General features: G+C 43.1%; 4 protein-coding genes across 4 annotated transcripts in view; 1 reads left to right on the top strand and 3 right to left on the bottom strand.

The window, feature by feature from the left end:
- Nucleotides 1–2,647: 2,647 nt before the first annotated feature.
- Nucleotides 2,648–16,637, bottom strand: eif4eb (eukaryotic translation initiation factor 4eb). Its single transcript, XM_036516773.1, has 7 exons — nt 16,561–16,637; nt 10,593–10,696; nt 7,938–8,033; nt 6,475–6,538; nt 4,979–5,092; nt 4,637–4,776; nt 2,648–3,312 (listed from the first exon to the last, which is right to left on the bottom strand). The coding sequence occupies exons 1-7, from the start codon at nt 16,576–16,578 to the stop codon at nt 3,198–3,200; spliced, it is 651 nt and encodes a 216-aa protein (XP_036372666.1). The 5' UTR covers nt 16,579–16,637; the 3' UTR covers nt 2,648–3,197.
- Nucleotides 16,638–17,894: 1,257 nt separating this feature from the next.
- metap1 (methionyl aminopeptidase 1) lies at nt 17,895–36,648 on the top strand. Its single transcript, XM_036516557.1, has 11 exons — nt 17,895–18,035; nt 25,969–26,020; nt 26,541–26,650; nt 27,707–27,767; nt 31,633–31,724; nt 33,000–33,083; nt 33,201–33,339; nt 33,752–33,883; nt 34,480–34,623; nt 34,950–35,015; nt 35,617–36,648. The coding sequence occupies exons 1-11, from the start codon at nt 17,922–17,924 to the stop codon at nt 35,781–35,783; spliced, it is 1,161 nt and encodes a 386-aa protein (XP_036372450.1). The 5' UTR covers nt 17,895–17,921; the 3' UTR covers nt 35,784–36,648.
- Nucleotides 36,649–36,740: 92 nt separating this feature from the next.
- On the bottom strand, nt 36,741–43,803 carry LOC118769454 (alcohol dehydrogenase class-3). The gene is made up of 9 exons (XM_036516556.1): nt 43,736–43,803; nt 41,494–41,595; nt 41,088–41,229; nt 40,835–40,922; nt 40,525–40,744; nt 39,684–39,944; nt 38,747–38,882; nt 38,315–38,453; nt 36,741–37,749 (listed from the first exon to the last, which is right to left on the bottom strand). Exons 1-9 carry the CDS (start codon nt 43,751–43,753, stop codon nt 37,725–37,727), a joined length of 1,131 nt encoding a protein of 376 aa, XP_036372449.1. The 5' UTR covers nt 43,754–43,803; the 3' UTR covers nt 36,741–37,724.
- Nucleotides 43,804–54,606: 10,803 nt separating this feature from the next.
- LOC118769358 (alcohol dehydrogenase class-3-like) overlaps nt 54,607–60,948 on the bottom strand; it is a 7,877-nt gene continuing 1,535 nt past the window's right edge. The window contains exons 2-9 of the mRNA XM_036516390.1: nt 58,701–58,818; nt 58,347–58,488; nt 58,064–58,151; nt 57,619–57,838; nt 56,787–57,047; nt 55,852–55,987; nt 55,328–55,497; nt 54,607–54,675 (exon numbers count right to left, since the gene is read on the bottom strand). Coding sequence (XP_036372283.1) covers nt 54,607–54,675; nt 55,328–55,497; nt 55,852–55,987; nt 56,787–57,047; nt 57,619–57,838; nt 58,064–58,151; nt 58,347–58,488; nt 58,701–58,818 — 1,204 coding nt within the window. The remainder of the gene's footprint in view (nt 54,676–55,327; nt 55,498–55,851; nt 55,988–56,786; nt 57,048–57,618; nt 57,839–58,063; nt 58,152–58,346; nt 58,489–58,700; nt 58,819–60,948) is intronic.

Here is a 60,948-nt window from a genome sequence, read left to right as displayed (position 1 = left end):
CAGTCAAGTCTTAAAGCATAAAGGACAGTACAGCTGAATGGACTGATGTTTCTTAAATATGGGTTGAAACTGTGGAAACCGTGCTTATGTGATGTTTCGGCCCATAGTCTTCTTTTCCATTCGCCTCAGAGAATGTACCTTTCTATAATGGCTAACTTTTTTCTTAAATATGACTGTACAGGTGCATATAGGACACCAAGCTCAGGTTGTGCCCTATAACCCAGGTTTGAATCTGACTGTGTCATCCACCGACAATGGATAGGTACCGTGCAATTCTTTTGGTTGCCTAATGAGTTACTCAGCAGGGGAAGGATGGTCAGTGGCCTCCTGGTGCACTGTGGGACTTGTGTGGAAAATCATGGTAGCCCCCTGTGCAGGTTGGGTGAAAATGGTGACAAATACAAGAAAAAAATTGAACCCGCACCCTAATCTCAGATGCAGCAATTCACACCGTGGATTTAAACATCACAACCAGCTTGTGAAGGTTCCCGTTCCCTACCCATAATGCCCCTCTGCGGTCCCTCCACTAATGGCACCGCATAAAAGAGACCTGGGGTGTCCTTGTAACTCCATGAAGGGGGAATAATTTGTCACTCCATTCCTTTTCCAAAAAAATATATTCCCCCAGGACTACGGAGATTCAGATGTCACAGACCCAACAGTACTCCTCTGACAGCCGCAAACCACCCGTTAACCGTTAAGCAGGGTGCGCCACCTCCTCGCAGTCTCCGTTTTAAAGCAGGAAGCTGATAATTGCCCGGGGCGTCCGGAAACATTTAAACACTTCCAAACCAGCTGCTTCATACAGACAGCTCTGCTCTGTCGAGGACATTTGTCACCGGTGACATTTCTAATTGGGGCTCTGCACATCTCAATTTGCTTTATAGATTAAATGAATTCCTCTCTGTGAAAGTATGCGATGGAGGCTGCGCGCTGCTGCAGGTGGAACTCGCGTCTAGCCCCGCGTTTAATAAACATCCCCAACGCCATTCCGAGCGCGCTGTTAATATCCGCTTCATCAGGACACGGATTCCGCCTCTAATGATATTTCCATTGCTGATTACCAGCAACGCCTAATGCACTTTGCTCCCACTTATTACTTGCAAAGTAATTACATGCATACAAGTTGCTTTTTAATCAGGTGGGGGCCGATGAACGGCTGACGAATGCCGCCGCCGTCGCCCCTCGGAGCACCATTAGCGGCCGCTTCCACGTGATTCGCTGTCGCTGTCTGTCTCACCCACACAAGGAGCGTTTTTTTACTCCTGAAAAACGGCACTGCCATATCCGTACTTAAGTTTCAATAAACAACAAACACTGCAATGGAGAATGAAAATTTCAGTCATTTCCATTCCCAAAAAACAGTGATGGTCTTAAAAAACCACTCAATAGTGCACACCTCTGACTCGAAGCTCTATGTGTAAATGATATTAATGTAATTTGTTCTGCTACCGCCTCTATTATTTCAGTTCCCTTGCTGGAAATGGTCTTGTTCATAAGTTACAGCTGTCTGTTTATCTACCTACCAAAAAGACAACGAGAGAGAGAAAAATGGCCGACACAGGAAATGGAGTTGGTTTGTTCTCCAAACAGGGAAAACAAATCTTGGCTTCCCGAATTGCAAACTGCCACAGTAACGAGCTGACAGAGCAGAACTGCAGTTCCCCAGGCAGTATTTCTCCATTAATCATGATTTAACAAACCAGAGCTATTAATTAGACAAGGAACAGAGGATACGAACCAGAGTGGCAGAGACTGAAATGCAGGAGAGTTCAGTAACTCTTCATCGTGCCAAGGTGTAGTTCAGTACCTCTCCACAGCACTACAACGCGGTTCAGAAGTTCTCCGCTGTGTTACCATGCACTCACTAATTTGCATCTTCTCTCAAAGTACTTAAATTACAATGCAATTTTAATCAAGTCCTCTGTTCAATCAAGCTCCAATGCACCTTGGCCTTAACTTTGAACATTTTTTTATAACAAGCTGAACATGACTTTGGATGTCACTGTTAATAGTGTCAATTTTGGGAACCAAGAAGATTAAAAAAAAAAAATGTAATGTTCATTTAAAACATTTTTTTATTCAAAGTTAAGGACAAAGGGTACAGTTGCTGTACTGCAAAGAGGCCCAAAGCAGTTTTTCTTTTGATTTTAGTGAAATAAGTTTGGCTCCTTCAGTAAAGACAATTCACTGTACACATTTATTTACAGATGTTTTTTTCTTTTTGTCTTTTATACAAGGGGGGGGGCTTCCAATTGAGGCATTCAATTAAAGCAAATTATATTCAAATGAATACATGTCTGAAAATACAGCCAAACATAAGACAAAGGCTTTTTTCCATATCTTACCATTAATAGCAAGGAATGTAAAAATTACAAGTTACATAAAAATCCACAATATCATTAAGAAAAAAAACACTATATTGAATTGCAAAACCAATTTTAATTATGTTAATACTCAAGGAAAAATAAAGCTACAGCAAATAATGACATTAGCTTGATTACACTCACTGTAAAGTCCAAACCCCTCTAAAACAAAACTAAAAAAAAAAAAAAAAAAAACAAAGCTTTGAAAACTACCAAAATGATGGAGGCTATAACTCTTCTGGCGAATTAATATAAAATAAATTAAAATGCTTAATATTATGAAGGATTACAGCAAAAGCACCGCTGTACAGAGAAAAAACAAAACAGAAAGCAATTGGAAAAGCGTCAAAAAATTAATTTCCTGTCATCCGCCATTTAATTTACCGACGGACATTTTTAAAAGACAAACATGGTTCTCGTATTCAACATATTGTTAGAGCAACAATTTTTTTTTTTTTTTCATTTTCCCTCCCCGTTTGCGGTTAATGCACAAGTTTCCTGGTGCAGGCATGAAATTCAAGTTCTTAAATCTTTTGAGAAGTTTCGTTTGTTTTGTCTGTATGTAATGCAGTGGTGAAAGGATGAGCGCCTGCCAATGGAAGGACCCGGCAAGCGGCCACGCCGGCCCCCGATTTTTCTGATGATTTGATCGAATGCAGTCCACTCTGCTTTGACGGAGCTTTGGTTTAGCCTGGGTGCGGATTGCTGGACGCAGTCTTCTCTCAGGAAAGGACTAAAAATAAAAAAAAAACAAACCAAAAAAAAGAACCAAAACGAACTGAAGCTGAACGAAACCGGAAAAGGACACGGCGCTTCCCCCTGAGGGGCTTCTCAAACGACAAACTTGTTCTTGGTGGTGGACCCGCTCTTGGTGGCGGTGTCTGCGTGGGACTGGTACCCGATGGGCACCTTCGGTGGCACTCCTAACCGCTCCTTGTACACCCTCCTGTGGTGAAGAGGGGGGGGAAAAAAAAGTGGATTTAATGACACAGCACCAAACTGGCAGGCTTAATTCATCAGTGCTGCACATCCTGCTCAAACCAAACATAAAATTTTCATGGGTTTTCAACGACGAGAATCATTTTTAATGCTGCAGTAATCAAACTGCCATGAAACTCGAACACAGGCACATTACTTAAAATTACTTTAAAGATGTTGTGGGGCGTGCGCTTTAGTTCCAGCTGCATCCCCAAGTGTGTGTCCTAGCGGTGGGCAACACTCGTTAGTAGAGGGCTTCACCACTTTTGTTACTAATACAACTACGCTAACGCTGCTAGCCTTTACAGTGAGTTACATGAAGAGTGTTAAGAAGGATGGCCACAATTCAAACACTGGTAAGGTGGGGGGGGGGGGGGGGGGGGGGTTGGTTTTAGATTTGGTCAATTTCAATTTTTCAAGGCTGGTGGGACCGATGTTTCCACCAGGGTATTTTCAAGGATTTTCAATGGCTGTGGGAACCCTAATTACATCCTGTCCTGGAATGCAGTTTCTGCTCTGCCAGACCCTGCCGGGAGAAAACTGGACAGAGAAGAGGACGAGAGCACTGGCAGTAACTGCCTGCTCATGCTATTGAAGAGAAACTGGGCTGAGAGACCCTGAAATACTGCCTGGAGTCGGAGCCAGCTTCAGCTGTGTGCTAACTCACTCAATAGCTGTTCCTTCACTCAATTACCTTATTCTAACTGTCAATAAATACAATTGCCTTGAGGGCGAATTAAATTTCCTGTTTCTCACTGCAAGTGAGTCTATAGGACCGTGCCATTTCCGACGAGCGGACGCCCCTGATAACGGGTTCATGGCAGGTTTATTGAAAGCGTCGGGACGGATGTCGTTTCCGCCCTGCCACTTCACCGAGAGGGCGGCGAAAGGAATCAGCCGCGGGATCGAGCTGACACAAAGACGATAGGGGATTCCTGAGGCTGTCGGACTCCCTGAAGAGAGGAGACAGCCCACAGAGACTTCTAACCCGTTTTGAAGCTTGTGAGGCAGCGACCAGCTGAAGTACATGCCACCACACCTTTCACCTTAACAGCTCTGTACTTTTCCCACACAAGTCCATTGTTTATTTTTATAGACCTCCGAGTATTTCTCTTTTGCAGTGTGTGGACAGTGTCGCGTCTTCTACTTGTGTTATTAACTGGCCCGACACTCCTGCAGAAGGCTCATTTGTTTTTCCTTGACAACAACTTTTTGAATTCTGACAGACATGGAGTGGGGAAACAGATCCCGCCCTTTAGTGATGATAAATGAAAAGACTGAAGGCAACTCACCCTATATGCGTTACGGCTTCCTTGTTTTCATAGTCGGTCGTCCACACTGCTATTTTGTCTCCTTTTGTTCGGATGTTGACAACTGCACCGCACACCTCGTCACTGTAGTCGTCGAAGGCCTCGCCGATCAGGCACAGCAGCTGAAACAACACAAAAATCCTGTGAACGGCCACATACATTTTCCACAGCGTACGGGGTATGCTCTACCCTACATAGAGGGGCTGTTGTTTTTTCTTTTGGAGACGGAGGGTGGAGCTGAGATGGCTGGGGTGGAGCTGAGATGAGTGGGGGGCGGGGCGAGGTGGGTGAGCTCTGGAGCTAAGAGGGGTTGGTGGCACTCACGGTCTCCAGCCAGAAGCGGTCCAGGTCGGCCCGGCGCTGCTGCTTGTTCAGAGTGATCAGCCATCGCCCTCCTCGTTTGTTCCTCTCGTCCTCCCACATGGGTTCAATACCGTCCTGCCACACAACAGGAAGTTAGAGGGGTTCCGCTACCTGCAGGGCCACATGATGACCTGGTGTCCCTTTCAACTACATCAGTCCAAATTCTGACTCCATATCATTCCCACTCACAGGTCAACAGGTTCTTTAAAATATCTTAAGATGAATGTGCTCTCTAATCTTGTTTTAAACTAAGACGGTACTGTGACATGTGGAAAAATTACGCCAGAAACAAATATACACTGCAGTTAGGCGTGTAAAGATACAATCAGCTCACAGTTCACAATCCATTTTTCAGCTCCGTGACACATATCTTCACGTATTTGGATTGCGATATATCATTTATATATTTCGTTACACCCCTAACTGCAGTCCTGCCAAAAAGATGAATTCAAACAGGCCTTAGACTGGAGCACACAATTAAACTGAAGAGAGGGATTACATTCTACAGCACTTCACATTTCACCAACACAGCACTAGGACAGCACCTGATGCAGGATACGGTTAACAGGGGAATCTTTACTCAATGGACTCAACTAATTAAGAGGCTGTTGTAGCCCTTTCAGCAAAATAGCTAATATTATCCTGAGATCATTTCTTTTGCTTAACTGTATTTTTGGTTTCCATTTCTTCCTAAATGTATGCATTATAACATCATGTGTACATATTAGAAAACTGCAAAGGGACTTTGGCAATATCTGCTCTACTTTCTGTCCAGCAGTCCAATCCAAATATAAATGATAGTTGAACATGTCATGCAGGAAGTAGGCATCCTTCAATTTCAGTCCTGGGCAATTTCCCCACTAACTGCAAGAAGCTAGCGTCACTGGCCACCCAGCAGGTGGCAGCACTGAGAAGACAACGCCAATTCTTTCTTCAGTCCCTATTTTAAATTGTCATCTAGGAGAGACATGGTGGAATTACCTCCAACCTCAGTAAATTAAGTTTGAAAATTTGCTCCATCTTCTGTCCAGCAGAAATATTTTATGGTTCCTAAAAGAAGTGGCTCCTATATTTTGGAGCAGTCTGACCTCTTCAGAGGTCACAGCAATGCTCTGAAAGGTGACCCGCAGGGAAGTGACCTCAGAGCCGGGCTGCATGTTCTGCTCCCGTCAGTTCAGTTCTAAACAAGTCTGAGATGCAAATGACCATCTGCAAAGCAGACTGGATCCTCCAGAGACATGCGATGTCTTTGAGGATTACAGCCGGTTACCCTCAGTAATACAAGGATAAGGTGGTGAACTTGGCGAACTAAATATGCCTCTAACTTCTGAATGTATGGGAATGTATGAGGACATTGTGAGTCAGACTGCAACTTTTAATGTAGTTGAGCATTGCTAAAAATCACCTCTTGCACAAGGCCATCTACATTTAGAGATACTTAAGAAAAATGTTCCTACCTTGAAAAGTGAGTAGTCACAACCTGACATTAAGTTGCTGGACAGCTGAATGTGATTGTAAAGACTAGAAAGAGAAAAATGCATTAATATTACAGGACACTGTAAAGTCACATTTCAAACAGTTTAGCATTAATGTACAGTAACTGATGTAGTATGCTGAAAATATCACAAATGATCAGTACACTTCGTAAGACAAGGTTAACATACATACATACATACACAATGTGACCTGATATGCTCCTACCCATCACCCAGCTTAAACTGTTTCAAGTGCAATCGGATTTCAAATTTAGCTTCATCATTCCTGTACTAAAATAGCATGAGTCTAAGGAACAAGCCTACTATCAAAATAATGACTGTATGCTGCTTATCTCCCCTTCCTACAGCAAACAGCAGCTTCTTCCACAGACATTCAGTTTAGGTAACACTGCAACCCAAACGTATGGAAGGCATGTGCAATACTGTTAGATCACTGCTATTTCAGTCATAAAAATCCCACAATGCATTGCTTTCTAAGAGTAAATGGATTCAGTCTTCACAGGTCCACAAATGTCCAATGACTGCTGCTTTGCCTTTCTTGCCGATTGGGCTGTTGTCTGTATTGTGCACAATTTGTAACAAATACTGAATAAATATTTAAATATTTTACAGATACAGATGAGTTTGGTGTGTAAAACTTATCAAAACTGATCAAAACAGTTGATTAATTTTTGTATTTATTCCTGATTATGCCCATCTACTATTCAGAAATTGTCCTGATTAAACAACATTCCTAATGTTTCATATCAGCACTTTTTTTTCCAAAAAAAAAAAAAAAAAACACTGAGCATACTGGCTATCCTATCAGTTGACTGGGTCTTAACATTATTAGGCCCAAAAATACATCTGTCAGGCTGTAGAAATTTGTGAATTTCCCTCCATGTGATCACAGATCTGAAGTAATGCATAGGTGACCATTTCATCTTCATTTTATGCACTGAAAAAGTAGGTCAAAATGATCTCTCTTAGACCCTGTCCTCTGTTGTGACTGACCTGAACAACAGGGAAAACTGAAACACAGAATCCTTCCAAAAAACATAACATCATTACATCTTATTCAGTGCTGATAGCTCAGAGCAGCCTGATTTCAGGACTGGAGTCAGGGTGGTGGCATAGCTACACATAAATGAAAACCTGTGAAGGTCGCAGTTTCTAACACCAGGTCTGAATTACTGCTGATGTACCCTTGAGCAAGGGCTCCCAGCCTGCCTTGCTTCACTAAATATCTACCTGTATAAAAGCTGATTATTCATGAGATGTGAGCTATGCACGTCACACTGGATGAGAGACTAATAAATAAAATGCTAGAGTGTATTAATCATCGCCCTTCTTTTTAAATTTCATTTTTCCATTCCAACAAAGGAAACAACTTGCATTTAATCACACTCTGCCTTCACACTCTACCAGTCCAATGCGGTACTTACGCCCAGAAATCTTCCACTGTGTCAAATTTGGAGATGAGACGCAGGTTTGCTTGCCAAGTTTTGCTTTTGTCATTTTTAAAGAACCAAAGCGACCATCTGTGGGGAGACAAAACGCACATTACACTGTAAGGCTTGTCTATTTATATGTTAATCACGGTAAACAGTGCCCGAGAAGCAAACTCTGCGGCCCATTCTGAATTTATGCTATAAGGAATCTGCCAGCACATCCCTGGGCCTTTCCAGCACAGCTGATCGCTAGCTGATCTTCAACACACATTTGCGCATTTCCATGCATATTAGAAGGATCACAAGAGCTTTAATGGAGATCAGAAACACGATTCCAGATATAACAGAAGAGTCATTTCGCACTAGAAGACACTAGACACAGCTCTGTAATGCTACATCATTACGGTAGTAAGAGCTCTGTTATGATGGTATGGTGCGGTGATGAAAGGGTTTCGCTATGCTAAGTTTGGACACCGGGTCATCAACAATATCCAAAAAGAATTCACTAACGACTAACCCTAGGAAGAGACAGAACAGCGCAACGACAAATCACATATATGTGGGCTAAACAGCACAATCGCACAAGAGACTTGGAAGAAGTAGGGATGTGATAATGGATGAGTCCGAGTATTCAGGACATTGAAAGTGTTGTTCTTTGGAACTGAACCATATCAAAATCATCGATACTAGTTATCAGTTCCGAAAAGAGATCTCTTCAACATGAAACATGTTTAATAGCCCTGCATGCCTATTTTGCTAACAAAAAAAGCACTTCAAAGAGTCTGTGTCGTGATGATCTCTTACAAGTCAGTTATTCAAAGTGAATTCAACTTGTGTGATTTCTTTGTTCCTGTTTGTAGGATTGTTGCAGCCCAACTGCCAGATGGCATCATGACAAACACAGTGAGGCAAAAGCAGTCCAGTGTGGCTAGGCTAAATAATGAAAATGCTAATGAGCGCAAAGCACGATAGCAGGCCAAAACATGTAATGCGACAAAGTATCTGACTGGTCAGTCAAACTGGATCAGTGCCCGGTTTTTAGCAAACAGGAGGAAATGCCACAGAAAACAGAAACTACTGCTTCTGCCTCTTTCTAGTTTCACTTCCCTCAGCACATCGGTCAGCCCTAACTGGAGAGGGTCATTCAGGTGCCAGCACAGGTTATTAGTTTTAAAATATATATAGTTTTAAAATGTCATCCATGTTGTACAAACATCACTGCAAGGGTAATGTAAATGCTTGGAGGCCTACAAACTGCTGCCTACCTGTCTGATGGATGTGTGGCGAGGAAAGGAGTCACAAGCGCCACCAGGGGGGCTGTTAAGGAACTACACCTGACAGTCCTAATACAGCCTATACCAGCGTTTACCAAACCTCTCCTGGAGGACCCCTTGTCCTGCATGTTTTAGACCTCTCCCTGCTCCAACGCAGCTGATTTAAATGATCAGTTTGTTATTAAGCAGCTTCAGGAGTTCATAACAAGTTGATCATTTGAATCATCTGTGTTGGAGCAGGGAGAGATCTAAAACATGCAGGACAAGGGGTCCTCCAGGAGAGGTTTGGGAAACAATGGCCTATACTATTGTGGGTATTCCATTGGGGAGAATGACAAATACATGAACTGAATTGGTTATTTCTTGCCAAATTCTAACATGTACAGGGCCATCAATTCAGTATGATGTACATGCTTTCTGGTAATTAAATGTTACAGAACTATATGGAAAGCATTTGTGTTTTGATTCATGCTTAGAGTACACTGATATGATACCCTACATGTACAATGCTTGAGCCAGGAGGAGGGGCTGCAGCTATTTAATAGGCTGAGTAGACTTGCTCAGAAAGCCTGACCAAGTAGGTGGGTAGTCAGACCGAGTATAAGTAGGGCCAGTAGGGGCATAGCCTGGGAAAATACTTTGTTGTTCTGTTTTGTCATACAGTGTTGGTATCTTGTCATCAATCGTAAAACTTTTTTTTACCCTCATTTACATCTCCACTGCTCCCACAAAGCGGACATGACGATGAACCCATTTAAGAGATCACCTTACACAGAAGATGTAGCCTTGACAACAGGTGCTGACGGAGTAAAAGGTACAGAGCGCTGATGATGCATTCTGCCCAGAGCAGCTCATCACAAGGTCAGCTAAAACATTCCTTTTTTTCCCAGGAAAGTTCTCATTACTTTTACAGGGATCATTAAACTCACAGATTTAACCAGGGGCTGAAATTGAGTTTTAAGCTCTGTGTGGAAAGTTAAATACATGTTTAAAGATTTAATCCTAGGGAAATCAGCATTGCTCCCTCATTTTCCATTTTCATTTACAACATTTTCCCTCATTGTAACTCTCATGTATTTCAGTACATCTTATTTGACTGCAGTGTGTGTGAGCAAAAAAAAAACAGAAATGAGGTTGTTGGACACAGCACACAAGAACCAGAGAGTCCTTACAAGTGTACTATACACGACGTACATCCAGTCCAGGTCCAACCAGTTAAACACTGAACTAGGTTTATATTTATCAAAGTACAACTCCTTTTTTCACAGGTAGGTTTCTCCTTTACTGTATAACACCAGTGGTAAAACCCATCAAGGTGAAAAACATCACTGCCAGGACCTCATTTCTCTCCCCTAAAAAGAGCTGCAGGCCTCACCTGTTCTGTAGTGGATGTTTAATGTAGCTCTCAGGACTGACAATCTCTTGACTGGTTTCTTCAGTTTTCTCTTCTTCTGGTTTTTGAGGATTTGAAGTGGTTTCCTGGAGTGACAGGAAGTAAACAAAAATGTCACCTCAATCACATTTTCTAGTTGAATATTCCTTAGCAGCAGGAGCCTTTGGGGTTAATGGGAATTCAATATGTTGTCTATATCAATACATGGGCTATATGACAATGGGGAGAGACACTGATCCTTGTTAGAAGTTTTCACTATGACACAGTTCAACCTAATGATTTCATACAATAATATAAAATGATACCTTCTACAGCTAACAGACATTCACTCACCATCTGCCTCTCTACCCGCACTGACTTAGGGTAATTATTCCCATCTTCCACAACTGTGTATTTAAGACAGTGATGATTTAAATAATGTAGTCCGACCACTAGCGGTCACTGCTGTCGCGTGTTAATTTAGTGGTGATACAGTGCAATGTTCACATTATATTAGGGGTGCAACGAATAATTGACGTCTTCAACTAAAATCGATGACCAAATTAGTTGCCAACGAATTTAATTGTCGATTAGTTGGTGATGTCATCGCGTGTTTTTTGTGCTGACTCGGAATGCTCAGACATGTAGCCTAAGCTGCGCTGCTTTACTAGAGTGAACAATACAGATGGCAACACCTTCGTGACCAAAGATCTCAAAAGTGTGGCAGCATTTCACTCTTAACCCTTTCACATGTAACTTTTTCATGCTTTGTAGCGTGCGTGTTGTGTTACATAGTACGTTATGTTTTCATTAGCGTTATTAAGCTTCTCATAGTTTTCAGTTAGCATTTGCTATATTTGTAAATGTTAAATCGCTGTTTCCTCAAAGCTAAAATTAGCTAGAATTTTTCCAATCTAGTTTTCTAATCGCACCGGTTTTAGCATACGCGCTAAAAGGCTAATCACACCGGTGTGACCGTACGCGTGAAAGGGTTAACTCTGCCAAGAAGGTTGTGAACGGCAACATTTGCAAACCTGACCTTGCCTGGCATGGGAGCACATCAGTTATGGTCGAGCACGTTGGCTCTCTGGATGATGAAGACTCGTCTCGTTAAGTTAATTAGCTAGCTAGCATAGCCAATGTTAATGTTAAAAGCCATGTTACTTCACGTTATGAGCTGTAACGTTTTCTATTTTGAAATACATTTTCTCCTGAAGAATAAATTATTAACAATGTTGAACAAACAGTGTAGCAAATAATAACCTCTTATTCACAACTATCCTGTTCAAATTCCAAATGTGCCTTAACTTTACAATGTTAAACCAGAGCCCGTCTCTGCTTAAATGTTGCATTGTTGTCATGGCAACATTTATGGCTGGAGATGGTGTTGCTGCCGAGTGTACAAGTTTAGAGATCACCGGAGAATTTGATACTTTCTAAATCGCGAAAGATTTCTACAACTCGAGTCTATGCATGCGTGCCCAATGCGGGTTGCATTCAAATTAGTGATGTTATGTTCACAACCCATCCGAGCCTTTTGAACGGCTCTTTGGTATGAAGGGATCAGAGTCGTACTTGAGAGCCGTTCTTTTTATCGTTGTGCCCAAATTTCACAGCCTGCCCCAAATTCATTCAGTGTAGCATAGTGGTTAAGGAGCAGGAGTTGCCCCGATTGTTTTGTGGCAGTTATGTTGTAAAGCACAAATACACAATGACATCAGGTCTTAATTCGAATGAGTTATGGGTTGGTTGGATCTCTATGGATGGCTTTCTTCAAAGGAAGCAGACTTATACTCCCCAGCAAGCAAGTGCCCTCACTGAATTAGTCCAACCTCAAGCTAAATTTAGGCAATAGATAAATAAGAGCCATTTTATAAACCGAATAGTCGATTATTCATTTCAATATTCAATACATTATTCAACTATCAAAATAGTTGTTAGTTACAGCCCTATATTATATAAACTGGAGCTTTGTTTCAATATTAGCATTTGTATATGGCTTGAGGCATATTATAAGAATCCAATGTATCCATACATGTATCTATAATGTCCTGGCAAAATCCTCAACCTGGCTTTTTCGATCTACCCATCTAATCACCGACTGGCCGCCAACTAAAAATAAATCTTGTCCTCTTCACCTCAGCTCACGTGAGAGAGTTCTGGTGCAAAATAGGTGCTGCTCATCACCCAGGTAAAGGCTAAATACCCCACCCCAGACCAGCCCAGCCAATTATCAAGTAACAGAAGATCCTTGAAAGCTATAAATAAATTACATATCATTACTGGCATTTAGCAGACACTCTTATCCAGAGTGATTTACATCAATTACAGGATTTTACAATGTTATTCATTTATACAGCTGGATGTTTACTGAGGCAACTGTGGGATAAATACCTTGCCCAAGGGTACAGCAAGAGTACCCCCAAGGGGAATAAAACCCGCAACCTTTCAGTTACAAGTCCTGCTCCTTAACCACTATACTACACTGCCAGCCCATAAATGAATTCCATTGTCATCATCATCCTCACCTATGCTTGCACTCCTAATATTTTTCAGCATTAGAAGTCCCTGTGGCACTTGGGAAAACTGTAATGTTCACTCATATGAGGGACCTGTTGCTTTCTGTCTGACAAGTCTGATATTGAGCAGCTGGCATCACTGGTTGACAAACACCTGTCACTATGGCAACAGTTCCCAGACCCACCATGTGGATGTGCAGGGGAGGAGGTGAGCTCATCACAAGCTGGCAGCCTCTCAAGCTGATCACCTGAAAACCTGAGCCAAGCCACACAGACCAGATTCTGTACTGTGCATGATAATGGTCATTTTCAAAGCAAACAAAAAACATGGCTTGAGGCTTTGGTCATTTTTACATCAGGATTAACTAAGGCAGGGTTCGTTACAGCGAAATCAAGGTCAAAATGAGAATTAAATCTTCAATATCAATTCTGTCAATTGCCAGCATTTCTAGTCTGTCCTGGTGTGTGAATTTTGAGATTTTTTTCCTTCTCTCCTTTACTGTTTGGACCATGGGCTTTCCACACTGTAAAGGCAGGGTAAAAAACCTATACTTCATACACAGTGGTCACTGTAACATGCCACCATTTACACTCGTAATTTTTCCCTAACCCCAATAGAAAAGGAAAAGAAAATTCCAGTAGGTTGCTTTCACAAGCACAGAAACCCAGACACTACTGAAAACTCTATATATAATCTATAAGATCTATAAGGTGATAATGTGTAAGTGTGCATAAATGGAGCTGTATAATCTTACTTTTGCCCAGGACAGTTATGAAACAGTTAATAATGTTAAAAATTAACAATCAGATTATAAAAACCAATCAGCATTCTTTCTGGTATGGCAAAAGACAGGTACCATTGACTGTGCAATGTGTCAGGTCATCTTGACAGTGACAGCAACTCAACAGATACCATTCACTGGGTCAGGTGAGTGACTGCATGATGACTTCTCAGATTCAAAACCTTCTTAAAACCTGCATTATCACACAATGTATTTTCAATGACAAAGCTGATCACAACCTAAATTTGCACATGCCACTAAAGTTCCAGCCCAGACTGTGAGGCAAAATTAGCCTCTGCCTTTTTCTCTATGCAGGTGGTTACCTTCACTCAAAAATGTATCAGCTTCTGCATCTATTTGAAACATGAAGTGTTAAAGGTTCACAAGACTGCAGACAGTATTTTGCACATTCTGCATTGCCTCCAATGATGCTGAGAACCTGATTCCAGTAGTCCTGAGGCTCAGGAACTTCTCAGGATGGATCTTTTAGACCTCTCCTCTGGGCAAAATTTCTCAAGCTCCTTCAGATTTCTTAGGATTGCTACATGTGCGCACCTTTCTTGACTCTGAATCACAAATGTTGAATTTAGACCTTCATTTCAACTTTGCAAGTCCATAGCACTGGTTTTGGTCACTAAACCCATCTTCATAATGGCTGTGAATCATTAACATACTGGCCCACTTGCTAGCCAGTCTCTTTGCAAAAGTGAGTCATGTTTCAGGACAAAATGACTGGATCCATAATTGTGTGTCTGAACAATTCTGAAGCCATCTTTCACTGTAAAAAGCACCAAATCATGGTCTTTCACAATGGCAGATGTTCTTGAATGAAAGTGTGTCCAGCTGTGAGCCTCACTGGTTCTATACCACGTGTCCCATAGTATGCTCCTTCCAGGAACACATTTTCCAGTAGCCTTGAACATGGATGCAGCAGTAGAAACCAGCAAGCTCATCTTCATGTTAATATTACTACAGTCATCTCCCGAATCATGTAGGTCAATGACCCAGAAACTAGAGGACAGTTCTCTGACTTGAAATGAAATTCTGCTCATTGATTGTACCCATGCCTTTTATACCCAGCGCTAAAACAGATGCTAGAAGCTTATATGGAATTCCAGCATCTTCAGTTAACATTCAGACAATGAAAACTTGTTGCTGGATTACATTTAAGGGACTTATTTTCAGATACTTCTTCGCAAGTGTCTGAAAGTAGTTTAACATGCAATGCACTTTTATTGTGTAATGCATTCTATGCATGCAAACACGTGCAATTATAAGTAAAATGTATGTAGTTTCTCACTGATAGTTATAAAACTAGTTATTTCCCATTGTTTGTTCATTAAAGGCCTTTCACATGCTTGCATTTTTTCCTGTTAATCATATTTTGTTCGTATAAAGTACATTTTACTGTAATTATTAGGGTATTGTTGTTGTATATACAACCCCACATAGCATTTGCATTTAAACTAAAATAGTTCAAGACTTCTTCGATTACTGCTCAGTCTTTAACTGTAACTTTCGAAATGACTAAGCTGACCCAACACTGCTTTGTAATACGTACACATCCCGCAACAATACAGTAACGTTATTTTCACTCTTTTCTTAATTTCATTATTAACATTTTACGAAGGGCATTCCTTAACCAAGGCGAATATCATCATTCAGGCACGTTGGCACAGCGCGATGTGCCTTCGTTGCTTAAACTAGCTATCGCCAAACAATAGCTGACCGATTACTCACGATAAGAAAGAAAACTCGCAGAAGTCCGCACTTTTATCACGCAATTCAGTCAATAAGTTGGCTAACTCGCAAACGTTTACGTGAAACCACGACAATTCAACAAGTTCTAATTTTGCGAAGACGCTGAATAAATCTCTCAATGACGACCCCCCTTCCTCACACCCACCAAGAAAACAGGGTCGTTAGATGGTCAGCTGTTATTAGCCAACTTGCTAACTGTTGTAAGCGAAATAAATACGTTGGTTCTAGCTACCCAACTTCGCTGAATAGCTGGCAAATACTACGGCCAACGGCAACGCAGAGATAGCGTCATTATTTTTCCACAGGAAGACCAGCTAAAAATCGTCGAAAGTGGGGCAAATGTCTGTTCACCAAATAACAACAGAGCTTGGGCTGTTATTAAAAAAGCAAAAGACCCACGGCAACCGTAACAGAAGTTAGCTAACAAGCTATTAAATGAAGTAGTGGTCTATCATGTCGGACGGCATATCGCTGTCCGCTGTTAATAAACGGACATGTACGATGGCATTCACTTTAGTGACAGCGCAGCGCGTCGGACGCTCTGGCATGGGCATGGTGGGTGTGGAGGCCCCGATGCCTGCAGTATTTCCAGCTATTTGCTGAGCGTAACTACTCATAGGGAGTAATGCCTGCTACACCGTGATCCCAATTTATGAGTCACCAAATCTCATGTTGCTGCTGTCTCCTCCTACAACCGCCCAGCACTGGAGCCGTGGCTGAGAGGAGCACACACCGTTCAACACAGCATTCCTAAAAGCAGCTGGGCTACGATCTTCCCAAAAGGACGGGCAGAACTCACTTTTCTGCTCCATGCACGCGTCTAACAAAGCATCTGTAGTGAAAGTTAATTTCATGACGGCGTTATGTGGTCTGATCTACCATATGTCTCGGAAGAATAGATTGACTCACCGGTTCCGCGGTCGCCATCTTATATCAATCTGATTCGGAGGCCTCTGTCGGGAGCATAAAATCCGATTGGATTGAGCCTTTCCAACGTCACACGGCCAAGCGTGGAACTGCATATGCGCATGTGCAGAGTGAGCCTCCCAAAGGGAAACGGTCAAGCGTGAAACCACATATGCGCATGTGCAAAATAAATATCAATGGGGTTGACGGGTTATGTAGTGCAGAAAAAGTCATCGCGCGCACAGCGACGCTCATTCACCATTGTCATAAATGATGTAATAAATAACTTATTTTGAGCGGAAAATAAAATACTTTAAACCACAATTTAGCGTGGTTAAAATGTATTAAGATTATTTTGTATAGCATTTCTAGAGACCATTTAAAACCACACAAAATAAAATGCAATATGTATCTGGACTTTTCACTTATCATAAGCCTATTTTTGTAATAGTTTAGTGAGTGGAGTTCCTACATGCATGGCACGGACGTACGTATTTTACTGTGGACACTTAAGTAGCTAACCTCAGAATTTGTTTCCAATGGACAGAAAAAGAAATTACTTAATAATAAAGACTCCTGACAACAAGCACTCTGTCAGGTTGTGAATTAACAAATAGCAAGGCGATTTCTAATAAACTCACACTGCTTTCTTGGAAAGATATTTGTAACATGTTGTCGTGACAATATTTTGTTGACTTAGTTTTGTTGACTTAGTTTTTTTTTTTTCTTTTAATACGTTCCCACCTTTAACATCGGATGCGCGCTATTAACTGGATGTTGACTGCAGTGTTTAGTAACAAAAATGCGTTTAACTTGGCTTTCATAACGACAGTAGCCCATAGCTACCGTGACAGATGAAAGCCATCTTTTTCTTTTCTTTCCTTTTTTTAAAGTATGTCGCACATAAATTATACAACATTCCGTGACGTACATCGACAGAAGACATTCTAGGTGTCAGATCAATATTTCACCGTGCTTGTCTGGAACGCACTATGTTTAAAATAATGTTTTCTGTTCATCCATTTATATGTCCCATCAACGAATCGTAATTATGGGATCTGGAATAGTTTAGTTTGCTTGCTGACCAGCAACAGTCTCGAAGTCAGTAAAATTCATATAAATTTTTAAAACCGACACACTTAAGATAATCGCCGGCTGTATTAGGATTCGGTGTGCCATCTAGGAGTCGGCCGTAGTTACACTATTTGCAGGCGATTTCTCCCGTGGTATTACAGGTACGCTAATAACAGAGACAGGCAGTGCGGTAGGTGTCCGCACGGCTGTTCCTCCCCGCTCGGGGTCCTGAGCACTTTGCGGGCCCTCCCCTCTCCTCTCTCTCTCTCTCTCCGTGTCCGAGTGTCAGCATGGCGGCCGTGGAGATCAGGGAGTGTGAAACAGACGGCTGCAGTAGCGAGGCCAAACTGCAGTGTCCGACCTGCATCAAGCTAGGAATCCAGGGGTCATACTTCTGCTCCCAGGTAAACGGCAAAGCGATAAATTGTGATCAGCCAGGCTGTCGCTTCTTAAAAAACAACAGCGCTTCTAAGATAGTCAATAATACGTTAGCTAGCTAGCTGTCATGTGGTGCTAACCAGCTAGCGCGTTCGTGTGCGCTCCCACTTTTCCGCTTTTGCCTACCCCGTTTCTCCGTGAAGTCATATTTAAAAAAATATAATCTTGATAACTGCATTGCTTACTAGCGACCGAACTCGCTACGACACAAAAGCTACCCAGTTAACTGATCAGCAAGCTATTGCTACAATTTTAAATAATTTTGCCAGCTTGCTAACTAAGTAGTACGATTCAATGTGAAATCAGTGTTCCATTTTTCGAAAGATGTAGTCTACAAGCTCCGCATTTTTTGTAATTTGCTTGATGTGCAGTTATTTTCCTCGCCCTTTGTGAGGCTAAGCTAGCGAGGGCCTGTAGAGGAAATTATGTATTTGTTTTGCTTTAACTTAGTTTTTAAATGAATGAAGTTAGCGAACTACTTTGCTAGTTCGCCAAACTTGTGTATTTACTCTATATGGCTCATGTTAACTCAGTAGCCAGCAACGGTTTTAGTTTTCGAGTCATTGACTGCAGCGCTATAAGCACTACGAGCGTCTGGTGCCAGATCTGCATGCCTGTCAGCGTTAGACTGGATGAAAGTGTAAGGCCGGTCTGTCCATTTAGGCGTGTGTTGGACGCCATGCAGTCTTCATTCACCCGAAACAGCTAATTTCGATCCAGCTTGCTAGGTAGCTGTGTGGCTAACGTGCCCCCTGCTAGCCACAGTACGCGTGATTCACCCTAGCAGCGCAGATGTGCGTTCCCAGCAATATTTGTCCGCGATGTTTTTTGGGGGAAAGCTGAATCCCCAACATAAAGGTGGTGCGGAAGTCTCTGTAGTATAATCTGAAGAAATATCATAGCTAAGGAAGAATGACTCGTGGGAAGATGTCTAGATCTTACTGGACCCTTGAGCAGGCCGCGTTGAACAGATATTCAGAGCGAGTTCCGATAACATTCGGGTATTGATCGTTAACAGTATGAGATTACGTTTCTTGGAATGCAGTTGGAATGCAATTTCAAGTGAAACGACCGGGCAGTGTATTTCCGTTTTTACGACTCAGGATATGCATATGAACAGGAGTTTTCCCACTAAAACATATAATGCAGTGTTCAATATAATATAATTTTGTAGGTTTATCGGCCATTGGGGATATCCTTTGCCTTTTCTAAATGGTGCACTTACTAGCTTATAGAAGATATTTTGGGCATGATTTAGTAGACACTCTGGCGCTCGGGACCGCATGAATGTATGGCTTTAGGGGCTGATTTCCCATGAATTTAAATGTTGGCACACTTTGGTATAGTTGGCTGCTTTGGCTGATGCTCCGAGTGGATACTACTGACAATGAAGGGATTGACCAGCGCTTTTCTGACCGGCGCGCTGTGACCATGCCATTGATTTTTATGAAAACAATTTAGCATTTCAGTGTGAACTCTGTCGAGCAGTAGTCTGGTTCTGTATGAGCCGTCAACAGTTCTTACGTCTGTTCCGGGTGAAGACTGAGCTATGCCGAAAACAATAAGCAGTACTGACATGGGTAGCAATACATGGAGAAGACTGGACACATATAAGCGATTGAAGTAAAGCACAGAAGAAAGCTGTGCGGAAGAGTACACTTGGAAAACCATTTCCATTTAGGATTTCCTTTGAAGGTTTTCATTTTTTTCTTCTTGTTTTTATATTAACTCAAATTTTGACAAATCAGCAACATTGTAAAGACATTCAAAATGAGCGCGTCAGATTGGATTGCCTGTTGCAACTTCTCAATCACTTTTTCCCCTTTTTGGCACATATTAGCCTCCATAGTTCTAAAGCATTGTGTTTCTATATCTTGGTATACTGTCACAGGACATGAATCATTGTATGAAGCTGATAGAAATGGTACCAAATAAGAGTCCATCTATCCTTCATGGGAGTTGACTGCAGCTATTCAGTGTTTGCCATTAAATCTGTTTGTCAGTATTCTTTTTATGGCATAATGGTTAGACTGGAGTATTTGCTTGTCTGCTTATCAGATGCCTGCTGTCTTGCTGGACTTGCTAGACATATTTAGTAATGCTCAGCTTGACTGGGTCGTGGAATTGTTGTGTTACATTAATGAGCATAAACCATTGTCCAAAGTTGGCTAATTTTCTGGAAGTATTACAGAACCTGTACCACCATGTCTTTTCTGGCATCAGTGGTTCAGTATATAGATCTGGACGTGGCAGGTAATTCAGTCTAAAATGCAGGGTTGCATCCTACCGTCAGCACTGAGCACTGCCTTGCCAGACATAAGTTGGGTTCCTCCTGCAGTGATGGTTCTTCACTCTGACCTCCAGTCCCCCAAGGGGAGCTCTTCTGTCTTTTCTAGATGCACGGCCAGGATAACTCTCTTCTGACCTTAAATTTCCCTTTAAAAACTCTATTGTATGCTGTTTCTTGTGTTACACTATTTTTCTTCTTGAAAAAGAGAAGTAAATTGTCTTAGTGCAGAGATCTTTAATATTAGCTCTGAAGGCATGTGCCAACAGCTGCCTTGGACCAGTTGATCCATTTGTGTTTTTATGGGGATGTTATTTGGCAATATTTCAGCTGACATGGACAGTTATCCCCTTAACATTGTTGCTCAGTACCTCCAGTCTTCAGCAGGTATAGCACAGTAGTGTGTGCCTCTTCTGTATTCAAATGCAAAATGCATTGTGGGGTTTGCGTGAAGGAGACTTCAACTACTGCAGTGTCGATCATGAAACCATGAAAGAAATTTGAATGAGCTTTCTTTATTGGTTGAAATATAAAGTGTGGATTCTTTTACTGTTGTAATGATGGCAGTAAAACACCACATACTTTTAAAATTTATTTGAATCACACTTTGTTGTTCAGGGGTGCAGTCCTGATGAGTCAGGCGAACAGTGAACTTCTGGAGGACCCAGGGGGTTGAATGGCTAGTACCTCCATGGGGAAGTGCACCCATAGTTTTAGATTGATAGAATGATACTTTTTAACAGTAGAGGGGATGGTATAGCTTCTGGCAATAAGTCCCCAACTGTCCTTTGACATTTAGAGGGATGTATGGCTTTAATAAAGGAGCTTAAAGAAAACAGTGAAGTTGTGCTGGTGGATGTGTGTGTTTCCCACAGATCTCCACAGTAACCTCACTTTGCTACCTGTGGGTTTGAGCCCACATTTAAAGTTCAGAGAGTTATTTGCCAAAAAACTATAGTCAAATATATGTAATTTAACTATTTTGATTGATTTGGATAGTATGTGGTTCACCCATCATACACTTCAGTACATCAGAAACATATTATGCATGTCAGAACAGAAATACAAGTTAAAAGGAAAGAATTCTGCCCACACTATCATTCTTCACATTGCTCATGATGAAACCTAATTATTTTCTGAAGGCAGAAGGAACAGTACCTGTCACCTTCATGGAAGACTCTTTTCTCCTAAACCCTGTCTACTAATGTTGACACTGCTACCTAAAGTATGTCTTAGAGGCATCTTAGAGACTGCTGAACCAGATGGAGGAATCTCCTTATTGTGACTGTGAACAGACATGGTGATCCTGAAGCCACAGTGACTGCATACCCTGAGGACAGGGGCCTTTGTGCCAGGGCATTGTGGGAGTCTCACCCGTGCCTTCAACTTCATGCAGCATCCCCACACATGCATGCATGCACACGCTTCGCTGGCCAGCCGCGAGCAGTCGCCCATTTGAGCACAATGTCTGTGAGCGGAACTCAAAAACAAAACCTCACCCCCCACCCCCTGCCTCAGCAGCCTGTCCTTGTTCTCAAGCACAGTGCTGGCACGTCTTTTTTGTAATATGGGAGTAGGAGTGTGAGGGGGGTTGTTTGGGCACTGCCATGATAAATAGGTTGTAATCTTGGTACTATTTGAAATGGGTAGTCTCAGAAAAGTCAAATGGGTTGTCATCTTGATGTCATTTGAAGTAGGCACACTTTGGTTCCTACTTAGGGACAAGATGTTTGCTAACTGGAAGTCCCTTCTCAGCGCTGGCCCTGTAGGCCTCCCTTGTTTTTAGATTGGTGAGTGAAATAACAAGTCATTTTCACGCAAGTCATTTCCCACTTTGGGCCATGCTAGCACCATTAGCTGTTAGTACAAGAGTTGATCTAAGGCTCATTCAGCCTGCAAGGATCCTGCCAACTGGCTTCCAACTTGAGCAGAGAGGACCACAGTCACCAGGGATATTTTACCCCACCCTGCCAGCCCTGTTTGACAGCAGTATATCACACTGTCAGAGTTGGTTGCACTGCTTAACTGCAGTATGTCACTGATTGGCCGGCACTGTTGCCCTGTGGCAGAGATGTATTACTGCCTGGTAGAGTTGGCCGCCCTCTCGGACAGCAGAAAAATCACTGACATTCAGCGACTGACCCCCTGTGTGAAAGCAGGAAATCATTAACTTAAAGCAACTGACCTCCAGTTTGAAAGCAGGAAATCATTAACTTAGCGCTTTTACTGTCTTAATCACTCAGGAGCCCACCGATGCTCGGTTTGAAGGTAGAAAAATCACTGACTTGCAGTGACTGAAGCCCAATAGAGTACCAAGGTGGGTACGTCATCACTGGTTCTTCGCTGGTGTCCGAAGTAAATTCCCTATGGAAAATTACAATGGGCTTCGCACACTATCCATCTTTACTCGAGTTCGGATTCATTTCAGGAGCTGGGAATTTCCTAAATTAACCTGTTCGGTGTGAGCATATATTTGGACTCATCAAGTGTTTCGATATTTTCAGAAAATGTTAAGATTTAAGATTTGTAGTTCGTTTTGTAGTCCACTTTTCAAACTACATTATCCAGTAGAGCAATGCGGGGCGAACGTCCTGACAAATCAGATACCATCATCTCATCTGGGCATTCTTGGATCTTCGGTATAGAAAACCATTGGCTCTGAGAAAACCCAGCTAGGTTTGCTAGGTTTTTTTACAGCTTCCAAAAAATTACTTTAAATCTTTAGGAGTTGCATCATTTTATATCCACATGCATCTACAACAAAATTTGTATGTATAATATAAACAAAACTAGTTTTACATTATGGAAACTGTGAAGGTTATTTCTGTAAGCACACCATCAGAGAGACGTCTGTCAAATGTAGCTAACTGAATGTGCATTTTCACTCAAGTTGAGTGCCCAAATCTACATGTGTAATCAGAATTATCTTTTTGCTTAAACATCAAGGTGTTTCTGACTCTGTAGATATGTCTCAAAGGCTTCGGGCATTTTTCATCATTCAAAATCGTGGGCTAATCAGTCCACTTGGCAAGCTCGATGGGTGATGAAGTGGTAAATTGACATTGCTTGCTAGCTAGCTAGCTGATTAGCTATGTTACCTAATGTTACACTGGCCTACACTCACCGACACCCTGTTGGTCTTATCCCTCATGCTCGCCCTGACCAAACTGGTGATATGGCCCTCAGAACAACTAAATTCAAGCACATGCCCTGATTTTTAATGGTTTGTGCCCCGCTGAAAACATCAGGTCTCCTTTAAGCAGAAGAGGAGAATATGGCTAAGTGGCACCATTGCTGCTAACGATGAGCTTGCTATTGCTGATAGCGATGACTGCTAAAGACGAGCTGCTATGGTGATAGCTGATAGCGATTACCCACACTCTAGCTAACAAGGCTGGAGAGCGGGAATGAAAAAGCTTTGTGGTTTCATGGGACGTGTAGTTTTTAGCCCGCGGTTGCACTAGCATGTAAGCTAAAAAAAATAAATTACGTAAAATTTAGCTTGAAATAATTAAAATAAACAATATAAGTCGCAAGTTGGGATCACAGTATATAATCTGATAAATCGATGGTAAGCCATAAATCACAAGTAGTACTTTAAAAGTGCATTTTAACAAATGTCTATGACCAAAATGAATGGGGAATTTCACTGCTGACACCAGTGTGATGTAGCCACCTTGGTGCTCTATTTGAAAGCAGGAAATTACTGGCTAACAGTGCTCAGTGCTCAGCTGATGCTGTTTGAAAGTGGAAGATTACTGACTGGCCAAAATGGTTGCCGTGTTTGACAGTAATATGTCACTTACTGACAGACTGATACACCATTTAGCTGTAGTACGTTCGCGTTTCTTTTACTGGGGCTAGATCAGCCTGATTGAAGGCTGCATCTGTGTAGCTTCAGCTGTGTAGACTTTAGAAAAATTCTGTCATCTTGCTCTATTCAGACCACTCAGATGCCTTTCCTCGTGTCCTTGAGGAGTTAAATGCATTCCACATATTTTCTGTGGGTAAAGTTGAGTGAGTGGGTGTGGCTTTGCTCCACTGGCCATTGATTATCACGCAGAAACACCCGTGTCCATCTGGCAGCCCACACACAGGGCTCTGGCATGACTTTGCATGGCAGTTTGGGGAGGAGGGGGGAGGGGAGTCGGGGTGTGGCTGTTTGACATTCTCTCTGCAATACTGTGAGGGAGCTGAAATATAAGCGCAAACCCCCCCCCCCCCCCCCCCCCCCACTGCGGTGAATGGCAATTCTGTAGGTTAGGTCTCCACAGTTCTTTCCAAATCATACATTTTCAGTTAAAGCTTATTTGTTATAATGCATTTTTACAATTAAGATTGTAATAAAGCTCTTTACAAATGACACAGTGGATTTTCCAGTGGGAATCAAAACACCTGAATTAAAACCCAGGCCAATTGAGAAAGGAGTAGAAAATTATTCCCTGACCCCAGGAGACGGCGGTCAAAAGACTCCTGGGAAATAGTGGAAATGCTAATATAGGGATACACAAAAAAGGCATCAGTCTATCAGTACATTACCATTGAACAATTTCTATCAGCAGACACTCTTGTCCCAAAAGTCATGTGTGACTTACATGTCATCCATTTGTGCTGGATAATTAAAGAAGCAATTCGGGTCAACTGCACCCCACTGGGAACAGAACCAGCAGCCTTCAGGTTACAAGACCTGATCCTTATCACCCGGACACACTGCTGCGGCGCTTTAGATTTTGTAGAAGCTTTGCAGCAGTGTTGGGACTAATGAAGGACACTGCAACATTCATGAGGAAACTGCAGTATCTGAGAGCGTTAAGGCTTTTCTGTAGATTATGAATGTGTTTCCTATCAGTTTACGGGGTCTCAGTCTCCCTTCTGACACCCAGTCCGTAGAACCAAATTACCCAGAGGCCCCAGGCGGTAAGATGAGAGTGCCATTTCAAATTAGTGTGTGCTAAATACCACAACTCTGCTCCTGCCCAAGAGATTAGTCTGAGCCTCTAAATCCAACCGCTTCTGAACGCCACGGTAATTAGAAGGGTACCAACTCTTTACCTTTTTTCTTGTGAGAGTTTGTTTAATCCCCTTAATGATTTGGTGATTGAATGTATTAGCCTTGCAGTAAAAGGAGAATTTATCTGCTAATATTGTTTGCATTGCCAATATTGTACAGCAGTCGATTTCATAATAATTTGTAGTCACACGTTTTATCTTAGTATGGATATCTCTGTCACCTTTTTGTTGTGGAAGAGAACGTGGTCACAGCTTCAAAATACATGGCCAAATCCATTTTTATGTATAGTACAAGTAAATATAGACTTAATATTGGTGGTAGCATCTGAAGCATCAGCCATTGAATGGTGTGGTCACTTGTAGCATTATTTTGCTTTGCCTAGCTGTTGACTTGCAGTCATAACATTGCATTGCTTAGGGGTGCATCAGCAGTGCCTCACTAACCATTCAAACCTGCTACCATCTGGATATGAGTCCCAGTCCCTTATCTGTTGCACCCACATCGCCACATTGTCCCAGAACTGTAATCGCTGTCACCCGTAATCTCATGATCTTTACTCCCCACACCCTTACCTCATCTCTTTTTTTTTCCCCCCTCCTAGGAGTGTTTCAAAGGGAGCTGGGCCACCCACAAGCTGCTACACAAGAAAGCAAGTATGTCTCCTTTAAGTCCTTTTTTTTAAAAAACACTTGCTAATCTGTTTGAGTCAGTGTAAAATTAAGTTACGCTTGTTGCTAATATTAAGATGTGCTGAAACCAAACATTGTCACACGAGTGCAGTTTTGCTTTTAGAAAAGTGCTGGAACAGGGGGACAAGAGCAGTGACTGGCATGAGCTTGCATTTCGGGAAAACCTGAGTCATTTCAGGATGTACAAAGCCCTGCTTGTTTTCCTAGAAGTGCTGTTAAACTGTAAGCAGGGCTGACACATAATTGATGAACAGATGTTGTTATCCTGGGTAAATATTTCTTACATACATATTCCACTCATTAGGCCAGCAATTTAGAAGAGTCCAGCTTATTTATTATTATTTTTTTTTAATGTATTTTATCATATTAATTTTTGCACTCAGTTTTGTTAAGTGCTGTAGTTGATGTCAGTGTAATGAGGAAAGTTTCACATAGCTGTGTTTGTGACCTGGGATCTATTCATTGTCATTCATTTCTGTGACAGAGGAAGACAAAAACAAGGATGAGACAAAGAACTGTGTTGAGAATGACACCAACACAGACCCATGGCCTGGCTATCGATACACAGGAAAGTTGCGACCACACTACCCTCTGGTAGGTTCCCAGGGCTGTCAATCACCTGCACCCGCCCCCCCTTGCTCCCTTTTCATCTTCCATCTGTGACAAACTTATACTGTCGAGCTTCTCACATTACCACACGCATTGTACCCACTATTCTCAGTTGCCAAGTTTTAAAATATAATCATTCCCTAGAGGAATAACAAAAAAGTGTTCAATAACATAGAAGGAGATGCTGTAATAGTCTTTACCATCATCTTGCAATTGCTTATCAAGTTTGTTCACTTCATATTGTGCTTAAATGCAGCCAGTTTTTAAACATAAAATACAACTTTTCAGCCTGATTGTGGAATTATGTCGCTTTAATTGCAAATCTTTAACTCTGGTATCCCTTTTTGACCTTTGCTCCTTCAGGTTTATTATCTGGGATTATTTACCTTAATTCTAAGTACCCCCTTCAGTCCTTTGAAGTACTCCTTGCATGTAGTTCGCAGATCGCTGTATGTCAAGTACCTGTTTTGGTCACTACCAGTTTGGCATAAGTTGTAACTACGTGTCTGCTGTAAGCATTTCACTGGTTCAAATAATTATTCATTCCAGACAGCAGACAGATTACGAAACTTTCTGCGTGAGAAAAATGAAATCCTGGCACAGCCTCTGTGCCTGCTTACTGCATAACGCTTCCAGGCCTTTGCTGGTTCAGATCCAGTGCCTCTTTGTGTATTTCTGTCAAGGGTCAGTTTGTGTTGTGCTTAGCATCTCCACGCTAAAATAACACAGGCGACAGATGGGTGCATGTATCACGCAGAATGCACTGCAAAGCTGCTCTGGAAAAGCTAACATAATGTGTCTTTATTTATCTTTGACTGTTTCAGTGAGAGAAGATCAAAAGTAGTGTTTTTCTTGAGAATGAACAGGATTTGCACAGATGTAGCCCTCCCCCAAGCCCTCTGTACTCCTTTGTAAGGGTTTCTGTTTCTCCGGTCTTTAGCGCACGCAGATATCACCTCCATCTGTTCCAGCCTTCCTCCTGGCCCGCCTTGTGCATTTTAGAATCAGCAGTCTCTAACTTTTCCCCTCTCTCCTCTGTAGACCCCCATGCGGCCCGTTCCCGAAAACATCCAGAGACCGGACTATGCGGAACACCCGCTAGGTAATCAGCCGAGACCTTTCTCGCCGTAGATATATGGAATGAGTATGCTCAGTGTGTGTGATGAGCACCTTTTGATTTAGTCATCAGTTTTTGTAACTGTCTCTGCTTGTCCAGGTCTCAGTAGCCTCACACACTGAATCCAATGTGTTTTCATCCGTCTCACAAATAATGAATTGGGTGAGATGAAAACAAAATCTTAGTATGTTTAGTTGGTATGATTACAGCCAATTTTAATTATGCATGCGGGAGCTTTTTTTTTATGATCAAACGGTTAAGGCATTAAAGTCATTACACATTGGATGCAGTGTGGGAAGCCGGTTAAAGCTCCTTTCATACTCCACCGTTTGACTGTCACTCGACAGAGATCACAAAAAAAGACATTTGCCTGTTTCCCAATTTAGAAAGAAGTTGTAGTCCTTTGCAGATGTCCTGAATACACAGTGACAATACTAAAGCAGCAGATGCATCAGCGCTGAAGAAGCTGCATTAGTTCTCCTTTTTAATGTATCTTTTATTACCTCTTGAAAGGAGAAAGCACAGGCACAGCCAAAATTTCACAAAGAAGCAACTTGCTATTTTCGGAAGCTGTCTTCCTCGCTCAGAACTGCTGTAACATATGATCCTGGCTTCTGAACAGTAATTTCAGTAACGTGGTCAGCAACCAGGTCCAAGTGCTACATAATGAAACATATTGAAAATGGGATGCAATTAGATGTGTAAACCCTTTATACTGAAGTGACCACTGCATATAGTCAGTCACTGTGGTCAGACGATGGAGTATAAAAACTATGCTTGCGTCTCCCTGTTATTTCAGCAGTTAATTTCTGCTTTGGTTTGGGGACGGAAATGTTGCCTCTTTTCTATTGTGGCCCCCAGGGAATGTCATTTTAATGAAAGGCCGACTGCATTAGTAAGCCTTTCTGGCTCAACCTGCCACAAGCAGTCCTCCAGTATACAGTACTTGTGTGATCCTGGTATGCGTCATTTAGGGGAAATCCAGCCCTCTGCTTCTGGCTGGAGTGTTAGTGGCCTCCTTTGTACTTGGTGCCAGTGGGGTGAATACGAACAGGAGAAAAATCTAAACCTATGGGCCAGTATGTGTCCACCTGAGGTGTGAGAATCGGCCCTTTGGGCCATTGCTCTGTTGTAAGTCAGGGAGCAACCAGCAAGGGACCATGACTCAGTTGGCAGGGCTTTGCAGAGTGTAATTTTTGTGTGTTTCTCCCCCACAGCTGCAGAGTTAGTTCGTAAGTATGTAAGCCCGCCCTCGCCTTGTAGCGCAGCAGAGAGGCAGAGTCGGCCGAGCTCTAGGCCTGTGCTTGCCCTTCCGTGGAGCCAAACGTCGGCTTAGCCACACGGCCGCACAGCTGTGGCCACCGCGCTGGCGTCGGCGCCACGCGAACCTCACCTGACGCCGCAGGGCGTGTCAGCCGGGGCAGAGAAATGAGAGAGAGGTCAAAGGTCTCCTCCGGTGTCAGCCACAAGGCCTGCACCGCGACTGAGTGGAGACTCAGCAGCAGCCACAGCATTGTAGCCCCCAGGGCCAGGCAGCCCTGAAATATTTCCACAAGCCCCTGTAGTTTGCTTTGGTACATCACATAGGGGGACTCTTTATTTCATTTGCTTCATACTGAGGTAGAGGAGCCTTTTACAGGGCACGCAGCAGTAGTTCTGAGAAAGTAACAAAATCTCCAAAACTTTATCTTAAAATCTTTTTAACATTCAGTTTAGTATTCCACAAAAATGTGTGAATGCACTCAAAATTTTATACTTTAAAATATCTCTGTAGGTGTGTAGACTTCCAAAGATGAGATAATCATCAAGAAACCACGCAGGGTTTGAATTTTTATTAAAAAAGTAGTTGTAATTTACTCCTCAAGAAAAAGGCATGCAAATTGGCTTATTCCTGGTGTTACTTTCTCACTGAATTTCTCCATGTGCCTTTTATGTAAAACTGATTAGTTTAAAGGACCAAAGCTGCACCCCCATCCACCCACCCTGCCTCTGTATTAGTCTTGTCCCCTGCCCTAAAAGCCAGGCTGTGTTACTCACGCTACTTGTTGAGCTCATTTTGTTAGTTTGGCGCTCGGCGAGAGAGAGATTTTTCTCTCTCTGCTGACCTACATTCTTAGACCAACAGAGTTCTGGGCAGGCTACCAGCATCCTCACTTTGCTCTTCCTCCTCCTCAGTTTGAGCTGAAAGACCGGAGAGAAGCCTGTTCAAATAGCGTGCCGTAATTTGTTTGTTAGTCGCTTTGTGTGTAGTCTCGTAGGACGTAGATTTAATTAGCGGTAGATTTAGTGGCTTGTGTAATATGGAGCGCCTCTAGGGGTATTCGCACAAAGGATATTTTGTCTTTTCTTTCTTTAACCAAGTATTTTACTTTTTTAGTTTTGTGTTTTTTTATTTTGTAGAGGGTTGGGGGGAGTTGGACAGGAGTTAAATAGCAGGTCTTAGTAACAGTCAATGAAATGCTAGATAGTCCAAATCCTGGAAAACAAATCTCCTCTAACCGTCTATGGTACTCAAGCACAGTAGACCAGACAACATACTGTTGTGACAGCATCTAGTTTTTGTTGTTGGTATTTACCAGTTGAAATCGCAGTATATTCTAAAGTACATTGCCATATTAGTTATTCGAGAAGTAATTTGCAAGATAAAGCATTGTAGGGTAAACTGCATAGAATAGGCCTTTTATGTTAATATTATCTGATGTTTTCAATACAAAAAAACAGATGTAGCTACCTTATCTGTGTTCTGTTATCAAAACAGAAAGAGGTGAGTAAGTTTCTTATATGAAAAGGCAATAAAGCCTTAGTGTCCATTTCTTACATGTAATTAATATTATGTAGTGCTTGCTGACCTAACTAAGGATAACTGTGATTTCTCCAATTAAAACACTGGATGGCAGAGCAACACAGTCCATCATTACCTGCTCTGGTTAACCTTTGTCAAAAAATGTAGGTAATATGACTAAAATATATTATTGTGTTAACAGGTGTGGCACACAGTAGTTTCTGTTATCATAGTATTGTTTGTCAGATTTAACGCATTCAACACAGAAGAGGGCACAGTGTAAAAGTGAGTGTTACTGCACAAGCTCCCGCCATTGTACTCCAACACTGCTCTGAAGTGTCTTCAGGGACGTACTCGATGGCACGTGCAACACTTAACCCCAGTAACAGCATGTTCTGCAGCACCTGGATAGGCAGTTATCAGGTGCTAGACCCCTTGTCAGTTGCTGTTCAGAAATGAGCTAACGTGCCGAATCATCGTCGGCTTTGAGCGGCCCCTGTAGGGTAGGAGGTGCTGCTGGCTTTGTCTGAAGCTCTCTTCTCGCCCCGCTCGTTACCGCAGCCGCAGAGGTGGGCCTCATAGCAGGTACGTCCTCGATCCCTGGCGAGAGGCGAGACGTCCCGCCCTTCCACTGGCCGTGTCCCTCTGTCGTGACACATGCGTGTGCTTCAGTGCGATGAGTGGGGTTGTTTCTGTTTGTTTCTATTACAGATTTTTTTCCCTTATATTGTGCTTTCCATTGACACGCTCAGTGCGGGGAAGAAGCATGCAGTTTGTGTTTACGTTCATTGCATGGTCCTTTCATTCGGTTTTATATTTAACTTTTTTGTTGTTGTTTTTCTTTCCTGCAGTAGTGTGTAGTGCACTGTGCACTGTGCTGGAACACGAGTTGGCCTATTCCCGGGAATCATCTGTCTTTTTTTTCCTGTCATTTGACTAGCCTCTGTCAGTCTGATTTATTTAGATGTTTATCTCAGTTTGTGATTAGGCCCACTCATGAACCCCAAGGACCTGTTTCAGTTGACTGGTTTGTTTCAAGTGTAAAATGCACGTGACTTACTTTTCTAGGGATGTCGGAGTCTGAGCAGTCTTTAAAGGGCACTTCCCAGATTAAGATCCTCTCCCCTGAAGAAATTGAAGGCATGAGAGTTGTGTGCAAGGTACGTCACGATGGTCTGAAATAAGGTCTGTCCTTGTACTGTTCTGAACCCGTACAGATTGTTCCTCACAATGTAACGCAACCCTGGGAGCTAGGGAAGGTTGCAGACCTGAGATCAGTCTGTTCCTGGTGTTTGTTTCATATGAGGTCTTTATCTCAAGGACAGGAACGCCTACCTCTGCTCTGGAACTTGTCATGTACAGAATTACGTACTGAAGGAAGCTGAAGACATAGCCCTAGTTCACTATGGGTTCCAAAGCAGCAAAGTTATAAAACTAGATTTTGATGTCGATTGACTGGCGCTTGTCTTGCATTTTTTCCCCTTTTATGGGTGAGAATTCAGATGGAATGAGAAATGGCATGTCTGCATGGGCATTGCAGGGACACTACATCTGAAATCAGAGTTAAAGCATACAGTCTGATGGTCCAATGAATACTCATTAGTAGGGATGAAACTACTGGTTACTGGTTTCACGGTAAACCGCGGTAAAATTCCCAATGGTTAGTATTACCGTTTCAAATTCTAATTATCATTAAAACCGTAGTTGATTACCATGCTTTGAAAAACTCACATTAAATACCGTGACAGGATGAAATGGTTACCGGTTTCAGGGTAAACCGCTATAGTTAGTATTACCGTTTCAAATTTTAATTATCATTAAAACAATACCGCGCTTTGAAAAACTCACGTTAAATACTGTTTTCTTATCTGCAATATGCACAAAGTGCAGTTACCTCTCATGGCCACATGGTGCCACCTTTAATGCTAATGCACATTTGATATGGTTTCCATATGTTTACATATGTTTGTATTGGCTATGTTATTATTTTAATGTTTATGCAAACGAAAAGTGCATAGTGCTGCTAATTTTATTTGTGGTTTTCAATATAAAACTTGGTGAAATGATTTCAGTTTGTGTATCAGTACTTTTTGAATATTTTCAGCACATTTTAACAATACCGCGATAATACTGATAACCGTGATAATTTTGGTCACTATAATCATATTAAATTTTCATACCGGTTCATCTCTACTCATTAGCCATCTCATTTCTTTGGACAGCATTAATCAGGCCCCTAAGTTATATTTACTAGATAAAAAGGTCAGGTGGTGTAAACCAAACAGCCTGTTTAGGGGGCTTGCCATGTAATGTGGACTGCTCTGCAGATGGCTGTCACATCTGGAGTGTAACAGGAGAAGACTGACCCCCTGACCGCCCCTTTCACAGATACCAGCAGAGAGAGGGAATGTTTATCTGTGGTTTGTTCCTCACAGCTGGCCCGAGAAGTGCTCGACATCGCCGCCCTGATGGTGAAACCCGGCGTGACAACAGAGGAGATCGACCACGCTGTGCACCTGGTAACGGAATAGCGCTCCGTTCCCCTTGATTCCCATATATATTTGGCTTGCTTGTCCGTCAGGAGAACCCCCGCCCCCCCCCCGCTCACCGGTCAATGGCGACTTCTCTCCACACAGGCCTGCACAGCACGGAACTGCTACCCCTCCCCCCTCAACTACTACAACTTCCCCAAGTCCTGCTGTACGTCGGTCAACGAGGTCATCTGCCACGGCATTCCTGACAGGCGTCCCCTGCAGGAGGGAGACATCCTCAACGGTACGCTCTACCCGCCGAGCTGTCGCCATGACCTCAGCGTCCAGTAACCGGTCAAACGGCACGAACACAAGACCCAGTCAAACTTACAACTTCACAGCCCAATCAGACTCCAAAACCTCAGAGCCCAGTGAAACAACACAACATCAGCATTCAATCAAAGAACACATCAAGGCCCAGTCAGACAGAGCTTAAGTTGGGAGCGTTGCAACTGGGTGTCGTTCACCACATGGGCAGGCACGCAGGCTGCCCGTGACCACAGAGGTTATTTTTGAAAGACGTGAGACCGAAACGTCGTTGTGCGCTCCGTGTTCCTTGTTTTGTTTGTGCTTGTTGATTTTAGCCCAGCGTGGCTCTGGTCTGTATTGGAGAGGGGCCAGTGTTAACATCCCGCTCTCCTCCCCCCCCTATTCAGTGGACATCACCGTGTATCGCAACGGTTACCATGGAGACCTCAACGAAACCTTCTTCGTCGGGGAGGTGGACGAAGGAGCCAAAAAGCTGGTCCAGACGACCTACGAATGCCTCATGCAGTCCATCGACTCGGGTACGACCAGAGTTTCAGCACTGTTGAAGTGTTGACGGTCTTGTCAGTGCAGTGTTGAAACGGTATGAGTGCTCACAAATAGTGATCACAAAGAGAGCACAGTGCCGAGATGTTTTGAGTATAGTACCCTGGGCTGAGCCTGTAGTACCTTGGGGTGCTCCTTAGTGTTCACAAAGAGGGCACAGAGCTGAAATGTTTTGAGTATAGTGCCTATAAGGATGAGCCCTGCCCAGTGGGAATTCGCTGTCTTTAAATTATTGTCATTTAGCAGATATTCTTATCAAGTGACTTACATAGGTTACACATTTTACCTGTTGTCCATTCATAAAGCTGGACATTTACAGAGGCATTTTTGGGTTAAGTACCTTGCCCAAGGGTACAGCAGCAGTGCCCCAGCAGGGAATCAAACCCACAGCCTTTCGGTATTGAGCCCTGCTCCTTACCACTATGCTGCACTGCCACCCCGGTGTCTTCAGTGGACACACTTTTTTGAAAGTTACAGAGGAAGACAATGTGGAATGAGGCACAGGCTCTTTCATCATGGCCAGAGCCTACATTAGCCCACCTGCCTAACTGCCTGACTCCTCTGCCCTCAGTGAAACCAGGCGTTCGATACCGGGAGCTGGGAAACATCATCCAGAAGCACGCCCAGGCTAACGGCTTCTCTGTGGTGCGCAGCTACTGCGGCCATGGCATCCACAAGCTCTTCCACACCGCCCCCAATGTGCCGCATTATGCCAGTGAGTAGTGCCACCCTAGTGGCCCGGTGGAATGTGGCTTATTTAAATGCAGCAGGAAGCCAGCTGGAAGTGTGCAGTGTGTATGAGGGTGTGTGCTGGTATCAGGTGTCTGGCTAAGTTTGTAGGATGTGTGTAGGCGAGGGTGTAGATGTGTATGTGTGGCATGCTTGTTGTTTGGGATTCCTTTCAGGTGTGTATGTGTGTAATTATGTAGAATGTTTGTAGGTGGGGGCTGGCTGTGTGTGTGTGCGCGTGTGTGTGTGCGCGTGTGTGTGTGTAGGTGGGGGCTGTGTGTGCTTTACGTATTTCTCTTTCTCTCTCTGTAGAAAATAAAGCTGTGGGAGTGATGAAGCCTGGCCACGTGTTCACCATAGAGCCCATGATTTGTGAGGGTGAGTGTGCAATGCTGATTGTGTAAGCAGCAGAAACAGTTGTCTCTCTCTACACATTTGCCTTTTCATTTGGCCTTGTCTTGTCTGACTGTGTGTGCATTTGACCATGTCAAAATCAGAGTAGTGCATTAATACAATGATTTTCACGGTGACAACAACAACAGATACCATCCACTAGTAGTAGTACAACAAACAACAAGAGTAGTACAGGACATGTCTGGTCTGTCTGGCCGTGTGTGTTTGACCATATGTGCTGTCTGACCGTGTGCGTTTGACCATATGTGCTCTGTCTGACCGTGTGTCTGTTTGACCATATCTGCTCTGTCTGTGTACATTTGACTGTATCTGCTCTGTTTGACCGTGTGCATTTGACCATATGTGCTTTGACTGATCTTGCCCATGTTTCTGACCATACCTCCTCCGACTCACCATGCCTGCTTCTGTTTGAGTGAGTCTTTTACTCTACCTGGGCCTGTGTCTCTAACCATTCTCTCTCTCTCTTTCTCTCTATCTCTGTTTCTCTATCTCTGTTTCTCTCTCTCTGTCTGTTTCTCTCCCCCTCCTTCTCTCTGTCTGTTTCTCTCTCCCTCCCTTCTCTCAGGTGGCTGGCAGGACGAGACGTGGCCGGACGGCTGGACGGCGGTTACCCGCGATGGGAAGCGTTCGGCGCAGTTTGAGCACACCCTGCTGGTGACGGAGACGGGCTGTGAGATCCTGACGCGGCGCCTGGAGGACAGCGGGCGACCCCACTTCATGAGCCAGATCTAGAGCTAGAGCGGAGCGCGGTGGCCCAAACGGTGCCCCCACCACAACCACCCACACACCCGGGACTGTGACAGAGCACTGTTTACACCCCCCCCCCCCCCACGCCCCAAAAAAACACTGCAGCAGCCCATGGGACTCCACCCGGGACCCCCCACCCTACCCTCGTAAACTTGTCCTCCAGCTGGGCCTTACTCTTTCAAGAATTTTTTGTCACTTTTCGATTTTACGAGAGTACTTGAATACATCTGAAATCAAAGTTAACCGTGTGGGATACTTCAGTTTGAAGGGTCACCATTTTTGTTTTGTTTTTTTTTTTAATGTCCGCAGATCTCATTTAAGATAAAAATTGCTATTTAAAAAAATATGATGATGATGGTGATAGCTTATTTATGGGGTGTGCTGTTTGGCACGCTGGCATTTCGATGTATTAAATTTGTACTCCTTGCCACTAAGCCTGGGTTCCGTAGACGTGACCGCGCAAGGGTGCTTAACTGTAGAATGTACTGTTAGAATATACACTGAGCTGTGAGGCGTCTGCTCACTGCGCCCCTCAGGGGAGCGGTTGTGGATCCACGTTGCTTTAGCAGCAGAAACGCCATTAGGTCGTTCTGAGCTGGTGGTCTGCCGTAGTTCCAGAGACGCTCTTTTAAACCGCTGTCCTTTCCGCTGAAACGCAGTGTAGCACGTTCAGCCTTACCCTGTGTGAGCCAGTGGAGAAACACACAGGCCCGCTGAGAAGCCAAGAATTATTGTTGTCATTTGGGGCTTAAATGGACAAACTACACTGACTGTCTTATGCAGTGAACTTTTCCAGTATGTGCGGCGCTCACCTTTTGAAACGTAGAACCTGGACAGTCTTGTCATCTTTCCACGGTCATTTTCTTTACTGACAGTTTCCTCCCCCGTCTCTGTCAGGTAATGAGAAATTTGTTTCTTTTGTACGTTTCGTGTAGGTGTGTGTTTTTGACAGGTTGGTGACAGTGTTAATCCCAAAGACGGCATCACAGACGTCGACCGTTCCTCCCAGAGGGCAGGAAACGCCCCCCGAGGTCACTCTGCCACCGATCTTGTGTCAGAACTGTACCAGCCGTGTTCTGTTGTCCCGTAAATGATCTTATACAAATCAGATTACTATTATATTTTCATGTTTTCCTTTTTTAATGCAACTCTAATGTGATGCAGCTGAGGCCTTGTGGCTGTCAGCGCTTTCTCATCCGTTTCTGTGAGTGAGGAGGATTGTGGGCAGGGCCTCAGCCACTTTCCTCTCTGTGATTGGCTGAGCCTCGGCGCTCACTCAGCGCATCATTAAAGTGTGTCAGTCATGTGCAGTTTAGGTGTTTAAACCATGCGGCACGGTGCTCATTGGCTGCCGCAGAACAGCGACCGCGGGAAAACCAGACGCTCCCAGTTGTTTCGATGTTAACAGTTCAAACAGGATTAAAGGATATTTTCATTGTGGATGTGGTGTTCTGTCACTGATCTTTCCCTCCATAAATGTAATTTTTCTTAATGCATTACAGAATACTTTGCTTAGGGAAAGCTAAATAGTTTGAGGAAAGCATGCATTTGGCAACCAGAATTTGAAGACCTCACTTGGTTGTATAAATAACAGAAAGGTGTAATTAGTGGAAAATATGAGCAATTGCTGTACAGCAGCTCTTGATGGGTATTTTTTCCATTTCAGGAAAGCAAAACGGCTTTCAAAGTGGCCCTTTGAAATAAAGGTTGTCATTTGAGACAGCACAGATCAGTAAATCATGCATTTAACAGCATTGGCTGAAATGAAGAAATGTTTGCACTGTGTAATGTTTTTAATAAAGCCCTGACAAAGACATCCCACACTCAACCCCAAAAAAGATGTATGGAAACAGTATAGGGCTACAGCAATGACTGAAATGTTTCAATAGGAGAACGACACTGAAGAGGTCTCTTGAGTTTCAGGGCCTAGAACGTCAGGACGGTTCGAATGCTGAAAGCAAAAGAAATAAAGGTTTACAGGTTATGTACACCTTGCACACATTTTACATATGTTTTAGCACTCCATACAGTCCTTGTTGTGGTGGTTTCAGTGCTACATATTTGATTTTAGTAGCTCATTGGGGTTGTCTCCTCAGCTGGGACATACTAAAACAAGAATGGGAAAACTTATTCTACATGCTGAGCAGCTGTTCATCTTAGTGTTTGTATGCCTGTTCTAGTTGAAGCTAAAAGTGTTCTGATTTCCAGAATCTCCTGTACCCTAGCAGAACCTAGACAGACATGCAGGGAATGGAAAGAATGTGAGAGTTGAATATCCATTCAGCAAATGGAATATCTGAGATGGGTGACAGTTCCCTGTGTCTGGATTGTGGGTAAAAGCCAAACAGCCTTGGAAAGAAAAGGGTTCTGGGCAATGGCCAGCACATGTAATGCTCATGCATGGTAAGGCAACAGAAACCCAAAAATTATAGTCCTTTGAATTCCTTTGAAACCATCTTTCACAATGTAGATACCAAATTTACTGAAGGATTCTGAATTTGTGCAAGATGTCTTACCATTTTCCAGCATGCATGAGTTCAAAGCCCTCATTGATTTTCTCAAAGGACAGTGTGTGGGTCACAAACTCATCCACCTTCAGCTTCTTGTTCATGTAGTTGCTGACCAGCCTGGGCACACTCTCCACACTCTTCCAACCTAAGGGACAGTAACACATGACACAAACAATGGTGTCCAAGCCCACTAAAAAAAAAAATAAAAACAACACTTCCAAGTCTGGAGCATAGTGGCACATTACACAATGCTGTCCAAGCTTGGTGAGGAAAACAATGTCCTGCCAACAACACTAAAGCATTCCTCAAACAGTGGTGTCCACACTCTGTGGAAAAAAACTACAGCCAAATTAAAAGAAAAGCAGAGAGGATGGACAGAACTTTGCATGAGCAGAGAATTAGGAGCTGGGCAGGGCCACGGCCTGCGACAGCACTTGCCTCCGAAAGCCGTTCCTTTCCAGGTGCGCCCGGTGACCAGCTGGAAGGGGCGAGTGGAGATCTCCTGGCCTGCTGCCGCCACCCCAATGATGACGCTGACCCCCCAGCCCTTGTGACAAGCCTCCAGGGCAGCTCTCTGAAACACAAGGCACAGCTCGCTGAAATGGTGGGAACTTTCACCTGGAACACACTTTTCACACTGTTATATCGGCAGTGTTTTAGAGTTCCTCTCTCACATTGATCATACCTACTGGTGTTTTATGGTCTCAGGTTCTTTAATGGTAGCAATCCTGTCAGTGCTCAGTGAGTAGAAAAAAAAAACATCTACATTTATGATTTCTGATTGTTAATGCAAATGAAGGAAATTTCAAATGCTTCTGCTCCTCCCTCCCTCTGGATTAATGTGTCACTTCTGACATCAGTGTTTCATCATGTATAGTGTTAAGTTCAGGTGGAGAGCATGAGGGCAGGGCATGTTAAATTTGGACTGAGGTTGACATATGGCCTCGGCCTTATTCTAAAGCATCCTCTCGGCATCATTCAGCCATGTTTTTGGGGAGTTTCGATCAAACAAGTTTCAGCGCTCTTTTTGTTAAGGTATGTATGAAGAGATTTCATCATTTATATCTCCTAAATGAGCACCAACAGGGTGGTCCTTTTGGGGTTCTTTTGTGGTAGAATCACACAAATGTATCCCTTATTTCTCAAACATATTAGTGAGTTGCACCAACTCAAGACTCATGTGCACATGTATGTGCCTGTGAATAGGACGTGTAATCACTGGTGTTGTGTGAATTTTCCTCAAAGTAAATGGCCACTCATATGTCAATCGTCTCTACATCCTTTTGCGTTTTGGTTCAGCTTGATCTCTGGACAACATGCCTCCAGGATGGCTCCTAAAAATGAACACCATCCACAAATGGTCAGAAGGTCTCACCATGATGCCGACATTGCCCACGCACTCGAACGAGAAGTCCACCCCTCCATCGGTCATCTCCACCAGAACCTCCTGGATGGGCTTGCCGTGGTCCTTAGGGTTGACACACTCGGTGGCGCCAAACTCCTTGGCTTTCTGGAACTTGTCGGGGTTGATGTCGATGCCGATGATCCGGGACGCTCCGGCCTCTCTGCAGCCCATGATGACGGCGAGACCGAGGGCCCCCAGGCCGAACACCGCGCATGTGGAGCCTGCTTCCACCTGCAGACGCGTGGCAGTCAGGGAACGGCTCTACCGGGCACACCTCTCAATGGAACACTCCTTTGCCTCATCCCTTTATTTGATGATGTTGCCATCAATCACTCAATAAATCAACTTAATTTGGCACAGCACTTTTTAAAAATGAGATTATCATAGAACACTTCACAGTATGATATTTCTAGAAGGAAAAAAGACTAAAAGGGACAAAAATATTCCCTTCCACCCTGCAAAAGGCTGTTGAAATAAACCCTTGGAAACAACAGAAACATTATGTGGCAGTCTACTAGACTTCAGACATGCTAAGCTAAATCAGCTGCTGGTGAAAAATGATAGATTTGGCACTGTGGCTAAACTCTCTGTGTCAATTTACACGACACCTCTGAAGTAGAAAGTGGAGATGAATCTCCGAATCTACCCTGACAATTGCAACCTGTTCATCAAATCCACAGCCTTGACTTTCAAGACCAAACTGTGGTGGAGTGGAATTCATGTGATTCATGTATCCAGTTCTGTAGTTTTTGAGAACTGAGCAGATGCCAGGAAAGTCAAAGAAACCATGGACAGGCACAGAGGAGCTCACCTTGGCAGTGTTGAGGGCAGCTCCATATCCAGTAGAGATGCCACAGCCCAGCAGGCAGACCTTGTCCAGGGGGGCGCGCTCGTCCACTTTGGCCAGAGAGATGTCAGCCACCACCGTGTACTCAGAGAAGGTGCTACAGCCCATGAAGTGGAACAGCTGCTGGCCCTTGCAGGTGAACCTGGACGTCTTGTCTGGCATAAGACCCTGACCCTGGGTCAGCCTGCAAGAGTGGGTAAAAGGCAGAAGACCCTGATCCTGAGTCAGTTCTGATTCAGTGACAAAGTCTGATCCCTGAATGTGGTTTCCATACCTGATCTTTTGGCACAGATTGGTCTTGGGGTTTTTGCAGAACTTGCACTCCCCACATTGAGGGATGTACAGGGGAATGACAGTGTCACCTTTAGAAAAAAAATTAAAAAGGAAATAAACCTTCATGTTTACAGCAGGCATCCACACTGATTACATCCAGATCAGTATTCATTCAAAATGACCAACAAAACATAGATCATCACAGGGTACTCATAATATCAAGAATGTCTATGAGTCTCTCCCAGGCTGTCCACCTGCTTTGAATTGGGTGACCCCTTCTCCGACACTCTCCACTGTCCCAGCACCCTCATGGCCGAGGATGACAGGGAAGATTCCCTCAGGATCGGACCCGCTCAGAGTGTAGGAATCTGTGTGGCAGATCCCTGTGGCAAAAAGCTGCGGCAGAACAAGATTGGTTATGACATCATTACCCCATCATCATCACTATAGCCATCATCACCATCGTCAATATCATTATCTATATTGTGTAATGTACAGGACATTGTTTGGTAGAATTCACAGGGCTGATGTTTAGTGCAATGTGGGCACCCCAGCCATCAAAGTTTATGCCAGGCCACCTATCTACTATCTTAAGTCTTTATTTAGTGGAGTGCACCCCAGTTGGATGTTACCATGGCCATCCTGGGGTGTGCGCGTTACCTTGATGCGGACTTCGTTGGCCTGGGGCGGGGCCACTTCCACCTCCTCGATGGACAGGGGTTTCCCCGCCTCCCATGCCACCGCTGCCTTACACTTGATAACCTGGAAAGCAGTTAAGCTTTAAAATTGTCCCTCCAATGGAAAGAGACTTTACATTAACCTGACAAGTTCTGGGAGCTGAACTTAATAACACATCTCAAAATGTGAACATGACAAACCCTGCAAGAACTGCTTTTATATGTATGATGTGTGTGGTGTGTGATGATATAATAGACATGAGTCTCATTATTTTGGTATGTTTTCTAAAAGCAGACAAGTATTTATTTGAATCTGTTTGATCTTACTCTCGCTGCTATGTGTTTGATAGTACCAGTTAAATTATTACACCAATTAATGCACAGTGTAATTGGCAGGAACAAAAATCTTGCATCCTTTTAGTCCTTAGGAAACTGACATTGTAAAGCATTTATGACTATTAGAGCGCAGTCCTTAAGGCCAACAAAACCCACAAGGTTCTATTATGTTTGATTAAGTTACTTTGCAAGGCCACACATTTTTTGCATTCCAACAGTGATTTGATACACCACCCTTCTGGCATTTCTTGGAGATTTTTCAGAAGTATTTAATGGTGTTATTCACCATTACTCAATCTGATTCATATACACCGTATATCTGATTCATTCTGAAAAAAGCCTTTCTGCCTCAGCTAACACCCATCACGAGAGTAATACTGAGATACGTTTTATATTTCCCTGAAATTAGTTTGCAATATTATATTATGTGACGAGACTCAGGAATATTTTTGTACCTGCAGTGCAAGAAACAACCAATGGTTTACCAAGGAACCTTATGCTAACATCTATTAATCTTGAGGGAAATTAAAGGATGATACAATTATGAAACAGCTCAGCTTTTTTCACTTGCTCAGACAAAAAGGAAGATCTCACAAGCAGCTTTAAAGGAACCATGTAGAAGAAAAAATGCTAACCAGGTTACTACAGACAACAAAATGTAAAAGTATAAAAGTCATGCAGCCTTGGAGGGCTTTACCTACCTACAACATTTTATACACAGCCCTACAGTTTATGGGAGTAGAACAGAAAATTCAGTTCAGCACACCCTAAAGTCAATTCATCAAGCCTGTTTTTTTTTCCCCTTTCCAATTGTTGACACATGGAATTCATAAACCGGAACACACTTTCCTAATAGTTCCCATAATCCCTCTCTGGCATCTCAGAAAAGGCAGAGTTCAGAGTTCAGCCCCCATGAATCTAAACACAGCCAATCAGACCACAAAGTAAGAGCTTGCCAGTGTTTGCAAACTAGGCGTTACCTAGGCAGTGCATGTGCATGCCTTCCAGGTCCCAGAAGTCAACCGTTTGTATAAAACAATTTGAGAAATGAATATAATTTAAGGAAAGTACTGCAATCTGTGTATGTTTTTCTTTTAAGAGCATTACGTTGACACAATTACAGGAACACTGCAAGTGAGCTGAATATAACATACCGATGAAAGCTCATATCCTAGATTTTACCTTTCAGAGCATGGATGGAGGATTCCACTCCTGAAGGGATATTAGGTGTGGTAGTTGTGTGTGTGAGTTTTTTTTTTTTTCTTTTTTGGCTGCTTGTTTGTTTTACTTGGATTAAAGGTTGTATCGCATGTGTTTTTGGTGTCAATCAGTTACTAACTGAAAACGTAAATCTATGACATAAGGCTGCAGAACCCTAAACCCTCCAGGACTGGAACTGGCCAGCCAAAAAATACAAAGATTTGGTGCACATGCATTCATATCTGAGAACCTTTAAATACATATACGGATCAAGGACAACCTGGTCACTCCAGAGCTTCACAGAGTTAGTTATTTGCTGCATTATCATGGTTTTAGCGTTACCAGCCCCACAAAAGCTGCCGAAATATTTAGAGGAGATTCCATTCACTTTAGTCCAAAAAAACATTCAACCTTCCTCTCTTTTTCAGGAAATGTTTCTGTTTGTGCGTTTAAAAAATAGGTCATGTAGCAAATAGAGAGCAGAAACAAAGAATAGAAAATATGCTTAGAGTATCTGACTGCATTAGCTTGTCCTGCACTAGCTGTAAAGATCGTACAAGAAGTATACACAGTTCTACAATTTCTACAAACATTAGCATGAAGGGAGTGAAACCAACCGTACATTACTGAGCTCTCGTCAACATTCGAAATTAAAAATTTATATATTATAAACTTGAGGATTCACTTACTTTGCCAGCAGTTGCCATTAGCCTTTTCTGACAGGTAAAAAATAAGAGAGGCAGAGTTCAACATGAAGTACAACAGAACCAATCAGAGCGTACTTTAATTCAGAGCCAATCACGGCACAGTCCAACGCAGAGCCAATCACAGCGCAACACAATGAGCCGTTTGTGTGCGACTCACGTGACAGATCTTCTGTCAGCGTTTCTCAAACTGTGGGCAGCGAGGAAACTGCGGGTCCGCGGAGCCCTGCCGCTGCGCCAGTCAAATTATGCTCGGTGCTTCTGTCACTCGCCAGGTCCCCGCCCCCTTGACTCAACTTCTTGCTTACGTTGATTCGTTTTTTTCTCTGTCAATCGCAGGTTACTTGAGGTGTCGTTTAGTCACGGCATGTTGCAAGCAAGCCAGTCTAGATTCCGTTTTTAGGAAACAACCAGCATCTAACGATGCTAATTTAAACGAAGAACAAGAGGCAAAACATTTGATTTCATTTCCAGCGATACCTTCCCCTCAAAGCCAATCTGTGTCATTTGTCAAACCATGCTAAGCAACGAAGCTATGAAACCATCGAAATTGCGCCGGCATTTAGAGACAAAACATGCACATCTCAAAGACAAATTTCTTTTAAAGGAAAAGGGATTAATTGGCTAATCAAACTATAGTACTTAGAAACAATTTGACGGAAAACGAGAAACTTGCAAAAGCGCCATACATAATTTCACACCACATTTCAAAATGTCAGGCTCCATTCACGATGGGGGAGAAACTCGTTATGCCCTGGCTAGTCAGTGCTTGCTCTGAGGTGCTGGGTCCGGCTGCTGCTGCAAAGGTGAGGGAAATCCCTCCGTCAAATGACACAGTCTGCGGACATCGCAGCCGACATTTAAAGCATTTAGAGCGAAAACATCATTGTGGTTTGCTATTGAATTAGATTAAAGCACCGATACTTTCAATGCAGTCATGCTTCTGTTGTACATCAAATATGCTTCCAAATATACGAATATAGGAAGGCCGGTTCCACGAGGATTTCTTGTGTTGCAAAGAGCTGCCTCTAAGCACAACTGCTGGGGAAATATTTCGTGTGCTGGACGAGTACAAAAAATTAATTCAAAATGAATCTGTCCGTCTCTAATGTGTGTTGGGAATGTTCATAAAAATCAGTTTATGGCAATGATTTCATGTTCAGCCAAAGCACGTCTGTTGTAGGTTTCTTGATATGGGCACACAGGCAATAATAATAATATCTATCTATCTATCTATCTATCTATCTATCTATCTATCTATCTATCTATCTATCTATCTATTCTATCTAATTTTCAATGGGCACACAGGCAATAATAATGATAATAATATCTATCTATCTATCTATCTATCCTTACTGCAAAGAGGCATTGGGGGGGGGGGGGGGGGGGGGGGTAACCCCAAAGTCTGAAATGAACCCCCCCCCCCCCCCCCCCCCCCCCCCCCCCCCCCCCCCCCCCCCCAAAGTCTGAAATGACTGGGCCCTGGGACTAAGAAGTTTGAGAAAGGCTATTAGCTACACACACTGCTAGGATGGACATACTTTACTCCGAACAAAGTAATTTGGAGTTATCTTACCTGACTCCTATACTACGCCGTTGTCCTTTTTAGCTTGGCTTGCCCAAAAGACACATGTTCAAACAGAGAGAAGCAGTGTGATTTCAGCATTGAATAAAATGTTCAACTTGGTTGGCATGCTTGAAAACGACCTGAGGAGAGATTAAACTCTCTAAAATCCTGTCTCTCAACATATATACGTATGAGGCATGTTCATTCAAGCAGTTGGTACTGCTTGAATTCTGCAAAGTGAAAAAGAGTTTAGGATGTCATTTTATATGATTTCAGTGTGAGAAATTCTCTAACAAATGTATGTATGTATGACAATACATTTTTTGAAAGTTACTGTCATATGTGGAAAATGAAAGTGAAATGGCTGTAAGAAAAAAGCTGAATTCCCCATTACAGGCACGGGTTATTTTTTCATGTATGATTTAACTAGTTTAAGAAATAAGAATCAAATCTAGTCTGCTTTTTTGTTTTATGATACATTTACATTTAGGCCTACATTTTGTCATTTAGCAGAAGCCTTTATCCAGATAGCTTCCAATGTGTAAATACAAAGTGCATTTAACAAAACAGCATGAAATGTTGTACAAAACAAGTGCATGTACCTGATTCAAAACACTGAGAGAAACCAAAACCCTATTTTACACTTCATTTAAATGTTTAATATTTTACACTAATTTGTTTCTGGTTGCACTCATGGACTGTATTAGAGATGAATTGGACCTTTGAGAGGAGACACATGAATAATGAATGACTAATAATGTCTTAGACGTGTACCCCTAGCCTAGAACATTTCACCGAAAAAAAGCAACGTCAATCTGAAGTTGACTGCGGTTGATTAATAAATGAGTATTTGTATCACTACAGTATGACCACTAGAGGGAGGCACACACCTAAGCATTACCCATGTGTTGCTGAGTACTTTGTGTTTTCTTGCCCTTCTAATTGAACCGTCGTTTAACTGACTGTGTGAACTGCATGAGTCATTGTGTAGGGATAACCGAATACAGTCAAGTGGCTATTTTAATGAATGTGTTAAAGTCGCATACCTTTTCCTCTTTACATGGTTCAGACTTTATCAGTGGTGTTGGGGCGTGGGACAGGGGAAGGGGGAAGGCAGCATTGTGACTCAGTGACCTGTGTTTGGAGGGGTGGACTTATACTGCAGATTTCAATTAAGTAAAAAAAAAAAAGCTTTGAAAAGGCATCTTTAATACCTGCTATCCACTTTCCAAAGAAATGTCACGATACAATCACAGTTAAGGAACAAAAAAAGAATATTTTACTAGACTATCATTGACTATTAGTTTAAGATCGATGAGTCCGTAACAACGATGAGTTTGCATACAGAGCGGAGGTCAGTTGCCTGGTGGACTGGTGTGGAAACAACAATCTGTCTCTTAAAGTTGAAAAACTAAGATGATTGTTGACTTCAGGAAGAGCCCTGCTGTTTACACTCCCTTGGACATTGACGGCTCTGCTGTGGAGACAGTCAACAGTGTCAAGTTCCTGGGAGTGCACATAGTGAGGGACCTCACCTGCACACTCAACACCACCACCAAAACCAAAAAGGCCCAGCAACGTCTCCACTTCCTGCAGAGGCTGACGAAGGCCAGGCTCCCCCCCCCCCCTCCTATCCTCACCACATTTTACTGAGGGACCGTAGAGAGCATCCTCTGCAGCTGTATCACCATCTGGTTTGAGAATTGCAACGTCGCTGACCGCAAGTCCCTACAGTGGATAGTGAGGACAGCTGAGAGGATCATCGGGGCCCCACTTCCAACCATGGAAGAGCTCTTCCAGAACCACTGCATCCGGCGTGCGACCTGCATCGCCACAGACCCCTTCCATGGACTGTTCACTCCCCCGCGGCCCCCCCACAGGAGCATTCATACTGTCACTGCCAGACACTGCAACAGCTTTTTCCCTCTGGCAGTTAGGCTCCTCAACTCCTTGCTGTCCTCTCCTCCCCTCCTGCGCTTGCACAAGAACAGACCCACACCCTCAGAGCACAGCATGCCCCTGCCCACTCCCCTGGACTGAGCACATACCCACTTTAAAAAGTGTAATCTGTTTACATATTTACTTGCACTCTCTGCCTGGCACCTTACAATCTGATGTCATGTTACTTTGTCTATGTATTATTGTCTTGTTATCTTGTCTATTTATTGTCTTGTTATTGTTTATTTATTGTCTTGTGTATTTATTCAGTTGTATTGAGTGTAGCACCATGGGTCCCAGGGAAACGTTATTTCCACCCTACTGTATACTGCATATGGATGGGCTGACAATAAAATCTCTCTGACTCTGACTCTGACTCTGAAGATACAAAAAGTTGCATTCCCAATGATTTCAAATTGAAGCCTTTTCAAAATATAGAAAAAATAATTTAAAAAAGCACTGACTTAAATAGAGGAAGAGTGTATTCTCAATAAAGTATATGGGACCACATTCTTATCACTACTGCGCTCTATGTTAGTTCTTGGGTTAAGTCTTTGTTATTCTTGTCTGGTTTGTGATACCATTCTTCACGGTATACACATATTACCAGTCAGGTTAAACGGCTTTCAACCAAATGTATGTATAGTCACTCTTAGCAATAATTAAAGGCCATGCAAGTCACATTATAAGAGAAATTAGTTATAAGAACATTAGATGTTTTTCATCTGCCAAGTTACAGTTTGCCAAGACATACTCTGTATGGGACGTGACGCATCCCACTGCTACCCGCAATCCCACAATATTTTGTTCTACACAGTGACATTTCCATATGAATAAATCATGCAATGCTTGCTGGTTAAAACATGCTCTTTAAAATTGAACAAACGCAAGTGATTACACAAATTACACTGTGTGGCAGCCTATTCTAAAAAAAAGAAAATCATGTATTAAATAAAAATGTTCTCTAGTGATGGGCAAACTGAAGTATGGCCTGAAAATGAAAGTATAATAGACCAGACATTTTGGCTAATTCAGTATTTTAATATGCCTAGATTGTTTTCAGTAGTTAAATAACTATTTAAATAATAATAATTTAAAACGTTTTGATAACCCAAGAACCAGAATGCAGTAAATTGTGGCCGTATACACTACCAGTCAAAAGTTGTAGAACACCCCCAATTTCTTTAAAGGAATGACCTACACTTTTAAGGGTTATAATGTTCTGTCTGTCATCCTTTGTTAATTGCCTTTTTCTTGCCATTATGATAAGCAATATACTACTTCCTGCAATGCAATATTGTCCAAACAATGCTTCAGAGGGTGTAGTAACACGGTCTGTCCTAACACTGCTTTTATACAGACAGAGGGTTTTTTTAACCTCTGGCAGTTTACCGCTTCCTTTTGTTCCATTTCAGGTCATTCACTGGACTTGAACTGTTTAAATTTCAATTAATTGTAAAATTGGAGGTGTTCTAAAACTTTTGACCAGTAGTCTATCTTATTCTCCACCGAATAACTTCCCATTTGTATATTCTTGTACAGGAGGCTTGTCACTTTCAACGTGTCAAATATCATCGGTGAATGTAACATTGTCTCTGCAATAGCTGTGCAAAGCCTGCCAGTATTTTTGCATCACCAAGGTTTTCTCATTTACTTAAAAACAATTCCAGTTTATCTCTGTTCAATATCTTGTTTATTTCATTTTATAGAAACATTTTCTCTTTCGCTGCTATGTATGAAATGTTCCCTGTCCATGTGCTTTTGTTTGTTGTTTTTCCTTGTGTTCCAGCCCTGCCCCGCTTTCCGCCCTGTCTCCGCCCACCTGATCATCTCCACCTGCCTGCCCGCACACCTGTTTCCCATCCCCTCATCAGCTTGGCCCTATATCTACCCTGCTTGTTTCTGTCTTGTTTGCTAGTTCATTGCAGTGAGTTACTACCTGGTTTGCCCCTGCCTGTTTGCCTTCCTGTGTTTTGACATCGTCTGTGCTCTGACCTGGTTCCTGCCTTCCTGCCTGCTGCCCTGCCCTGATCGCTTGATAGCCTGCCCACCTGGTCCCCAACCCTGCCTGCTCCGGTTTCCTGATCCCTGGCTTTCCGTGCAGACGGCTTCCTAGACTCGACCCTGCCTGGTTTTTGTCTGTGATTTTTTTGCCTGACGATTCTAATAAACCCGCCTGGAACCTGAAGCTCCCGTGGTCTACGACTGAGTCCTTGCCTGAGTCGTTACAGCAGGACTCAACCAAAAGGTTGCCGGTTCAATCCTTGCTGAGACACTGCTGCTGTACCCTTGGGCAAGGTACTTAACCCACAGTTGCCTCAGTAAATATCCAGCTGTATAAATGGATAATATTGTAAAGAACAGTAACCTATGTAAGTTGCTTTGGATAAAAGCATCTGCCAAATGCATAAATGTAAATTTAATAATTACCTTGTGTCCAGCAACAAAGTAATCTATATAAGGCCCATTCATAAATTCACACAGTTCTTCCCAACATTATCTTCTGCTAGGTCAGTCATGTGGCAAGGTGAGGCCAGCAGAGGCCATGTCAGGAGGTGGTCTTAAATGGAGACTTAAATGGAGACACCAGCTGTGAATGTGGGATAGACCAACAAACCATGGTTTGTTGGTCTATCCCACATTCACAGCTGGTGTCTCCATTTAAGTGACCCCATTTTGCTCTACTGACCTTACATCTTCAGGTGTGTGACCTCCAGGGGCTAAAGTGGGATTTGGCAGGTGGGGGAACCCTAAGATCTGGTGTAGTGGTGCAGCGGGGAAAAATGACTTGCCTCAAATTAACTCCCAAATTTATTTGTACTGTGAGCTCCAGCGGACTTGTTTTCTTTGTGGACAGGCTATGTGATCAGCTGACCTTCTTTTAAACACCCATTTCTTGACATGGATTTCTGGATCCCACTGATCCAAAGGGGGCCCAACCAAAGCAATGAACATCAGTGCTGAAACCATGTTGAATTGTAGTGCTGTTATTATATTGTTCATTTCAGAGAATCCTTTCACAATCAGCACTGCTAACAGCAAGTGATTTTACTGCTTGTTTCAGCAGCCCATCAGTCACAGGAATTTCTGGATGCTCTTTGAAATCTCTATCTGTCTGACACCAGAAAAGCTGATGTCAAAAAGGTCACAGAGCTGTCTTATGTCCTCCTCCCCATAAAACATTGGTAAAGGTGATGGTCATGCTTTTGGCATAAGAACGTTGATTTGGTGAAAAAGTGATGTGAAAAATTAAGTTCTTGAGTCTTGAGTAGGGCTGCAACTAATGACTATTTTGATCGTTTCAATAATCGATAGATTATTCAACTAATCAACTATTACTCAATGGCTCTTATCTATCGCCTTTTAAATTTAGCTTGAGGTTGGACTAATTCAGTGAGTGCAAAGTCTGCTTCCTTTGAAGAAACCCATCAAGATCCAACAAACCCACAACTCATTTGAATTAAGACCTGATGTCATTGTGTATTTGTGCTTTACAACATAACCGCCATGAAACAATCGGGGGGGGGGGGGGGGGGGAATTCTCTCTATTCCTCTCTATATGTATCTTTCTCTCTCTCTCTCCCTCTCTCTCTGTCCATATATACAGTATATCTCAGCAGGGACCGAGCCAGCAACCGTTTGGTTACAGCACCTGCTCCTTAAACACTGTATACACTGAATGAATTTAGGAGAGGCAGTGAAATTTGGGCGCAACGATAAAAAGAACGGCTCTCAAGTACGACTCGGATCCCTTCGTTAGCTTAAAAAATAAGTTACGTGCGAAAGGGATAAGAGTGAAATGCTGCCACACTTTTGAGATCTTTGGTTGTGAAAGTGTTGCCATCTGTATTTTTCACTCCTTTAAAGCAACGCAGCTTAGGCTACATGTCTGAGCATTCCGAGTCAGCACGAAAAACACACGCGATGACATCACCAACTAATCGACAACTAAATTTGTTGGCAACTAATTTGGTCATCGATTTTAGTCTACTACGTCGATTATTCGTTGCACCCCTAGTCTTGAGTCATTCTCAGTAACCATTCATGTCCGCATGCTGTCAGTGAGTGCTTCATAAAATTTCTGGGGGTTGACTGATTTCTGCCTTGAGTCATTTTGCACTGTTACCCCAAGGAAGCTTCCATGTTCAACAGCTTCAGTAGCCTGTCTGTAGTGTGGTCCAGGATTGTGTTGTCTGGCCAGAAAAAAAATCAATTTGCCTTTTAATCATGTTCACAGCATGAAATAATGTTATGTTCCTTGACTGCAAACTTTCAGACAATCTTTGAGCTCCTCCAGAGCATTAAGCATAACACTCATGTTCTTTATGAAGTCACCTGAAGACAGCTTTGTAGCAAGTTCCTCAAACACACATCTGTCATTTCAGTTGCGTTCAATATCTTAACTAGCCCTGCACAAATGAGAATAAATAGCACCATGTATTGTCTAAACAGCATTCACTGCTCTGTATGATGAGGCCACCCATCTCACACCTAGGACTCGACCAATCTTTTTAATCAGAATGCCTATTTCTGAGGCTTCAGAGCTCAGTTCTCTCAGATTTTTGGGGGACTGGTGGTACAGACAATATAATTTGTCCATAAAACTTGAAAAGTGATTAATTTCAGTTCCAGTCTGTGGTTTAAACAGTGCCAGCCAATCAGACGTGGGAACTTGCTTTTCAGCCTGGTAAAGACTCCAGCCTTTCTCCCAAACATCACCAAAGCTCCATCACAGCAAAACCCAACCAAACACTCATTTAGAAAGGCATCATCAAGGCTATGAGTTATTAAACAATTCAAAAAGGCCTCAGTAATGCCTCCTGCATTAGTAGATCCAAGGTCCAAGTCTAAAAAAAGTAGTTGGCTCAGAATTATTAACTGAGCACCTCAGGTACACAACCAGGCAAGATTTCTTGCTCAAAGCAGTGCTCTCATCAATAAGAATGGTGCATTTGGCCTTGTAGACTTTATGCTTGCCATTAATGTATCTCTCATGTCTTTTGAAATAAATTGTATGATAGCTGCACATGTGACACTGGAGTGCAGTACTCTGCCAATGTTGAGACCATTTGACTTTTGCAAGTCAAAAAGTTCTGGATGGTCTGTGAAAGGCCTGTTATGTTTTGCAATATGATAAGCTGTTCCGAATACAGATTTTGTTGAGGGAATTAACTCCTCTTGTGCCTTAAGTAAACCTGAATCTAACTCTTTTTCTAATCTCTTTTCAAGTATTGCAATTGCCTGTTGTGAAGATTTGTGTTCATGTATTTTTTTTTCCACAATGATGTCATTTGTTTAGCTTTTGTTTTTCCATAAGGAGTTTTGCCATTCACGAGAAAAAAGAGTGCCTTTGTGATCCTATAAACACCAAGTGATGTAGCACTTTTGCATACAGAGCATCCTAACTTCTTGTCAGAGACAAAAATAAATGGAGATGCTTGTTTGAAATATTCATAGTGAGAAACACTCCAACAATCTGGCAAATTCTGTTCTGTGTGTGCTGCTACTCTGGGCTGTGCTGGGCTGTGCTGCTGTTGCTGCTACTCTGGGCTGTGCTGCTGCTGCTGCTACTCTAGGCTGTGCTGCTGATGCTGCTACTCTGGGCTGTGCTGCTGCTGCTGCTCTGGGCTGTGCTGCTGCTGCTGCTACTACTCTGGGCTGCTGCTGCTGCTACTCTGGGCTGTGCTGCTGCTACTACTCTGGGCTGCTGCTGCTGCTACTCTGGGCTGTGCTGCTGCTGCTCTGGGCTGCTGCTGCTGCTACTCTGGGCTGTGCTGCTGCTGCTGCTCTGGGCTGTGCTGCTGCTGCTGCTGCTACTCTGGGCTGTGCTGCTGCTGCTGCTGCTGCTCTGGGCTGTGCTGCTGCTGCTGCTCTGGGCTGTGCTGCTGCTGCTACTCTGGGCTGTGCTGCTGCTGCTACTCTGGGCTGTGCTGCTGCTCCTACTCTGGGCTGCTGCTGCTGCTACTCTGGGCTGTGCTGCTGCTGCTACTCTGGGCTGTGCTGCTGCTCCTACTCTGGGCTGCTGCTGCTGCTACTCTGGGCTGTGCTGCTGCTGCTGCTGCTGCTGCTCTGGGCTGTGCTGCTGCTGCTGCTCTGGGCTGCTGCTGCTGCTGCTCTGGGCTGTGCTGCTGCTGCTACTCTGGGCTGCTGCTGCTGCTACTCTGGGCTGTGCTGTGCTGTGCTGCTGATGCTGTTACTCTGGGCTGTGCTGCTGCTGCTGCTGCTGCTACTCTGGGCTGTGCTGGTGCTGTGGCTCTGAGATTACTGCTCTTTGTGGATTGAGCCAACTGCATTCTACAATATATTAGCAGGTATTACACGGGCTATTATACTATCATGGCTGCTTTCCAACCCCTAGCCATAGTATAAAAGTGGAATTTGGCAAGTGATAGTAAAGAGCATCATCAGCTTAAATTCAAATTGATGACTGCTACCTTTGGCCTAAACTAACAGTGACCATGGATACCACAGCCTGCCCTGCACCAGGCCAAATTACCACGTCCATTACTGTAAACTTCACCACAATATTGCAAACTACCCAGTTCCATAGCCTGCACTTGTTTAAAATGTCCAGTATTCTCACACAGCCTTTGAATAGCACAGAAATGATTATCATTTAATATAATTTTAATTTGATTATCATTTAATAATTGTCAAAGACATTTCACAATTTGCATTAACCAGATAACTTCAACGACACATCATGTACATATCCAGGCGGTGAAGTGCAGAGGCAGAGCTGTTTTTTGTCTGTTGTGGTATTATTGTATCATGACTGAGACACACACACAAAATATATATTTTAAAATCTGCATGAACAGGTGGGCCCCATGGACGTGGTGGGCCCGGAGCGGTCGCACCCCTCACCCCCGTACTAAGTCCGTCACTCTAGCTAAGCTAGCCGAAGTGCTAGCCAAAGTGTCAGCTACCATACTGGTAGCTAGCAAGACAGCATTTGTAGCGAAGGGTGAGAGCCGTCACCCCAACCATCGTTGAACCCAGGTCTGCGGGGTACCAAACTGCAGATTTGACCGCAAAGCCAAAGAGCCAGCCTCGTTGGTATGGCAGTCAGAGCGCATACTCAACTGTAGTGACAGCATTCTGTCACAATGGGTGATATTTTTTTCCATTTCAGGAAAGCAAAACAGCTTTCAAAGTGGCCCTTTGAAGTAAAGGTTGCCATTTGAGACAGCACAGATCAGTAAATTCTGCATTTAACAGCATTGGTTGAAATGAAGAAACGTTTGCATTGCGTGTAATGTTTTTAATAAAGCTCTTAAAGACATCCCACACTCAACCCCAACAAAGATGTACGGAAACAGTACAGGGCTACAGGAATGACTGAAATTGCTCAACAGGAGAAAAACACTGAAGAGGTCTCTTGAGTTTCGGAGCCTAGAACGTCAGGACGGTTCGAATGCTGAAAGCAAAAGAAACAAAGGTTTACAGGTTATGTACACCTTGCACACGTTACATATGTTTTAATACACGATACACATTCCTTGTTGCAGTAGTTTCAGCGCTACATATTTGATTTTAGTAGCCTTGTGGGCTGAAGCTCTTTGGAGTTGTCTCCTCAGCTGGGACATACTAAAACAAGAATGGGAAAACTTATTCTACATGCTGAGCAGCTGTTCATCTTAATGTTTGTATGCCTGTTCTAGTTGAAGCTAAAAGTGTTTTGATTTTCTGGCTCATCATACAGCTTCATGAAGGGGCATGATCAAGGACAGTTATCAAAAGCCAGCACAGCAACAGGGACAAGAGCAGAATCTCCTGGTACCAAGCAGAACCTAGACACAGACATGCAGGGAATGGAAGGAATGTGAGAGCTGAATTTTCCATCCACCAAATGGAATATCTGTGATGGGTGATAAGTCCTTGTGTCGTTCTCCTTGCTTGGACACATATGGATTGTGGGTAGAAGCCAAATAGCCTTGGAAAGGAAGGATTGTGGGTAATGGTCAAGTATATGGTAATGCTCATGCATTGTAAGGCAACAGAAACTGAGGAATCATAGTCCTATGAAGTTCCTCTGAAACCATCTTTCACAATGTAGATAGCAAATTTACTGAAGGGTTCTGAGTTTGTGAGATGTTGTACCATTTTCCAGCGTGCATGATTTCAAAGCCCTCAATGATCTTCTCAAAGGGCAGAGTGTGGGTCACAAACTCATCCACCTTCAGCTTCTTGTTCATGTAGTCGCTGACCAGCCTGGCCATGCTCTCCACACTCTTCCAACCTAAAGGACAGTAACATATAATACAGACAATGTTTTTCATGCTTGGTCAAAAAAAAACACTGTTCCAGCCTGAAGGACAGCAGCACATCACACAAACAATGGTGCCCACTAAAAAAAACATAAAAACAACACTTCAAGTCTGGAGCATAGTGGGACATTACACAATGGTGTCAAAGCTTGATGAGGAAAACAATATTCAACAACACTAAAGCATTCCTCAAACAGTGGTGTCCACACTCTGAAAAAACTGAAAAACTACAGCCAAATTAAAAGAAAAGCAGAGAGGATGGACAGAACTTTGCATGAGCAGGGAGTTAGGAGCTGGGCAGGGTCACGGCCTGCGACAGCACTTGCCTCCGAAAGCCGTTCCTTTCCAGGTGCGCCCGGTGACCAGCTGGAAGGGGCGAGTGGAGATCTCCTGACCTGCTGCCGCCACCCCAATGATGACGCTGACCCCCCAGCCCTTGTGACAAGCCTCCAGGGCAGCTCTCTGAAACACAGGGCACAGCTCGCTGAAATGGTGGGAACTTTCACCTGGAACGCACTTGTCACACTGTTATATCGGCAGTGTTTTAGAGTTCCTCTCTCACATTGATCATACCTACTGGTGTTTTATGGTCTCAGGTTCTTTAATGGTAGCAATCCTGTCAGTGCTCAGTGAGTAGGAAAAAAGCATCTACATTTATGATTTCTTAATGCAAATGAAGGAAATTTCGAATGCTTCTGCTCCTCCCTCCCTCTGGATTAATGTGTCACCTCTTCTGACATCAGTGTTTCATCATGTATAGTGTTAAGTTCAGGTAGAGCGCATGAGGGCAGGGCATATTAAATTTGGATTGAGGTTGAGATACGGCCTTGGCCTCATTGTAAAGCTCCCTCTTTGCATCATTCAGACATGTTTTTGAGGAGTTTGCTTTTATAGGAAACATGTTTCAGCCCTCTTTTTGTTTGGGTATGTATGAAGAGATTTCATCATTTATATCTCCTAAATGAGCACTAATAGTGTGGTCCTTTTGGGGTTCTTTTGTGGTAGAATCACACAAATGTATCCCTTATTTCTCAAACATATTAATGAGTTGCACCGACTCAAGACTCATGTGCACGTGTATGTGCCTGTGAATAGGACGTGTAATCACTGGTGTGTGAATTTTCCTCAAAGTAAATGGCCACTCATATGTCAATCGTCTCTACATCCTTTTGCGTTTTGGTTCAGCTTGATCTCTGGACAACATGCCTCCAGAATGGCTCCTAAAAATGAACACCATCCACAAATGGTCAGGAGGTCTCACCATGATGCCGACGTTGCCCACGCACTCAAAGGAGAAGTCCACTCCTCCATTGGTCATCTCCACCAGAACGTCCTGGATGGGCTTGCTGTGGTCCTTGGGGTTGACGTACTCGGTAGCGCCAAACTCCCTGGCTTTCTGGAACTTGTCGGGGTTGGTGTCGATGCCGATGATCCGGGACGCTCCGGCCTCTCTGCAGCCCATGATGACGGCGAGGCCAAGGGCCCCCAGTCCGAACACCGCGCATGTGGAGCCTGCTTCCACCTGCGGACGCGTGGAACACTCCTTTGCCTCATCCCTTTATTTGATGATGTTGCCATCAGTCACTGAATAAATCAACTTATAGTATAGCGCTTTTTAAAACAAGATTATCATAGAACGCTTCACATGATATGATATGATACGTATGATATTTCGAGAAGGAAAAAAAGACTAAAAGGGGGGGAAAATACTTCCCCCCCTCCCTGCAAAAGGCCATTGAAATAAACCCTTTGCAAATGAGAGAAACATTATGCAAGTCATTAAGTGGCAGTCTACTAGACTTTAAACATGCTAAACTAAATTACTTGCTGGTGAAAAATGATAGATTTAGCACCGTGGCTAAACTCTCTGTGTCAGTTTACACATGACATCGCTGAAGTAGAAAGTGGAGATGAATGTCTGAATCTACCCTGACAATTGCAACCTGTCCATCAAATCCACAGCCTTGACTTTCAAGATCAAACTGTGGTGGAGTGGAATGCATGTGATTCATGTATCCAGTTCTGTAGTTTTTGAGAGCTGAGCAGATGCCAGGAAAGTCAAAGAAACCGTGGACAGGCACAGAGGAGCTCACCTTGGCAGTGTTGAGGGCAGCTCCATATCCAGTAGAGATGCCACAGCCCAGCAGGCAGACCTTGTCCAGGGGGGCGCGCTCGTCCACTTTGGCCAGAGAGATGTCAGCCACCACCGTGTACTCAGAGAAGGTGCTGCAACCCATGAAGTGAAACAGCTGCTGGCCCTTGCAGGTGAACCTGGACGTCTTGTCTGGCATAAGACCCTGACCCTGGGTCAGCCTGCAAGAGTGGGTAAAAGGCAGAAGACCCTGATCCTGAGTGAGTGTGAAGAATGGGACAAATGTGAGGAGAGGCCAAGACGCTGATCCTAGGTCAGCCTGTAGTAGGGGGCAAAAAGAAGGGATGAGGCACAAGACCCTGATCCTGGGTCAGCCTGAGGGTCTGATGCATCAGTACTCTTCTGATTCAGTGACAAAGTCTGATCCCTGAATGTGGTTTCCATACCTGATCTTTTGGCATAGATTGGTCTTGGGGTTTTTGCAGAACTTGCACTCCCCACATTGAGGGATGTACAGGGGAATGACAGTGTCACCTTTAGAAAAAAAATTAAAAAAGGAAATAAATAACCCTTTCATGTTTTTACTGCAGGCATCCACATTGACTACATCCAGATCAGTATTCATTCAAAATGACCAATAAAACATTGAGGAACTTGTCAGACGACATCAATCATCACAGGGCACTCATAATATCAAGAATGTCAATTAATCTCTCCCAAGCTGTCCACCTGCTTTGAATTGGGTGACCCCTTCTCCGACACTCTCCACTGTCCCAGCACCCTCATGGCCGAGGATGACAGGGAAGATTCCCTCAGGATCGGACCCGCTCAGAGTGTAGGAATCTGTGTGGCAGATCCCTGTGGCAAAAAGCTGCAGCAGAACAAGACCTGTATTGTGTAATGTACAGGACGTTGTTTGGTAAAATTCACAGGGCTGATGTTTAGTGCAATGTGGGCACCCCAGCCATCAAAGTTTATGCCAGGCCACCTATCTACTATCTTAAGTCTTTATTGACGTCTTTATTTAGTGGAGTACACTTCTGGTTGGATGTTACCATGGCCATCCTGGGGTGTGCACGTTACCTTGATGCGGACTTCGTTGGCCTTGGGCGGGGCCACTTCCACCTCCTCGATGGACAGGGGTTTCCCCGCCTCCCATGCCACCGCTGCCTTACACTTGATAACCTGGAAAGCAGTTAAGCTTTAAAATTGTCCCTCCAATGGAAAGAGACTTTACATTAACCTGATAAGTTCTGGGAGTTGAACTTAATAACACATCTCAAAATGTGATCATGACAAACCCTGCAAGAACTGCTTTTATACGTATGATATGTGTGGTGTGTGATGATATTATAGACATGAGTCTCATTATTTTGGTATGTTTTCTAAAAGCTGACAAGTATTTATTTGAATCTGTTTGATCTTACTCCCGCTGCTATGTGTTTGATAGTACCAGTTAAATTATTACACCAATTAATGCACAGTGAAATTGGCAGGAACAAAAATCTTGCAGCCTCTTAGTCCTTAGGAAACTGACATTGTAAAGCATTTATGACTAATAGAGCACAGTCCTTAAGGCCAACAAAACCCACAAGGTTCTATTGTGTTTGATTAAGTTACTTTGCAAGGCCACATATTTTCTGCATTCCAACAGTGATTTGATACACCATCCTTCTGGCATTTCTTGGAGATTTTTCAGATGTATTTAATGGTGTTATTCACCATTACTCAATCTGATTCATATACACCGTATATCTGATTCATTCTGAAGAAAGCCTTTCTGCCTCAGCTAACACCTATCAGGAGAGTAATACTGAGATACGTTTTATATTTCCCTGATATTAGTCTGCAATATTATATTATGTGACAAAACTCAGGATTATTTTTGTACCTGCAGCGCAAGAAACAACCAATGGTTTACCAAAAAACCTTATGCTAACATTTGTTAATCTTGAGAGAAATTAAAGGATGATACAATTATGAAACAGCTCAGCTTTTTTCACTAGCTCAGACAAAAAGGAAGATCTCACAAGCAGCTTTAAAGGAACCATGTAAAAGAAGAAATGCTAACCTGGTTACTACATACAACAAAATTTAAAAGTATAAAAGTCATGCAGCTTTGGAGGGCTTTATTTACCTACAAAATTTTGTACACAGCCCTACAGCTTATGGAAGTAGAACAGAAAATTCAGTTCAGCACACCCCAAAGTCAATTCATCAAGCGTGTTTTTTTTCCCTTCCAATTGTTGACACATGGAATTCATAAACCGGAACACGCTTTCCTAATAGTTCCCATAATCCCTCTCTGGCATCTCAGAAAAGGCAGAGTTCAGAGTTCAGCCCCCATAAATCTAAACACAGCCAATCAGACCACAGAGTAAGAGCTTGCCAGTGTTTGCAAAATGGGCGTTACCTAGGCAGTGCATGTGCATGCATTCCAGGTCCCAGAAGTCAACTGTTTGTATAAAACAATTTGAGAAATGAATATAATTTAAGGAAAGTACTGCAATCTGTGTATGTTTTTCTTCCAAGAGCATTACATACAGGAACACTGCAAGTGAGCTGATATATATATCATATAACATACCCATGAAAGTACACATCCTAGATTTTACCTTTTGGAGCATGGATGGATATTAGGTGTGCAATTTTTTTTTTTTTTTTTGGCTGTTTGTTTGTTTTGCTTGGATTAAAGGTCATATCACATGCATTACTGGTGTCAATCAGTTACTAACTGAAAACATAAATCTAAGACATAAAGCTGCAGAACCCTAAACCCTCCAGGACTAGAACTGGCCAGCCAGAAAATACAAAGATTTGGTGCACATGCATTCATATCTGAGGACCTTTAGATACACATATGGATCAAGGGCAACCTGGTCACTCCAGAGCTTCACAGAGTTAAGTATTTGCTGCATTATCACAGTTTTAGCGTTATCAGCTCCATAAAAGCTGCCGAAATATTTACAGAGGAGATTCCATTCACGAATTTAAAAAATAGATCATGTAACACAGTGGTTCTCAACTCCGGTCCTGGGCACCCACTGCCCAGCATGTGTTAGATGCCTCCCTGCTCCAACACCCCTGATTCAAATGATCAACTGGGCAGTGGGTCCATAGGACCGGAGTTGAGAACTACTGATGCAAATAGACACAAAATAGTACAACAAAATATGCTTAGAGCAGTGTTTCTCAATCCTACTCCTGGAGACCCCCTGTCCTGCATATCTTCTATCTGTCTTTGCTCCAAACACACCTGACTGAAATGACTAACATGCTCTTGATTAAATCAGGTGTGCTCAGCTAATCAAAAGTGCCACTGATGAGTTCA

This window comes from Megalops cyprinoides, chromosome 22, assembly GCF_013368585.1.
Source record: "Megalops cyprinoides isolate fMegCyp1 chromosome 22, fMegCyp1.pri, whole genome shotgun sequence".
Taxonomy (NCBI): domain Eukaryota; kingdom Metazoa; phylum Chordata; class Actinopteri; order Elopiformes; family Megalopidae; genus Megalops; species Megalops cyprinoides.
This window is presented reverse-complemented; position numbering and strand designations above follow the sequence as displayed.

What these genes read in the sequence shown, in the direction of transcription:
- metap1 (XM_036516557.1), top strand. Translation starts at nt 17,922, where the DNA reads ATGGCGGCCGTGGAGATCAGGGAGTGTGAAACAGACGGCTGCAGTAGC. An exon ending in GCATGAGAGTTGTGTGCAAG is followed by an intron (nt 31,725 to 32,999) that starts GTACGTCACGAT and finishes TGTTCCTCACAG; the next exon opens with CTGGCCCGAGAAGTGCTCGA. An exon ending in CATGCAGTCCATCGACTCGG is followed by an intron (nt 33,884 to 34,479) that starts GTACGACCAGAG and finishes CTCTGCCCTCAG; the next exon opens with TGAAACCAGGCGTTCGATAC.
- eif4eb (XM_036516773.1), bottom strand. An exon ending in AAACATCCACTACAGAACAG is followed by an intron (nt 8,034 to 10,592) that starts GTGAGGCCTGCA and finishes GTCTCCCCACAG; the next exon opens with ATGGTCGCTTTGGTTCTTTA. An exon ending in ACAGTGGAAGATTTCTGGGC is followed by an intron (nt 6,539 to 7,937) that starts GTAAGTACCGCA and finishes TTCTCTTTCTAG; the next exon opens with TCTTTACAATCACATTCAGC.
- LOC118769454 (XM_036516556.1), bottom strand. An exon ending in GGTCACCCAATTCAAAGCAG is followed by an intron (nt 40,923 to 41,087) that starts GTGGACAGCCTG and finishes TTTTTTCTAAAG; the next exon opens with GTGACACTGTCATTCCCCTG. An exon ending in TGGGCAATGTCGGCATCATG is followed by an intron (nt 38,883 to 39,683) that starts GTGAGACCTTCT and finishes CTTGTGTTTCAG; the next exon opens with AGAGCTGCCCTGGAGGCTTG.